Source organism: Schistocerca gregaria, chromosome 1 (assembly GCF_023897955.1).
Source record: "Schistocerca gregaria isolate iqSchGreg1 chromosome 1, iqSchGreg1.2, whole genome shotgun sequence".
NCBI lineage: Eukaryota > Metazoa > Arthropoda > Insecta > Orthoptera > Acrididae > Schistocerca > Schistocerca gregaria.
Window position 1 is genome coordinate 60,612,193 of NC_064920.1, and position 72,089 is coordinate 60,684,281.

Below are 72,089 nucleotides of genomic sequence, written 5' to 3' on the forward strand. Positions count from 1 at the left end.
CTCTCCATGCTGCCTAATGTTTTCCTAACGTCACACTCGTCACGTACTTCACTATTATTTCATAATCATTTCTGAGAGGTAAAGGAATTGCATGACAACCTGCAGAGCTAGTGGCGTCAAAATTAACACACATACTTGATGTGACTCAAAAGCCGAACGAGTTACTATCCGACGTTGTTTTAGATGTGCAAGTGCCAGTCAAAACTCGCGGTGACGGCACTCTGCCGACCATTTCGCTAGTTAACACCGGTCTTGTTGTGTGTGTTTCGAGCTCAAGAGCATCTCCAAGCAGAAAATGCTCAACAGAAACATTCAGACGGTTTCGTACTGCCCAATTGCTACATTAAAACGGTATGTTTCTTTTTCAGAACTGGAAAAAAACCGAGCGTGACAGCATTCGAACCTGTAATCTTCAGATCCGAAGTCCGACGCCTTATTCACTCGGCCACACGGTCATTAGCGACCAAGTATAACTTGTATACGACTCATCTCGTAACGCTCACACCCCTGAGGAATAGTGTTTTCGTTCCACACAGCCGCTGCCCCTTGCTCTTTCCCACCCAAACCTTACATTCAACCTCTTACGAGACCGACCAAATATAGACTGGGAAACAAGACCACACACTTTGTGCATTCGGAATCGAAGGCAGGGCGTCCCTCGCCGCATTTGCTACCATGGCCATTTGCTACTTCTGCAGAAGCGGCGGCGGCGACGACGACGACGACGACGACGACGACGACGACGACCGCGAGAGGCTCTGAGATATGTGAGAAATTCATCTATAAAATGTAATTCAGACTGCCTCGTCCCACCTTATGCTGTACCTTTTTTTTTTTTTTCCTTTATTGTGATTTTAATACCTGTGACAAACAGGTAGGCCGGCAGCGGACCAAGTATGCCGCTCTTCGGCCTCAGAGTATACACAGAACAGAGATGAGTGAGATATAAAAACAATCAAGACGGCGGGGTACAAACAGTAGACAAAACAGAGTTAAAACGGAGTCGGTCACGTGCGTAGCACAATGGATAAAAGCGGAGAAACACGGTGCACAAACGCAGATGGCAGATGGCCACACGTGAACCAGCGGAGCACAAACGACGAAACACAAACACACTGCAGGAGAGTCGAGGCACAAACACATGCGATGGTCTTCGGCGTAGGACGATGAAAGTAACTGATGGAAGACAGCAGAGTCGTGGCCTGCCAAGGGGAAAAGGTGTGGGGAAGAGGAGAGAGAGGGGGAGGGGAAGATGCCAGTGGAGGAGAGGGATGGAGGAGAAGGGGGAGGGTAGGGGGAGTGGAAGCCCAAGGAGAAAGGGGAGGGGAGGGAGGGAGAGAAGGGAGAGAGGGTGCCCACAGGAAAAGGAGAGGAGAGGGAAGGTAAGGCTCAAAGTTGGTAGGAGGGGTAGATGGAGGGGAGGAGGGCATCATCAGGGAGGGGGAGTTGACGGAAGCCACCGAGGGAGAGGGTGTGGAGGGTGTAAAGATGGAGAGCAGGTGGGATATAGGAATGCAGGCGCGGCAGCGGGTTGGGGTGGGAGAGGATGGGAGAGACAAGAGGGTGTGGAGGATCAAGCTTGCGGGAGGTGTAGAGGATCCGTAACCGTTCGAGGAAAAGGAGGAGGTGCGGGAAGGGAATCAGGTCATAGAGGATCCGCGTGGGGGAAGGGAGACGGATGCGATAGGCGAGGCGGAGCGCATGGCGTTCTAGGATCTGAATGGACTTGTAGAAGGTAGGAGGGGCAGAGATCCAGGCGGGATGAGCATAGCAAAGGATAGGACGGATGAGGGACTTGTAGGTGTAGAGGATGGTGGAAGGGTCCAGACCCCATGTACGGCCAGACAGGAGCTTAAGGAGGCGGAGGCGGGAGCGTGCCTTGGCTTGGATCGTCCGGAGATGTGGGTTCCAGGAGAGGCGACGGTCGAGGGTGACACCAAGGTACTTGAGAGTAGGTGTGAGGGTGATGGGACGGCCATAAATAGTAAGATAGAAATCAAGGAGACGGAAGGAACGAGTGGTTTTGCCTACAATGATCGCCTGGGTCTTGGAAGGATTGACCTTGAGCAACCACTGGTTACACCAAGTGGTGAACCGGTCAAGATAGGATTGGAGAAGGTGCTGGGAGCGTTGCAGGGTGGGAGCGAGGGCAAGGAAGGCAGTGTCATCGGCGTACTGGAGAAGGTGTAGGGGAGGTGCAGGTGGAGGCATGTCTGCCGTGTAAAGGAGGTAGAGAAGAGGGGAAAGGACGGAACCTTGGGGCACACCGGCGGAGGGGTAGAAGGTGTAGGAATCAGTGTTGTGGATGGTGACATAGGAAGGACGGTGGGAAAGGAAGGAAGCGACCAGACGGACATAGTTGAGAGGAAGAGCAAAGGTTTGGAGCTTGAAAAGGAGACCGGAATGCCACACACGGTCATATGCGCGTTCGAGGTCGAGGGAAAGGAAGATGGCGGAACGACGGGAATTGAGTTGTTCGGAGAGGAGGTGAGTGAGGTGAAGGAGGAGGTCATCGGCTGAGAAGGACGGCCGAAAGCCACATTGGGTAGGGGGGAGGAGGCGGTGTTGGTGAAGGTGCTTGTGTAGGCGGCGGGTAAGAATGGATTCCAGGACCTTGCTGAAGACCGAGGTAAGGCTGATGGGACGGTAGGAGGAGACAGCGGAAGGCGGTTTGTCGGGCTTGAGGAACATCAGGATCCGGGAGGTTTTCCACAGGTCGGGGTAGTAGCCGGTGGACAGGACCACATTGTAGAGCCTGGCCAATGTGGAGAGGAAGGAGGCAGGAGCTTCACGGAGGTGACGGTAAGTAACACGATCGTGACCGGGAGCAGTGTTGCGTTTAGGGCGAAGTGTAGCAATGATATCTTGAGTGGTGATTGGGGTATTTAGTTCTGTGTGTGTGATGTTGTCCAAGTACTGGAAGCCAGGAGCAAGCGGGGGGACAGAGGTATCAGTTCGATCACGGACATCAGGAAAGAGGGAATAATCGAACTGGGGATCGTCAGGGATGGTAAGGATATCGGAGAGGTAGGAGGCGAAATGGTTGGCCTTACTAAGGGCATCAGGGAAGGGGTGGTCATCATGAAGGAGAGGGTAGTAGGGAGAGGGTTTAGATCCGGTAAGGCGGCGGAAGGCTGACCAGTACTTGGACGAGTTGATAGGTAAGGTGGCATTAAGACGGGTGCATGTCTGTCGCCAGTCCCGGCGTTTCTTTGCCGTGAGTAAGTTCCTGATGTGTCGCTGTAGTTGCCGGTGGCGTCGTAGTGTGTCCTGGTCACGTGTGTGAAGGAAGGCACGGTAGAGCCGGCGGGATTCACGCAGGAGAAGGACGGCCTGTGGGGGTAAGGTGGGGCGGTGCGGATGGATGGCAATGGTAGGGACGTGGGCCTCCACGGCCTCAGACAAGGTCTGCTGGAGAAAGGAGGCAGCACGGGTAACGTCATCAGGTTGGTGGTAGGTGAGGGGGTGGCTATCGACCTGGAGAGCAAGGGAGTCCCGGTAGGCATTCCAGTTGGCACGGGAGTAGTCATGGACATATTTCGGGGGAGGGTCATGGCGCGGGTCGGGACGGGGGCGACGACCGTCTGATACAGTGAGGAGGACAGGGAGATGGTCACTGCCAATGGGATCAAGGACGTCCACCGCTATGCGGCCAAGCAGGGTGGGGGAGGCTAGGACGACATCGGGAGTGGTATTGGATTCAGGGCGGGTGTGTTGGGGAATTGGAAGGACGTCGCCTTGGAGGGTGGCAAGGAACCGATGCCACCGCCGTAACTGGGCGGCAGAACGACTATGGATGTTAAGGTCGGCGGCGATCACGTAGGAGGAGAAGGTACGGTCGATGTGGGAAAGGAAGTCGAAAGGAATAGGTGCAGCGGGGCGGACATAGATGGTGGCACAGGTAAGGGTAAGGCCGGGGAAGAAGAGACTAAGGATCAAGTGTTCTGTGGGGTCAGGAAGGAGGGGTTGGAGCCGGACAGGGATCTGGCGGTGGTGGCCAATGGCAACTCCGCCACGCGCTATCTGGAGTGGATTGTCAGACCGGTGAAGGAGGTAGGGCGAGGTGTGGACGGTGTGGTGGGGCTGAAGAAAGGTTTCGTTCAGAAGGAAGGCATCCACACGGTGGGTCGTAAGGGTATGCATAAGGAGGTGCTTGTTGGTGGGAAGGGAGCGGATGTTATTGAACAGGATACGGTGCTGTCGTGCCATAATGGGAATTTAAACGAGGGTGTCGAGACGGGAGAAGGTGAAATGGGCCTGGTTGTGGGAATAGGTGGCGTAGGTGTTGAGGTGGAACACGGAACGGGCAGCGAGGGAAATCTGGTGGAGGGTGTGGGGACGCTGAAAGGGATGGACGTTCTGGAGCACTATTGTGACGAACCTGATGATGTCCTCTGCGGTGGGGGGAGGACGGAGGGAATTGCCAGGAGGGGTGGGGTCATCCAAAGGGCGGAGAGGAACAGTGAGTTCAGGAGCGGATGGAGGAGGTCGAGCCTTGCATTTCTGGGAGTAGGTAGGGTGTTGGAGGTTGCAGGTATTGCAGGAGGGAGGAGACTGAAGGTTGGGGCACTGCCGGAGGAAGTGCGCTTGCTTACAATGCGGGCAGACTGGGGCCTCGCGGCACTCTGATGTTGGGTGTGCGTTATAACGCAGACACCTCTGGCAGCGAATGGATTGTGGTGGGGAGCGGGAGGGGTCAACCTTATACCGGCGGTGGAAGAGGAGGGCACCCTCCTTAAGGAGATGGTCGATGGAGGGAGCGTGTTCGGAGAAAACTCGCATAAGGCGAGTGGGGCCCGCAGAGTTGAAAATGCGGCGAACAGCTCGCACCTCCAGGTACGGGTGGGCCTTCAACTCCGCCAGCACCTCTTCCTCCGTGATCGTCGGGCTAAGCCGAGTGATCACGGCGGTGAGGGTCGGCGGGCGACGTGGGGGTTGGGGTTGACGGGGGGAGGAAGGGGAAGGAGCAGGGGCAAGGGAGGCATTAGGTCCAAATCGGGTGAGAGGAATTCGGGAGAGGATGTCGGAGTGTAGGGTAGGGCTTGGGGAGGTGATCAAGACAGAGTCCCTACGGGGGGTAAGAAGGGAGATGGGGGCTGCAGGGAAGTATTGGCGGAGGAGCAAGGTCAGGTTGCGGGCCTCCAGGAGAGAGGGATCAGGACGGGAGAGGAGATACTTGTAGGAGGGGGAGTTAGAAGAGGAAGGAAGTAGAGGGGGCTGGAGGGGAGACATCCATGGCATCTAGGGGTGGGGGAGGGGGAAGATGCTGGGACTTCTTGGGTGCAGAGGAGGCGGGGGTGCCACTGGGACGCTTAACAGCGGGGACAGGATGGGAGGAGGTGTGGGGCACAGGAGTGACGGGGAGATGACGGGAAGCGGCAGGTCCCGGTGTCGGTGCTGGTGCTGGTGCTGCTGTTGGTGCTGCTGTTGGTGCTGCTGCTGGTTGTGGCGCTGCTGCAGGTGGTGGTGCTGGCGCCGGCGATGGTGCGGCATGGGTCGTAGCCCGACGAGACACAACCCTGGCAGGGGCCGCATGAGTGGTGTGGGGGAGTGGGGGAAAGGGGTCGTGTGTGGAGGCTTGGGGAGAAGGAGCAGGGGATGGGGCGACAAAGGGAGCTGGGGTGGGAAGGGTGAGGAGGGGCGGGATATAGTAGGACGGGGGCGACTGAGCACACCAAGTAAGAGTAGTGGCAGCGAGGGAGGGCGTCGTATAGACGATGGCGGTGGTAGTGGCGGTGGTGGTGGGGGTGGTCATGATGGCAGTAAGGAAAACTGGAAACACAGAAAAGAAGAATGGGGACAGACAAGGGACAAAGTCAGGAACAGATTACAGATGACAGATGAGAGACGTCGAGGAGCGAAAGGATGAAGGCAAAGACGAAGACGAGAATAGCGACGACAACGAAAGCAGGAGAGGAAGACGAAGCACTGGGTCCTGGCGGCGGCGGCGGCGGCGGCGGCGGCGGGGGCCGGAAGCTGCGGCGGCGGCGGCGGCGGCGGCGGCGGCAGGGGCCGGAAGCTGCGGCGGCGGCGGCGGCGGCGGCGGCTGGGTCCGGAAGCTGCGGCTGGGTCCGGCGACGACTGCTACTGCAAAACTGGCGGCACTGGAAAACTGCTGCTGCTGCTGCTGCTGCTGCTGCTGCTGCTGCTGCTGGCGGTTCCGGAACTGCGACTGCGACTGCGACTGCGACTGCGACTGCGACTTCTGCGAAGCCCTAACACTTCGATACGTAGCAGTACTCTGCAAGGTATCGAAGGGCGGAACTCTTCCGAGGTCCGCCGAAGAATGTGATGCTGTACCGCTTTGGCAAATGCTTTATCTGCGCCATTCGCCTTAATCACATCTGAGCGTAATTCTTATTAAAACGGTTGTCGCTAATTGTTCGTCATCACAGATACTGTTTGCTATACGGCCACGACGCGCAACTGATTTCCAAAATTCGTTTTCCTCCTCTGAGGTTGGGAACTCACGACCCCTGGTTTACTAGACCAGTTCTCTACCACTGAGCTAAAGAGGCGCGGCCTAGCGGTACTCTTGCGTACTTCGTCCTTACGGTCGTCTGGATCATCAGACTTGAGCTGACAACACTTCATATTACCGACTACTATTTGCAGCTATGGCGATCCATTACTGCTTGGCTACACATCTGACACGTAACCTATGTGCTCTCCAAACAACAACACTTGCATTTCAGAACATGTCTTTCACACATGTCTACAAAATCACCTTTACCTTCAAATACAGTTTTCTTGCGACTGACAGAGACGTAGGCAAAGTTAAAAGTTGCTATTTCCATTACATCACGTTAATCAGAAAAACGGTAATTTACATCTGCAGCGGAACAAAATTCCGTTCCGCCCAGCGTGGGGCTCGAACACTCGACCCTGAGATTAAGAATATCATGCTCTACCGACTAAGCTAGCCGGCTGCCTCAAAGAATACCTGCGGGTTAGCACGTCACACAGTACTCGTTTGGGTTGGGTGGTCCCATACAGAAACTCTCCATGCTGCCTAATGTTTTCCTAACGTCACACTCGTCACGTACTTCACTTTTATTTCATAATCATTTCTGAGAGGTAAAGGAATTGCATGACAACCTGCAGAGCTAGTGGCGTCAAAATTAACACACATACTTGATGTGACTCAAAAGCCGAACGAGTTACTTTCCGACGTTGTTTTAGATGTGCAAGTGCCAGTCAAAACTGGCGGTGACGGCACTCTGCCGACCATTTCGCTAGTTAACACCGGTCTTGTGTGTGTTTCAAGCTCAAGAGCATCTCCAAGCAGAAAATGCTCAACAGAAACATTCAGACGGTTTCGTACTGCTCAATTGCTACATTAAAACGGTATGTTTCTTTTTCAGAACTGGAAAAAAAAACCGAGCGTGACAGCATTCGAACCTGTAATCTTCAGATCCGAAGTCCGACGCCTTATTCACTCGGCCACACGGTCACTAGCGACCAAGTATAACTTGTATACGACTCATCTCGTAACGCTCACACCCCTGAGGAATAGTGTTTTCGTTCCACACAGCCGCTGCCCCTTGCTCTTTCCCACCCAAACGTTACATTCAACCTCTTACGAGACCGACCAAATATAGACTGGGAAACAAGACCACACACTTTGTGCATTCGGAATCGAAGGCAGGGCGTCCCTCGCCGCATTTGCTACCATGGCCATTTGCTACTTCTGCAGAAGCGGCGGCGGCGGCGGCGACGACGACGACGACGACGACGACGACGACGACGACGACGACGACGACGACAGGCTCTGAGATATGTGAGAAATTCATCTATAAAATGTAATTCAGACTGCCTCGTCCCACCTTATGCTGTACCGCTTTGGCAAATGCTTTATCTGCGCCATTCGCCTTAATCACATCTGAGCGTAATTCTTATTAAAACGCTTGTCGCTAATTGTTCGTCATCACAGATACTGTTTGCTATACGGCCACGACGCGCAACTGATTTCCAAAATTCGTTTTCCTCCTCTGAGGTTGGGAACTCACGACCCCTGGTTTACTAGACCAGTTCTCTACCACTGAGCTAAAGAGGCGCGGCCTAGCGGTACTCTTGCGTACTTCGTCCTTACGGTCGTCTGGATCATCAGACTTGAGCTGACAACACTTCATATTACCGACTACTATTTGCAGCTATGGCGATCCATTACTGCTTGGCTACACATCTGACACGTAACCTATGTGCTCTCCAAACAACAACACTTGCATTTCAGAACATGTCTTTCACACATGTCTACAAAATCACCTTTACCTTCAAATACAGTTTTCTTGCGACTGGCAGAGACGTAGGCAAAGTTAAAAGTTGCTATTTCCATTACATCACGTTAATCAGAAAAACGGTAATTTACATCTGCAGCGGAACAAAATTCCGTTCCGCCCAGCGTGGGGCTCGAACACTCGACCCTGAGATTAAGAATATCATGCTCTACCGACTAAGCTAGCCGGCTGCCTCAAAGAATACCTGCGGGTTAGCACGTCACACAGTACTCGTTTGGGTTGGGTGGTCCCATACAGAATCTCTCCATGCTGCCTAATGTTTTCCTAACGTCACACTCGTCACGTACTTCACTATTATTTCATAATCATTTCTGAGAGGTAAAGGAATTGCATGACAACCTGCAGAGCTAGTGGCGTCAAAATTAACACACATACTTGATGTGACTCAAAAGCCGAACGAGTTACTATCCGACGTTGTTTTAGATGTGCAAGTGCCAGTCAAAACTCGCGGTGACGGCACTCTGCCGACCATTTCGCTAGTTAACACCGGTCTTGTTGTGTGTGTTTCGAGCTCAAGAGCATCTCCAAGCAGAAAATGCTCAACAGAAACATTCAGACGGTTTCGTACTGCCCAATTGCTACATTAAAACGGTATGTTTCTTTTTCAGAACTGGAAAAAAACCGAGCGTGACAGCATTCGAACCTGTAATCTTCAGATCCGAAGTCCGACGCCTTATTCACTCGGCCACACGGTCACTAGCGACCAAGTATAACTTGTATACGACTCATCTCGTAACGCTCACACCCCTGAGGAATAGTGTTTTCGTTCCACACAGCCGCTGCCCCTTGCTCTTTCCCACCCAAACGTTACATTCAACCTCTTACGAGACCGACCAAATATAGACTGGGAAACAAGACCACACACTTTGTGCATTCGGAATCGAAGGCAGGGCGTCCCTCGCCGCATTTGCTACCATGGCCATTTGCTACTTCTGCAGAAGCGGCGGCGGCGACGACGACGACGACGACGACGACGACGACAGGCTCTGAGATATGTGAGAAATTCATCTATAAAATGTAATTCAGACTGCCTCGTCCCACCTTATGCTGTACCGCTTTGGCAAATGCTTTATCTGCGCCATTCGCCTTAATCACATCTGAGCGTAATTCTTATTAAAACGCTTGTCGCTAATTGTTCGTCATCACAGATACTGTTTGCTATACGGCCACGACGCGCAACTGATTTCCAAAATTCGTTTTCCTCCTCTGAGGTTGGGAACTCACGACCCCTGGTTTACTAGACCAGTTCTCTACCACTGAGCTAAAGAGGCGCGGCCTAGCGGTACTCTTGCGTACTTCGTCCTTACGGTCGTCTGGATCATCAGACTTGAGCTGACAACACTTCATATTACCGACTACTATTTGCAGCTATGGCGATCCATTACTGCTTGGCTACACATCTGACACGTAACCTATGTGCTCTCCAAACAACAACACTTGCATTTCAGAACATGTCTTTCACACATGTCTACAAAATCACCTTTACCTTCAAATACAGTTTTCTTGCGACTGGCAGAGACGTAGGCAAAGTTAAAAGTTGCTATTTCCATTACATCACGTTAATCAGAAAAACGGTAATTTACATCTGCAGCGGAACAAAATTCCGTTCCGCCCAGCGTGGGGCTCGAACACTCGACCCTGAGATTAAGAATATCATGCTCTACCGACTAAGCTAGCCGGCTGCCTCAAAGAATACCTGCGGGTTAGCACGTCACACAGTACTCGTTGGGGTTGGGTGGTCCCATACAGAATCTCTCCATGCTGCCTAATGTTTTCCTAACGTCACACTCGTCACGTACTTCACTATTATTTCATAATCATTTCTGAGAGGTAAAGGAATTGCATGACAACCTGCAGAGCTAGTGGCGTCAAAATTAACACACATACTTGATGTGACTCAAAAGCCGAACGAGTTACTATCCGACGTTGTTTTAGATGTGCAAGTGCCAGTCAAAACTCGCGGTGACGGCACTCTGCCGACCATTTCGCTAGTTAACACCGGTCTTGTTGTGTGTGTTTCGAGCTCAAGAGCATCTCCAAGCAGAAAATGCTCAACAGAAACATTCAGACGGTTTCGTACTGCCCAATTGCTACATTAAAACGGTATGTTTCTTTTTCAGAACTGGAAAAAAACCGAGCGTGACAGCATTCGAACCTGTAATCTTCAGATCCGAAGTCCGACGCCTTATTCACTCGGCCACACGGTCACTAGCGACCAAGTATAACTTGTATACGACTCATCTCGTAACGCTCACACCCCTGAGGAATAGTGTTTTCGTTCCACACAGCCGCTGCCCCTTGCTCTTTCCCACCCAAACGTTACATTCAACCTCTTACGAGACCGACCAAATATAGACTGGGAAACAAGACCACACACTTTGTGCATTCGGAATCGAAGGCAGGGCGTCCCTCGCCGCATTTGCTACCATGGCCATTTGCTACTTCTGCAGAAGCGGCGGCGGCGACGACGACGACGACGACGACGACGACAGGCTCTGAGATATGTGAGAAATTCATCTATAAAATGTAATTCAGACTGCCTCGTCCCACCTTATGCTGTACCGCTTTGGCAAATGCTTTATCTGCGCCATTCGCCTTAATCACATCTGAGCGTAATTCTTATTAAAACGCTTGTCGCTAATTGTTCGTCATCACAGATACTGTTTGCTATACGGCCACGACGCGCAACTGATTTCCAAAATTCGTTTTCCTCCTCTGAGGTTGGGAACTCACGACCCCTGGTTTACTAGACCAGTTCTCTACCACTGAGCTAAAGAGGCGCGGCCTAGCGGTACTCTTGCGTACTTCGTCCTTACGGTCGTCTGGATCATCAGACTTGAGCTGACAACACTTCATATTACCGACTACTATTTGCAGCTATGGCGATCCATTACTGCTTGGCTACACATCTGACACGTAACCTATGTGCTCTCCAAACAACAACACTTGCATTTCAGAACATGTCTTTCACACATGTCTACAAAATCACCTTTACCTTCAAATACAGTTTTCTTGCGACTGGCAGAGACGTAGGCAAAGTTAAAAGTTGCTATTTCCATTACATCACGTTAATCAGAAAAACGGTAATTTACATCTGCAGCGGAACAAAATTCCGTTCCGCCCAGCGTGGGGCTCGAACACTCGACCCTGAGATTAAGAATATCATGCTCTACCGACTAAGCTAGCCGGCTGCCTCAAAGAATACCTGCGGGTTAGCACGTCACACAGTACTCGTTGGGGTTGGGTGGTCCCATACAGAATCTCTCCATGCTGCCTAATGTTTTCCTAACGTCACACTCGTCACGTACTTCACTATTATTTCATAATCATTTCTGAGAGGTAAAGGAATTGCATGACAACCTGCAGAGCTAGTGGCGTCAAAATTAACACACATACTTGATGTGACTCAAAAGCCGAACGAGTTACTATCCGACGTTGTTTTAGATGTGCAAGTGCCAGTCAAAACTCGCGGTGACGGCACTCTGCCGACCATTTCGCTAGTTAACACCGGTCTTGTTGTGTGTGTTTCGAGCTCAAGAGCATCTCCAAGCAGAAAATGCTCAACAGAAACATTCAGACGGTTTCGTACTGCCCAATTGCTACATTAAAACGGTATGTTTCTTTTTCAGAACTGGAAAAAAACCGACTGTGAGAGCATTCGAACCTGTAATCTTCAGAACCGAAGTCCGACGCCTTACCCATTCAGCCACACGGTCACTAGCGACCAAGTATAACTTGTATACGACTCATCTCGTAACGCTCACACCCCTGAGGAATAGTGTTTTCGTTCCACACAGCCGCTGCCCCTTGCTCTTTCCCACCCAAACCTTACGTTCAACCTCTTACGAGACCGACCAAATATAGACTGGGAAACAAGACCACACACTTTGTGCATTCGGAATCGAAGGCAGGGCGTCCCTCGCCGCATTTGCTACCATGGCCATTTGCTACTTCTGCAGAAGCGGCGGCGGCGACGACGACGACGACGACGACGACGACGACGACGACGTCGACGACGACGACGACGACGACGACGACGACGACGACCGCGAGAGGCTCTGAGATATGTGTGAAATTCATCTATAAAATGTAATTCAGACTGCCTCGTCCCACCTTATGCTGTACCGCTTTGGCAAATGCTTTATCTGCGCCATTCGCCTGAATCACATCTGAGCGTAATTCTTAATAAAACGCTTGTCGCTAATTGTTCGTCATCACAGATACTGTTTGCTATACGGCCACGACGCGCAACTGATTTCCAAAATTCGTCTTCCTCCTCTGAGGTTGGGAACTCACGACTCCTGGTTTACTAGACCAGTGCTCTACCACTGAGCTAAAGAGGCGCGACCTAGCGGTAATCTTGCGTACTTCGTCCTTACGGTCGTCTGGATCATCAGACTTGAGCTGACAACACTTCATATTACCGACTACTATTTGCAGCTATGGCGATCCATTACTGCTTGGCTACACATCTGACACGTAACCTATGTGCTCTCCAAACAACAACACTTGCATTTCAGAACATGTCTTTCACACATGTCTACAAAATCACCTTTACCTTCAAATACAGTTTTCTTGCGACTGACAGAGACGTAGGCAAAGTTAAAAGTTGCTATTTCCATTACATCACGTTAATCAGAAAAACGGTAATTTACATCTGCAGCGGAACAAAATTCCGTTCCGCCCAGCGTGGGCTCGAACCCTCGACCCTGAGATTAAGAATATCATGCTCTACCGACTAAGCTAGCCGGCTGCCTCGAAGAATACCTGCGGGTTAGCACGTCACACAGTACTCGTTTCGTTTGGGTGGTCCCATACAGAATCTCTCCTTGCTGCCTAATGTTTTCCTAACGTCACACTCGTCACGTACTTCACTATTATTTCATAATAATTTCTGAGAGGTAAAGGAATTGCATGACAACCTGCAGAGCTAGTGGCGTCAAAATTAACACACATACTTGATGTGACTCAAAAGCCGAACGAGTTACTATCCGACGTTGTTTTAGATGTGCAAGTGCCAGTCAAAACTCTCGGTGACGGCACTCTGCCGACCATTTCGCTAGTTAACACCGGTCTTGTTGTGTGTGTTTCAAGCTCAAGAGCATCTCCAAGCAGAAAATGGTCAACAGAAACATTCAGACGGTTTCGTACTGCTCAACTGCTACATTAAAACGGTATGTTTCTTTTTCAGAACTGGAAAAAAACCGAGTGTGAGAGCATTCGAACCTGTAATCTTCAGATCCGAAGTCGGTCGCCTTATTCACTCGGCCACACGGTCACTAGCGACCAAGTATAACTTGTATACGACTCATCTCGTAACGCTCACACCCCTGAGGAATAGTGTTTTCGTTCCACACAGCCGCTGCCCCTTGCTCTTTCCCACCCAAACCTTACATTCAACCTCTTACGAGACCGACCAAATATAGACTGGGAAACAAGACCACACACTTTGTGCATTCGGAATCGAAGGCAGGGCGTCCCTCGCCGCATTTGCTAAAATGGCCATTTGCTACTTCTGCAGAAGCGGCGGCGACGACGACGACGACGACGACGACGACGACCGCGAGAGGCTCTGAGATATGTGAGAAATTCATCTATAAAATGTAATTCAGACTGCCTCGTCCCACCTTATGCTGTACCGCCTTGGCAAATGCTTTATCTGCGCCATTCGCCTTAATCACATCTGAGCGTAATTCTTAATAAAACGCTTGTCGCTAATTGTTCGTCATCACAGATACTGTTTGCTATACGGCCACGACGCGCAACTGATTTCCAAAATTCGTCTTCCTCCTCTGAGGTTGGGAACTCACGACCCCTGGTTTACTAGACCAGTGCTCTACCACTGAGCTAAAGAGGCGCGACCTAGCGGTAATCTTGTGTACTTCGTCCTTACGGTCGTCTGGATCATCAGACTTGAGCTGACAACACTTCATATTACCGACTACTATTTGCAGCTATGGCGATCCATTACTGCTTGGCTACACATCTGACACGTAACCTATGTGCTCTCCAAACAACAACACTTGCATTTCAGAACATGTCTTTCACACATGTCTACAAAATCACCTTTACCTTCAAATACAGTTTTCTTGCGACTGACAGAGACGTAGGCAAAGTTAAAAGTTGCTATTTCCATTACATCACGTTAATCAGAAAAACGGTAATTTACATCTGCAGCGGAACAAAATTCCGTTCCGCCCAGCGTGGGGCTCGAACCCTCGACCCTGGGATTAAGAATATCATGCTCTACCGACTGAGCTAGCCGGCTGCCTCGGTGAATACGTGCGGGTTAGCACGTCACACAGTACTCGTTTGGGTTGGGTGGTCCCATACAGAAACTCTCCATGCTGCCTAATGTTTTCCTAACGTCACACTCGTCACGTACTTCACTTTTATTTCATAATCATTTCTGAGAGGTAAAGGAATTGCATGACAACCTGCAGAGCTAGTGGCGTCAAAATTAACACACATACTTGATGTGACTCAAAAGCCGAACGAGCTACTTTCCGACGTTGTTTCAGATGTGCAAGTGCCAGTCAAAACTCGCGGTGACGGCACTCTGCCGACCATTTCGCTAGTTAACACCGGTCTTGTTGTGTGTGTTTCAAGCTCAAGAGCATCTCCAAGCAGAAAATGGTCAACAGAAACATTCAGACGGTTTCGTACTGCTCAATTGCTACATTAAAACGGTATGTTTCTTTTTCAGAACTGGAAAACAACCGAGCGTGACAGCATTCGAACCTGTAATCTTCAGATCCGAAGTCGGACGCCTTATTCACTCGGCCACACGGTCACTAGCGACCAAGTATAACTTGTATACGACTCATCTCGTAACGCTCACACCCCTGAGGAATAGTGTTTTCGTTCCACACAGCCGCTGCCCCTTGCTCTTTCCCACCCAAACGTTACATTCAACCTCTTACGAGACCGACCAAATATAGACTGGGAAACAAGACCACACACTTTGTGCATTCGGAATCGAAGGCAGGGCGTCCCTCGCCGCATTTGCTACCATGGCCATTTGCTACTTCTGCAGAAGCGGCGGCAACGACGACGACGACGACGACGACGACGACGACGACGACCGCGAGAGGCTCTGAGATATGTGAGAAATTCATCTATAAAATGTAATTCAGACTGCCTCGTCCCACCTTATGCTGTACCGCCTTGGCAAATGCTTTATCTGCGCCATTCGCCTTAATCACATCTGAGCGTAATTCTTAATAAAACGCTTGTCGCTAATTGTTCGTCATCACAGATACTGTTTGCTATACGGCCACGACGCGCAACTGATTTCCAAAATTCGTCTTCCTCTTCTGAGGTTGGGAACTCACGACCCCTGGTTTACTAGACCAGTGCTCTACCACTGAGCTAAAGAGGCGCGACCTAGCGGTAATCTTGTGTACTTCGTCCTTACGGTCGTCTGGATCATCAGACTTGAGCTGACAACACTTCATATTACCGACTACTATTTGCAGCTATGGCGATCCATTACTGCTTGGCTACACATCTGACACGTAACCTATGTGCTCTCCAAACAACAACACTTGCATTTCAGAACATGTCTTTCACACATGTCTACAAAATCACCTTTACCTTCAAATACAGTTTTCTTGCGACTGACAGAGACGTAGGCAAAGTTAAAAGTTGCTATTTCCATTACATCACGTTAATCAGAAAAACGGTAATTTACATCTGCAGCGGAACAAAATTCCGTTCCGCCCAACGTGGGGCTCGAACCCTCGACCCTGGGATTAAGAATATCATGCTCTACCGACTGAGCTAGCCGGCTGCCTCGGTGAATACGTGCGGGTTAGCACGTCACACAGTACTCGTTTGGGTTGGGTGGTCCCATACAGAAACTCTCCATGCTGCCTAATGTTTTCCTAACGTCACACTCGTCACGTACTTCACTTTTATTTCATAATCATTTCTGAGAGGTAAAGGAATTGCATGACAACCTGCAGAGCTAGTGGCGTCAAAATTAACACACATACTTGATGTGACTCAAAAGCCGAACGAGCTACTTTCCGACGTTGTTTTAGATGTGCAAGTGCCAGTCAAAACTCGCGGTGACGGCACTCTGCCGACCATTTCGCTAGTTAACACCGGTCTTGTTGTGTGTGTTTCAAGCTCAAGAGCATCTCCAAGCAGAAAATGGTCAACAGAAACATTCAGACGGTTTCGTACTGCTCAATTGCTACATTAAAACGGTATGTTTCTTTTTCAGAACTGGAAAACAACCGAGCGTGACAGCATTCGAACCTGTAATCTTCAGATCCGAAGTCGGACGCCTTATTCACTCGGCCACACGGTCACTAGCGACCAAGTATAACTTGTATACGACTCATCTCGTAACGCTCACACCCCTGAGGAATAGTGTTTTCGTTCCACACAGCCGCTGCCCCTTGCTCTTTCCCACCCAAACCTTACATTCAACCTCTTACGAGACCGACCAAATATAGACTGGGAAACAAGACCACACACTTTGTGCATTCGGAATCGAAGGCAGGGCGTCCCTCGCCGCATTTGCTACCATGGCCATTTGCTACTTCTGCAGAAGCGGCGGCGGCGGCGACGACGACGACGACGACGACGACGACGACGACGACGACGACGACGACGACGACCGCGAGAGGCTCTGAGATATGTGAGAAATTCATCTATAAAATGTAATTCAGACTGCCTCGTCCCACCTTATGCTGTACCGCTTTGGCAAATGCTTTATCTGCGCCATTCGCCTGAATCACATCTGAGCGTAATTCTTAATAAAACGCTTGTCGCTAATTGTTCGTCATCACAGATACTGTTTGCTATACGGCCACGACGCGCAACTGATTTCCAAAATTCGTCTTCCTCCTCTGAGGTTGGGAACTCACGACCCCTGGTTTCCTAGACCAGTTCTCTACCACTGAGCTAAAGAGGCGCGACCTAGCGGTAATCTTGCGTACTTCGTCCTTACGGTCGTCTGGATCATTAGACTTGAGCTGACAACACTTCATATTACCGACTACTATTTGCAGCTATGGCGATCCATTACTGCTTGGCTACACATCTGACACGTAACCTATGTGCTCTCCAAACAACAACACTTGCATTTCAGAACATGTCTTTCACACATGTCTACAAAATCACCTTTACCTTCAAATACAGTTTTCTTGCGACTGACAGAGACGTAGGCAAAGTTAAAAGTTGCTATTTCCATTACATCACGTTAATCAGAAAAACGGTAATTTACATCTGCAGCGGAACAAAATTCCGTTCCGCCCAGCGTGGGGCTCGAACCCTTGACCCTGGGATTAAGAATATCATGCTCTACCGACTGAGCTAGCCGGCTGCCTCGGTGAATACGTGCGGGTTAGCACGTCACACAGTACTCGTTTGGGTTGGGTGGTCCCATACAGAAACTCTCCATGCTGCCTAATGTTTTCCTAACGTCACACTCGTCACGTACTTCACTTTTATTTCATAATCATTTCTGAGAGGTAAAGGAATTGCATGACAACCTGCAGAGCTAGTGGCGTCAAAATTAACACACATACTTGATGTGACTCAAAAGCCGAACGAGCTACTTTCCGACGTTGTTTTAGATGTGCAAGTGCCAGTCAAAACTCGCGGTGACGGCACTCTGCCGACCATTTCGCTAGTTAACACCGGTCTTGTTGTGTGTGTTTCAAGCTCAAGAGCATCTCCAAGCAGAAAATGGTCAACAGAAACATTCAGACGGTTTCGTACTGCTCAATTGCTACATTAAAACGGTATGTTTCTTTTTCAGAACTGGAAAACAACCGAGCGTGACAGCATTCGAACCTGTAATCTTCAGATCCGAAGTCGGACGCCTTATTCACTCGGCCACACGGTCACTAGCGACCAAGTATAACTTGTATACGACTCATCTCGTAACGCTCACACCCCTGAGGAATAGTGTTTTCGTTCCACACAGCCGCTGCCCCTTGCTCTTTCCCACCCAAACCTTACATTCAACCTCTTACGAGACCGTCAAATATAGACTGGGAAACAAGACCACACACTTTGTGCATTCGGAATCGAAGGCAGGGCGTCCCTCGCCGCATTTGCTACCATGGCCATTTGCTACTTCTGCAGAAGCGGCGACGACGACGACGACGACGACGACGACGACGACGACCGCGAGAGGCTCTGAGATATGTGAGAAATTCATCTATAAAATGTAATTCAGACTGCCTCGTCCCACCTTATGCTGTACCGCTTTGGCAAATGCTTTATCTGCGCCATTCGCCTTAATCACATCTGAGCGTAATTCTTAATAAAACGCTTGTCGCTAATTGTTCGTCATCACAGATACTGTTTGCTATACGGCCACGACGCGCAACTAATTTCCAAAATTCGTCTTCCTCCTCTGAAGTTGGGAACTCACGACCCCTGGTTTACTAGACCAGTGCTCTACCACTGAGCTAAAGAGGCGCGACCTAGCGGTAATCTTGCGTACTTCGTCCTTACGGTCGTCTGGATCATCAGACTTGAGCTGACAACACTTCATATTACCGACTACTATTTGCAGCTATGGCGATCCATTACTGCTTGGCTACACATCTGACACGTAACCTATGTGCTCTCCAAACAACAACACTTGCATTTCAGATCATGTCTTTCATACATGTCTACAAAATCACCTTTACCTGCAAATAGAGTTTTCTTGCGACTGACAGAGACGTAGGCAAAGTTAAAAGTTGCTATTTCCATTACATCACGTTAATCAGAAAAACGGTAATTTACATCTGCAGCGGAACAAAATTCCGTTCCGCCCAGCGTGGGGCTCGAACACTCGACCCTGAGATTAAGAATATCATGCTCTACCGACTAAGCTAGCCGGCTGCCTCGAAGAATACCTGCGGGTTAGCACGTCACACAGTAATCGTTTGGTTTGGGTGGTCCCATACAGAATCTCTCCATGCTGCCTAATGTTTTCCTAACGTCACACTCGTCACGTACTTCACTATTATTTCATAATCATTTCTGAGAGGTAAAGGAATTGCATGACAACCTGCAGAGCTAGTGGCGTCAAAATTAACACACATACTTGATGTGACTCAAAAGCCGAACGAGTTACTATCCGACGTTGTTTTAAATGTGCAAGTGCCAGTCAAAACTCTCGGTGACGGCACTCTGCCGACCATTTCGCTAGTGAACACCGGTCTTGTTGTGTGTGTTTCGAGCTCAAGAGCATCTCCAAGCAGAAAATGCTCAACAGAAACATTCAGACGGTTTCGTACTGCTCAATTGCTACATTAAAACGGTATGTTTCTTTTTCAGAACTGGAAAAAAACCGAGCGTGAGAGCATTCGAACCTGTAATCTTCAGAACCGAAGTCCGACGCCTTACCCATTCGGCCACATGGTCACTAGCGACCAAGTATAACTTGTATACGACTCATCTCGTAACGCTCACACCCCTGAGGAATAGTGTTTTCGTTCCACACAGCCGCTGCCCCTTGCTCTTTCCCACCCAAACCTTACATTCAACCTCTTACGAGACCGACCAAATATAGACTGGAAAACAAGACCACACACTTTGTGCATTCGGAATCGAAGGCAGGGCGTCCCTCGATGCATTTGCTACCATGGCCATTTGCTACTTCTGCAGAAGCGGCGGCGGCGACGACCACGACGACGACGACGACGACGACGACGACCGCGAGAGGCTCTGAGATATGTGAGAAATTCATCTATAAAATGTAATTCAGTCTGCCTCGTCCCACCTTATGCTGTACCGCTTTGGCAAATGCTTTATCTGCGCCATTCGCCTTAATCACATCTGAGCGTAATTCTTAATAAAACGCTTGTCGCTAATTGTTCGTCATCACAGATACTGTTTGCTATACGGCCACGACGCGCAACTGATTTCCAAAATTCGTCTTCCTCCTCTGAGGTTGGGAACTCACGACCCCTGGTTTACTAGACCAGTGCCCTACCACTGAGCTAAAGAGGCGCGGCCTAGCGGTACTCTTGCGTACTTCGTCCTTACGGTCGTCTGGGTCATCAGACTTGAACTGACAACACTTCATATTACCGACTACTATTTGCAGCTATGGCGATCCATTACTGCTTGGCTACACATCTGACACGTAATTGATGTGCTCTCCATACAAAAACACTTGCATTTCAGAACATGTCTTTCACACATGTCTACAAAATCACCTTTACCTTCAAATACAGTTTTCTTGCGACTGACAGAGACGTAGGCAAAGTTAAAAGTTGCTATTTCCATTACATCACGTTAATCAGAAAAACGGTAATTTACATCTGCAGCGGAACAAAATTCCGTTCCGCCCAGCGTGGGGCTCGAACCCTCGACCCTGAGATTAAGAATATCATGCTCTACCGACTGAGCTAGCCGGCTGCCTCGGTGAATACGTGCGGGTTAGCACGTCACACAGTACTCGTTTGGGTTGGGTGGTCCCATACAGAAACTCTCCATGCTGCCTAATGTTTTCCTAACGTCACACTCGTCACGTACTTCACTTTTATTACATAATCATTTCTGAGAGGTAAAGGAATTGCATGACAACCTGCAGAGCTAGTGGCGTCAAAATTAACACACATACTTGATGTGACTCAAAAGCCGAACGAGCTACTTTCCGACGTTGTTTTAGATGTGCAAGTGCCAGTCAAAACTCGCGGTGACGGCACTCTGCCGACCATTTCGCTAGTTAACACCGGTCTTGTTGTGTGTGTTTCAAGCTCAAGAGCATCTCCAAGCAGAAAATGGTCAACAGAAACATTCAGACGGTTTCGTACTGCTCAATTGCTACATTAAAACGGTATGTTTCTTTTTCAGAACTGGAAAAAAACCGAGCGTGACAGCATTCGAACCTGTAATCTTCAGATCCGAAGTCGGACGCCTTATTCACTCGGCCACACGGTCACTAGCGACCAAGTATAACTTGTATACGACTCATCTCGTAACGCTCACACCCCTGAGGAATAGTGTTTTCGTTCCACACAGCCGCTGCCCCTTGCTCTTTCCCACCCAAACCTTACATTCAACCTCTTACGAGACCGACCAAATATAGACTGGGAAACAAGACCACACACTTTGTGCATTCGGAATCGAAGGCAGGGCGTCCCTCGCCGCATTTGCTACCATGGCCATTTGCTACTTCTGCAGAAGCGGCGGCGACGACGACGACGACGACGACGACGACGACGACGACGACGACGACCGCGAGAGGCTCTGAGATATGTGAGAAATTCATCTATAAAATGTAATTCAGACTGCCTCGTCCCACCTTATGCTGTACCGCTTTGGCAAATGCTTTATCTGCGCCATTCGCCTTAATCACATCTGAGCGTAATTCTTAATAAAACGCTTGTCGCTAATTGTTCGTCATCACAGATACTGTTTGCTATACGGCCACGACGCGCAACTAATTTCCAAAATTCGTCTTCCTCCTCTGAGGTTGGGAACTCACGACCCCTGGTTTACTAGACCAGTGCTCTACCACTGAGCTAAAGAGGCGCGACCTAGCGGTAATCTTGCGTACTTCGTCCTTACGGTCGTCTGGATCATCAGACTTGAGCTGACAACACTTCATATTACCGACTACTATTTGCAGCTATGGCGATCCATTACTGCTTGGCTACACATCTGACACGTAACCTATGTGCTCTCCAAACAACAACACTTGCATTTCAGATCATGTCTTTCACACATGTCTACAAAATCACCTTTACCTTCAAATACAGTTTTCTTGCGACTGACAGAGACGTAGGCAAAGTTAAAAGTTGCTATTTCCATTACATCACGTTAATCAGAAAAACGGTAATTTACATCTGCAGCGGAACAAAATTCCGTTCCGCCCAGCGTGGGCTCGAACACTCGACCCTGAGATTAAGAATATCATGCTCTACCGACTAAGCTAGCCGGCTGCCTCGAAGAATACCTGCGGGTTAGCACGTCACACAGTACTCGTTTGGTTTGGGTGGTCCCATACAGAATCTCTCCATGCTGCCTAATGCTTTCCTAACGTCACACTCGTCACGTACTTCACTATTATTTCATAATCATTTCTGAGAGGTAAAGGAATTGCATGACAACCTGCAGAGCTAGTGGCGTCAAAATTAACACACATACTTGATGTGACTCAAAAGCCGAACGAGTTACTATCCGACGTTGTTTTAAATGTGCAAGTGCCAGTCAAAACTCGCGGTGACGGCACTCTGCCGACCATTTCGCTAGTGAACACCGGTCTTGTTGTGTGTGTTTCGAGCTCAAGAGCATCTCCAAGCAGAAAATGCTCAACAGACACATTCAGACGGTTTCGTACTGCTCAATTGCTACATTAAAACGGTATGTTTCTTTTTCAGAACTGGAAAAAAACCGAGCGTGAGAGCATTCGAACCTGTAATCTTCAGAACCGAAGTCCGACGCATTACCCATTCGGCCACACGGTCACTAGCGACCAATTATAACTTGTATACGACTCATCTCGTAACGCTCACACCCCTGAGGAATAATGTTTTCGTTCCACACAGCCGCTGCCCCTTGCTCTTTCCCACCCAAACCTTACATTCAACCTCTTACGAGACCGACCAAATATAGACTGGAAAACAAGACCACACACTTTGTGCATTCGGAATCGAAGGCAGGGCGTCCCTCGATGCATTTGCTACCATGGCCATTTGCTACTTCTGCAGAAGCGGCGGCGGCGACGACGACGACGACGACGACCACGACGACGACGACGACCGCGAGAGGCTCTGAGATATGTGAGAAATTCATCTATAAAATGTAATTCAGTCTGCCTCGTCCCACCTTATGCTGTACCGCTTTGGCAAATGCTTTATCTGCGCCATTCGCCTTAATCACATCTGAGCGTAATTCTTAATAAAACGCTTGTCGCTAATTGTTCGTCATCACAGATACTGTTTGCTATACGGCCACGACGCGCAACTGATTTCCAAAATTCGTCTTCCTCCTCTGAGGTTGGGAACTCACGACCCCTGGTTTACTAGACCAGTGCCCTACCACTGAGCTAAAGAGGCGCGGCCTAGCCGTACTCTTGCGTACTTCGTCCTTACGGTCGTCTGGGTCATCAGACTTGAACTGACAACACTTCATATTACCGACTACTATTTGCAGCTATGGCGATCTATTACTGCTTGGCTACACATCTGACACGTAATTGATGTGCTCTCCATACAAAAACACTTGCATTTCAGAACATGTCTTTCACACATGTCTACAAAATCACCTTTACCTTCAAATACAGTTTTCTTGCGACTGACAGAGACGTAGGCAAAGTTAAAAGTTGCTATTTCCATTACATCACGTTAATCAGAAAAACGGTAATTTACATCTGCAGCGGAACAAAATTCCGTTCCGCCCAGCGTGGGGCTCGAACCCTCGACCCTGAGATTAAGAATATCATGCTCTACCGACTGAGCTAGCCGGCTGCCTCGGTGAATACGTGCGGGTTAGCACGTCACACAGTACTCGTTTGGGTTGGGTGGTCCCATACAGAAACTCTCCATGCTGCCTAATGTTTTCCTAACGTCACACTCGTCACGTACTTCACTTTTATTACATAATCATTTCTGAGAGGTAAAGGAATTGCATGACAACCTGCAGAGCTAGTGGCGTCAAAATTAACACACATACTTGATGTGACTCAAAAGCCGAACGAGCTACTTTCCGACGTTGTTTTAGATGTGCAAGTGCCAGTCAAAACTCGCGGTGACGGCACTCTGCCGACCATTTCGCTAGTTAACACCGGTCTTGTTGTGTGTGTTTCAAGCTCAAGAGCATCTCCAAGCAGAAAATGGTCAACAGAAACATTCAGACGGTTTCGTACTGCTCAATTGCTACATTAAAACGGTATGTTTCTTTTTCAGAACTGGAAAAAAACCGAGCGTGACAGCATTCGAACCTGTAATCTTCAGATCCGAAGTCGGACAGCTTATTCACTCGGCCACACGGTCACTAGCGACCAAGTATAACTTGTATACGACTCATCTCGTAACGCTCACACCCCTGAGGAATAGTGTTTTCGTTCCACACAGCCGCTGCCCCTTGCTCTTTCCCACCCAAACCTTACATTCAACCTCTTACGAGACCGACCAAATATAGACTGGGAAACAAGACCACACACTTTGTGCATTCGGAATCGAAGGCAGGGCGTCCCTCGCCGCATTTGCTACCATGGCCATTTGCTACTTCTGCAGAAGCGGCGGCGACGACGACGACGACGACGACGACGACGACGACGACCGCGAGAGGCTCTGAGATATGTGAGAAATTCATCTATAAAATGTAATTCAGACTGCCTCGTCCCACCTTATGCTGTACCGCTTTGGCAAATGCTTTATCTGCGCCATTCGCCTTAATCACATCTGAGCGTAATTCTTAATAAAACGCTTGTCGCTAATTGTTCGTCATCACAGATACTGTTTGCTATACGGCCACGACGCGCAACTAATTTCCAAAATTCGTCTTCCTCCTCTGAGGTTGGGAACTCACGACCCCTGGTTTACTAGACCAGTGCTCTACCACTGAGCTAAAGAGGTGCGACCTAGCGGTAATCTTGCGTACTTCGTCCTTACGGTCGTCTGGATCATCAGACTTGAGCTGACAACACTTCATATTACCGACTACTATTTGCAGCTATGGCGATCCATTACTGCTTGGCTACACATCTGACACGTAACCTATGTGCTCTCCAAACAACAACACTTGCATTTCAGATCATGTCTTTCACACATGTCTACAAAATCACCTTTACCTTCAAATACAGTTTTCTTGCGACTGACAGAGACGTAGGCAAAGTTAAAAGTTGCTATTTCCATTACATCACGTTAATCAGAAAAACGGTAATTTACATCTGCAGCGGAACAAAATTCCGTTCCGCCCAGCGTGGGGCTCGAACCCTCGACCCTGAGATTAAGAATATCATGCTCTACCGACTGAGCTAGCCGGCTGCCTCGGTGAATATCTGCGGGTTAGCACGTCACACAGTACTCGTTTGGGTTGGGTGGTCCCATACAGAAACTCTCCATGCTGCCTAATGTTTTCCTAACGTCACACTCGTCACGTACTTCACTTTTATTTCATAATCATTTCTGAGAGGTAAAGGAATTGCATGACAACCTGCAGAGCTAGTGGCGTCAAAATTAACACACATACTTGATGTGACTCAAAAGCCGAACGAGTTACTTTCCGACGTTGTTTTAGATGTGCAAGTGCCAGTCAAAACTCGCGGTGACGGCACTCTGCCGACCATTTCGCTAGTTAACACCGGTCTTGTGTGTGTTTCAAGCTCAAGAGCATCTCCAAGCAGAAAATGCTCAACAGAAACATTCAGACGGTTTCGTACTGCTCAATTGCTACATTAAAACGGTATGTTTCTTTTTCAGAACTGGAAAAAAACCGAGCGTGACAGCATTCGAACCTGTAATCTTCAGATCCGAAGTCCGACGCCTTATTCACTCGGCCACACGGTCATTAGCGACCAAGTATAACTTGTATACGACTCATCTCGTAACGCTCACACCCCTGAGGAATAGTGTTTTCGTTCCACACAGCCGCTGCCCCTTGCTCTTTCCCACCCAAACCTTACATTCAACCTCTTACGAGACCGACCAAATATAGACTGGGAAACAAGACCACACACTTTGTGCATTCGGAATCGAAGGCAGGGCGTCCCTCGCCGCATTTGCTACCATGGCCATTTGCTACTTCTGCAGAAGCGGCGGCGGCGACGACGACGACGACGACGACGACGACGACGACGACGACGACCGCGAGAGGCTCTGAGATATGTGAGAAATTCATCTATAAAATGTAATTCAGACTGCCTCGTCCCACCTTATGCTGTACCGCTTTGGCAAATGCTTTATCTGCGCCATTCGCCTTAATCACATCTGAGCGTAATTCTTATTAAAACGGTTGTCGCTAATTGTTCGTCATCACAGATACTGTTTGCTATACGGCCACGACGCGCAACTGATTTCCAAAATTCGTTTTCCTCCTCTGAGGTTGGGAACTCACGACCCCTGGTTTACTAGACCAGTTCTCTACCACTGAGCTAAAGACGCGCGGCCTAGCGGTACTCTTGCGTACTTCGTCCTTACGGTCGTCTGGATCATCAGACTTGAGCTGACAACACTTCATATTACCGACTACTATTTGCAGCTATGGCGATCCATTACTGCTTGGCTACACATCTGACACGTAACCTATGTGCTCTCCAAACAACAACACTTGCATTTCAGAACATGTCTTTCACACATGTCTACAAAATCACCTTTACCTTCAAATACAGTTTTCTTGCGACTGACAGAGACGTAGGCAAAGTTAAAAGTTGCTATTTCCATTACATCACGTTAATCAGAAAAACCGTAATTTACATCTGCAGCGGAACAAAATTCCGTTCCGCCCAGCGTGGGGCTCGAACACTCGACCCTGAGATTAAGAATATCATGCTCTACCGACTAAGCTAGCCGGCTGCCTCGAAGAATACCTGCGGGTTAGCACGTCACACAGTACTCGTTTGGGTTGGGTGGTCCCATACAGAAACTCTCCATGCTGCCTAATGTTTTCCTAACGTCACACTCGTCACGTACTTCACTTTTATTTCATAATCATTTCTGAGAGGTAAAGGAATTGCATGACAACCTGCAGAGCTAGTGGCGTCAAAATTAACACACATACTTGATGTGACTCAAAAGCCGAACGAGTTACTTTCCGACGTTGTTTTAGATGTGCAAGTGCCAGTCAAAACTGGCGGTGACGGCACTCTGCCGACCATTTCGCTAGTTAACACCGGTCTTGTGTGTGTTTCAAGCTCAAGAGCATCTCCAAGCAGAAAATGCTCAACAGAAACATTCAGACGGTTTCGTACTGCTCAATTGCTACATTAAAACGGTATGTTTCTTTTTCAGAACTGGAAAAAAACCGAGCGTGACAGCATTCGAACCTGTAATCTTCAGATCCGAAGTCCGACGCCTTATTCACTCGGCCACACGGTCACTAGCGACCAAGTATAACTTGTATACGACTCATCTCGTAACGCTCACACCCCTGAGGAATAGTGTTTTCGTTCCACACAGCCGCTGCCCCTTGCTCTTTCCCACCCAAACGTTACATTCAACCTCTTACGAGATCGACCAAATATAGACTGGGAAACAAGACCACACACTTTGTGCATTCGGAATCGAAGGCAGGGCGTCCCTCGCCGCATTTGCTACCATGGCCATTTGCTACTTCTGCAGAAGCGGCGGCGGCGACGACGACGACGACGACGACGACGACGACGACGACGACGACCGCGAGAGGCTCTGAGATATGTGAGAAATTCATCTATAAAATGTAATTCAGACTGCCTCGTCCCACCTTATGCTGTACCGCTTTGGCAAATGCTTTATCTGCGCCATTCGCCTTAATCACATCTGAGCGTAATTCTTATTAAAACGGTTGTCGCTAATTGTTCGTCATCACAGATACTGTTTGCTATACGGCCACGACGCGCAACTGATTTCCAAAATTCGTTTTCCTCCTCTGAGGTTGGGAACTCACGACCCCTGGTTTACTAGACCAGTTCTCTACCACTGAGCTAAAGAGGCGCGGCCTAGCGGTACTCTTGCGTACTTCGTCCTTACGGTCGTCTGGATCATCAGACTTGAGCTGACAACACTTCATATTACCGACTACTATTTGCAGCTATGGCGATCCATTACTGCTTGGCTACACATCTGACACGTAACCTATGTGCTCTCCAAACAACAACACTTGCATTTCAGAACATGTCTTTCACACATGTCTACAAAATCACCTTTACCTTCAAATACAGTTTTCTTGCGACTGACAGAGACGTAGGCAAAGTTAAAAGTTGCTATTTCCATTACATCACGTTAATCAGAAAAACCGTAATTTACATCTGCAGCGGAACAAAATTCCGTTCCGCCCAGCGTGGGGCTCGAACACTCGACCCTGAGATTAAGAATATCATGCTCTACCGACTAAGCTAGCCGGCTGCCTCGAAGAATACCTGCGGGTTAGCACGTCACACAGTACTCGTTTGGGTTGGGTGGTCCCATACAGAAACTCTCCATGCTGCCTAATGTTTTCCTAACGTCACACTCGTCACGTACTTCACTTTTATTTCATAATCATTTCTGAGAGGTAAAGGAATTGCATGACAACCTGCAGAGCTAGTGGCGTCAAAATTAACACACATACTTGATGTGACTCAAAAGCCGAACGAGTTACTTTCCGACGTTGTTTTAGATGTGCAAGTGCCAGTCAAAACTGGCGGTGACGGCACTCTGCCGACCATTTCGCTAGTTAACACCGGTCTTGTGTGTGTTTCAAGCTCAAGAGCATCTCCAAGCAGAAAATGCTCAACAGAAACATTCAGACGGTTTCGTACTGCTCAATTGCTACATTAAAACGGTATGTTTCTTTTTCAGAACTGGAAAAAAACCGAGCGTGACAGCATTCGAACCTGTAATCTTCAGATCCGAAGTCCGACGCCTTATTCACTCGGCCACACGGTCACTAGCGACCAAGTATAACTTGTATACGACTCATCTCATAACGCTCACACCCCTGAGGAATAGTGTTTTCGTTCCACACAGCCGCTGCCCCTTGCTCTTTCCCACCCAAACGTTACATTCAACCTCTTACGAGACCGACCAAATATAGACTGGGAAACAAGACCACACACTTTGTGCATTCGGAATCGAAGGCAGGGCGTCCCTCGCCGCATTTGCTACCATGGCCATTTGCTACTTCTGCAGAAGCGGCGGCGGCGACGACGACGACGACGACGACGACGACGACCGCGAGAGGCTCTGAGATATGTGAGAAATTCATCTATAAAATGTAATTCAGACTGCCTCGTCCCACCTTATGCTGTACCGCTTTGGCAAATGCTTTATCTGCGCCATTCGCCTTAATCACATCTGAGCGTAATTCTTATTAAAACGCTTGTCGCTAATTGTTCGTCATCACAGATACTGTTTGCTATACGGCCACGACGCGCAACTGATTTCCAAAATTCGTTTTCCTCCTCTGAGGTTGGGAACTCACGACCCCTGGTTTACTAGACCAGTTCTCTACCACTGAGCTAAAGAGGCGCGGCCTAGCGGTACTCTTGCGTACTTCGTCCTTACGGTCGTCTGGATCATCAGACTTGAGCTGACAACACTTCATATTACCGACTACTATTTGCAGCTATGGCGATCCATTACTGCTTGGCTACACATCTGACACGTAACCTATGTGCTCTCCAAACAACAACACTTGCATTTCAGAACATGTCTTTCACACATGTCTACAAAATCACCTTTACCTTCAAATACAGTTTTCTTGCGACTGGCAGAGACGTAGGCAAAGTTAAAAGTTGCTATTTCCATTACATCACGTTAATCAGAAAAACGGTAATTTACATCTGCAGCGGAACAAAATTCCGTTCCGCCCAGCGTGGGGCTAGAACACTCGACCCTGAGATTAAGAATATCATGCTCTACCGACTAAGCTAGCCGGCTGCCTCAAAGAATACCTGCGGGTTAGCACGTCACACAGTACTCGTTTGGGTTGGGTGGTCCCATACAGAATCTCTCCATGCTGCCTAATGTTTTCCTAACGTCACACTCGTCACGTACTTCACTATTATTTCATAATCATTTCTGAGAGGTAAAGGAATTGCATGACAACCTGCAGAGCTAGTGGCGTCAAAATTAACACACATACTTGATGTGACTCAAAAGCCGAACGAGTTACTATCCGACGTTGTTTTAGATGTGCAAGTGCCAGTCAAAACTCGCGGTGACGGCACTCTGCCGACCATTTCGCTAGTTAACACCGGTCTTGTTGTGTGTGTTTCGAGCTCAAGAGCATCTCCAAGCAGAAAATGCTCAACAGAAACATTCAGACGGTTTCGTACTGCCCAATTGCTACATTAAAACGGTATGTTTCTTTTTCAGAACTGGAAAAAAACCGACTGTGAGAGCATTCGAACCTGTAATCTTCAGAACCGAAATCCGACGCCTTACCCATTCAGCCACACGGTCACTAGCGACCAAGTATAACTTGTATACGACTCATCTCGTAACGCTCACACCCCTGAGGAATAGTGTTTTCGTTCCACACAGCCGCTGCCCCTTGCTCTTTCCCACCCAAACCTTACGTTCAACCTCTTACGAGACCGACCAAATATAGACTGGGAAACAAGACCACAAACTTTGTGCATTCGGAATCGAAGGCAGGGCGTCCCTCGCCGCATTTGCTACCATGGCCATTTGCTACTTCTGCAGAAGCGGCGGCGACGACGACGACGACGACGACGACGACGACGACCGCGAGAGGCTCTGAGATATGTGAGAAATTCATCTATAAAATGTAATTCAGACTGCCTCGTCCCACCTTATGCTGTACCGCTTTGGCAAATGCTTTATCTGCGCCATTCGCCTGAATCACATCTGAGCGTAATTCTTAATAAAACGCTTGTCGCTAATTGTTCGTCATCACAGATACTGTTTGCTATACGGCCACGACGCGCAACTGATTTCCAAAATTCGTCTTCCTCCTCTGAGGTTGGGAACTCACGACCCCTGGTTTACTAGACCAGTGCTCTACCACTGAGCTAAAGAGGCGCGACCTAGCGGTAATCTTGCGTACTTCGTCCTTACGGTCGTCTGGATCATCAGACTTGAGCTGACAACACTTCATATTACCGACTACTATTTGCAGCTATGGCGATCCATTACTGCTTGGCTACACATCTGACACGTAACCTATGTGCTCTCCAAACAACAACACTTGCATTTCAGAACATGTCTTTCACACATGTCTACAAAATCACCTTTACCTTCAAATACAGTTTTCTTGCGACTGACAGAGACGTAGGCAAAGTTAAAAGTTGCTATTTCCATTACATCACGTTAATCAGAAAAACGGTAATTTACATCTGCAGCGGAACAAAATTCCGTTCCGCCCAGCGTGGGCTCGAACCCTCGACCCTGAGATTAAGAATATCATGCTCTACCGACTAAGCTAGCCGGCTGCCTCGAAGAATACCTGCGGGTTAGCACGTCACACAGTACTCGTTTGGTTTGGGTGGTCCCATACAGAATCTCTCCTTGCTGCCTAATGTTTTCCTAACGTCACACTCGTCACGTACTTCACTATTATTTCATAATCATTTCTGAGAGGTAAAGGAATTGCATGACAACCTGCAGAGCTAGTGGCGTCAAAATTAACACACATACTTGATGTGACTCAAAAGCCGAACGAGTTACTATCCGACGTTGTTTTAGATGTGCAAGTGCCAGTCAAAACTCGCGGTGACGGCACTCTGCCGACCATTTCGCTAGTGAACACCGGTCTTGTTGTGTGTGTTTCGAGCTCAAGAGCATCTCCAAGCAGAAAATGCTCAACAGAAACATTCAGACGGTTTCGTACTGCTCAATTGCTACATTAAAACGGTATGTTTCTTTTTCAGAACTGGAAAAAAACCGAGCGTGAGAGCATTCGAACCTGTAATCTTCAGAACCGAAGTCCGACGCCTTACCCATTCGGCCACACGGTCACTAGCGACCAAGTATAACTTGTATACGACTCATCTCGTAACGCTCACACCCCTGAGGAATAGTGTTTTCGTTCCACACAGCCGCTGCCCCTTGCTCTTTCCCACCCAAACCTTACATTCAACCTCTTACGAGACCGACCAAATATAGACTGGAAAACAAGACCACACACTTTGTGCATTCGGAATCGAAGGCAGGGCGTCCCTCGATGCATTTGCTACCATGGCCATTTGCTACTTCTGCAGAAGCGGCGGCGGCGACGACGACGACGACGACGACCACGACGACGACGACGACCGCGAGAGGCTCTGAGATATGTGAGAAATTCATCTATAAAATGTAATTCAGTCTGCCTCGTCCCACCTTATGCTGTACCGCTTTGGCAAATGCTTTATCTGCGCCATTCGCCTTAATCACATCTGAGCGTAATTCTTAATAAAACGCTTGTCGCTAATTGTTCGTCATCACAGATACTGTTTGCTATACGGCCACGACGCGCAACTGATTTCCAAAATTCGTCTTCCTCCTCTGAGGTTGGGAACTCACGACCCCTGGTTTACTAGACCAGTGCCCTACCACTGAGCTAAAGAGGCGCGGCCTAGCGGTACTCTTGCGTACTTCGTCCTTACGGTCGTCTGGGTCATCAGACTTGAACTGACAACACTTCATATTACCGACTACTATTTGCAGCTATGGCGATCTATTACTGCTTGGCTACACATCTGACACGTAACCTATGTGCTCTCCAAACAACAACACTTGCATTTCAGAACATGTCTTTCACACATGTCTACAAAATCACCTTTACCTTCAAATACAGTTTTCTTGCGACTGACAGAGACGTAGGCAAAGTTAAAAGTTGCTATTTCCATTACATCACGTTAATCAGAAAAACGGTAATTTACATCTGCAGCGGAACAAAATTCCGTTCCGCCCAGCGTGGGGCTCGAACCCTCGACCCTGAGATTAAGAATATCATGCTCTACCGACTGAGCTAGCCGGCTGCCTCGGTGAATACGTGCGGGTTAGCACGTCACACAGTACTCGTTTGGGTTGGGTGGTCCCATACAGAAACTCTCCATGCTGCCTAATGTTTTCCTAACGTCACACTCGTCACGTACTTCACTTTTATTACATAATCATTTCTGAGAGGTAAAGGAATTGCATGACAACCTGCAGAGCTAGTGGCGTCAAAATTAACACACATACTTGATGTGACTCAAAAGCCGAACGAGCTACTTTCCGACGTTGTTTCAGATGTGCAAGTGCCAGTCAAAACTCGCGGTGACGGCACTCTGCCGACCATTTCGCTAGTTAACACCGGTCTTGTTGTGTGTGTTTCAAGCTCAAGAGCATCTCCAAGCAGAAAATGGTCAACAGAAACATTCAGACGGTTTCGTACTGCTCAATTGCTACATTAAAACGGTATGTTTCTTTTTCAGAACTGGAAAAAAACCGAGCGTGACAGCATTCGAACCTGTAATCTTCAGATCCGAAGTCGGACGCCTTATTCACTCGGCCACACGGTCACTAGCGACCAAGTATAACTTGTATACGACTCATCTCGTAACGCTCACACCCCTGAGGAATAGTGTTTTCGTTCCACACAGCCGCTGCCCCTTGCTCTTTCCCACCCAAACCTTACATTCAACCTCTTACGAGACCGACCAAATATAGACTGGGAAACAAGACCACACACTTTGTGCATTCGGAATCGAAGGCAGGGCGTCCCTCGCCGCATTTGCTACCATGGCCATTTGCTACTTCTGCAGAAGCGGCGGCGACGACGACGACGACGACCGCGAGAGGCTCTGAGATATGTGAGAAATTCATCTATAAAATGTAATTCAGACTGCCTCGTCCCACCTTATGCTGTACCGCTTTGGCAAATGCTTTATCTGCGCCATTCGCCTTAATCACATCTGAGCGTAATTCTTAATAAAACGCTTGTCGCTAATTGTTCGTCATCACAGATACTGTTTGCTATACGGCCACGACGCGCAACTAATTTCCAAAATTCGTCTTCCTCCTCTGAGGTTGGGAACTCACGACCCCTGGTTTACTAGACCAGTGCTCTACCACTGAGCTAAAGAGGTGCGACCTAGCGGTAATCTTGCGTACTTCGTCCTTACGGTCGTCTGGATCATCAGACTTGAGCTGACAACACTTCATATTACCGACTACTATTTGCAGCTATGGCGATCCATTACTGCTTGGCTACACATCTGACACGTAACCTATGTGCTCTCCAAACAACAACACTTGCATTTCAGATCATGTCTTTCACACATGTCTACAAAATCACCTTTACCTTCAAATACAGTTTTCTTGCGACTGACAGAGACGTAGGCAAAGTTAAAAGTTGCTATTTCCATTACATCACGTTAATCAGAAAAACGGTAATTTACATCTGCAGCGGAACAAAATTCCGTTCCGCCCAGCGTGGGGCTCGAACACTCGACCCTGAGATTAAGAATATCATGCTCTACCGACTAAGCTAGCCGGCTGCCTCGAAGAATACCTGCGGGTTAGCACGTCACACAGTACTCGTTTGGTTTGGGTGGTCCCATACAGAATCTCTCCATGCTGCCTAATGTTTTCCTAACGTCACACTCGTCACGTACTTCACTATTATTTCATAATCATTTCTGAGAGGTAAAGGAATTGCATGACAACCTGCAGAGCTAGTGGCGTCAAAATTAACACACATACTTGATGTGACTCAAAAGCCGAACGAGTTACTATCCGACGTTGTTTTAAATGTGCAAGTGCCAGTCAAAACTCGCGGTGACGGCACTCTGCCGACCATTTCGCTAGTGAACACCGGTCTTGTTGTGTGTGTTTCGAGCTCAAGAGCATCTCCAAGCAGAAAATGCTCAACAGAAACATTCAGACGGTTTCGTACTGCTCAATTGCTACATTAAAACGGTATGTTTCTTTTTCAGAACTGGAAAAAAACCGAGCGTGAGAGCATTCGAACCTGTAATCTTCAGAACCGAAGTCCGACGCCTTACCCATTCGGCCACACGGTCACTAGCGACCAAGTATAACTTGTATACGACTCATCTCGTAACGCTCACACCCCTGAGGAATAGTGTTTTCGTTCCACACAGCCGCTGCCCCTTGCTCTTTCCCACCCAAACCTTACATTCAACCTCTTACGAGACCGACCAAATATAGACTGGAAAACAAGACCACACTCTTTGTGCATTCGGAATCGAAGGCAGGGCGTCCCTCGATGCATTTGCTACCATGGCCATTTGCTACTTCTGCAGAAGCGGCGGCGGCGACGACGACGACGACGACGACGACGACGACGACGACGACGACGACGACGACCGCGAGAGGGTCTGAGATATGTGAGAAATTCATCTATAAAATGTAATTCAGTCTGCCTCGTCCCACCTTATGCTGTACCGCTTTGGCAAATGCTTTATCTGCGCCATTCGCCTTAATCACATCTGAGCGTAATTCTTAATAAAACGCTTGTCGCTAATTGTTCGTCATCACAGATACTGTTTGCTATACGGCCACGACGCGCAACTGATTTCCAAAATTCGTCTTCCTCCTCTGAGGTTGGGAACTCACGACCCCTGGTTTACTAGACCAGTGCTCTACCACTGAGCTAAAGAGGCGCGGCCTAGCGGTACCCTTGCGTACTTCGTCCTTACGGTCGTCTGGGTCATCAGACTTGAACTGACAACACTTCATATTACCGACTACTATTTGCAGCTATGGCGATCTATTACTGCTTGGCTACACATCTGACACGTAATTGATGTGCTCTCCAAACAAAAACACTTGCATTTCAGAACATGTCTTTCACACATGTCTACAAAATCACCTTTACCTTCAAATACAGTTTTCTTGCGACTGACAGAGACGTAGGCAAAGTTAAAAGTTGCTATTTCCATTACATCACGTTAATCAGAAAAACGGTAATTTACATCTGCAGCGGAACAAAATTCCGTTCCGCCCAGCGTGGGGCTCGAACACTCGACCCTGAGATTAAGAATATCATGCTCTACCGACTGAGCTAGCCGGCTGCCTCGGTGAATACGTGCGGGTTAGCACGTCACACAGTACTCGTTTGGGTTGGGTGGTCCCATACAGAAACTCTCCATGCTGCCTAATGTTTTCCTAACGTCACACTCGTCACGTACTTCACTATTATTTCATAATCATTTCTGAGAGGTAAAGGAATTGCATGACAACCTGCAGAGCTAGTGGCGTCAAAATTAACACACATACTTGATGTGACTCAAAAGCCGAACGAGTTACTATCCGACGTTGTTTTAGATGTGCAAGTGCCAGTCAAAACTCGCGGTGACGGCACTCTGCCGACCATTTCGCTAGTGAACACCGGTCTTGTTGTGTGTGTTTCGAGCTCAAGAGCATCTCCAAGCAGAAAATGCTCAACAGAAACATTCAGACGGTTTCGTACTGCTCAATTGCTACATTAAAACGGTATGTTTCTTTTTTTTCAGAACTGGAAAAAAACCGAGCGTGACAGCATTCGAACCTGTAATCTTCAGATCCGAAGTCGGACGCCTTATTCACTAGGCCACACGGTCACTAGCGACCAAGTATAACTTGTATACGACTCATCTCGTAACGCTCACACCCCTGAGGAATAGTGTTTTCGTTCCACACAGCCGCTGCCCCTTGCTCTTTCCCACCCAAACCTTACATTCAACCTCTTACGAGACCGACCAAATATAGACTGGAAAACAAGACCACACACTTTGTGCATTCGGAATCGAAGGCAGGGCGTCCCTCGCCGCATTTGCTACCATGGCCATTTGCTACTTCTGCAGAAGCGGCGGCGGCGGCGACGACGACGACGACGACGACGACGACGACGACGACGACGACCGCGAGAGGCTCTGAGATATGTGAGAAATTCATCTATAAAATGTAATTCAGACTGCCTCGTCCCACCTTATGCTGTACCGCTTTGGCAAATGCTTTATCTGCGCCATTCGCCTTAATCACATCTGAGCATAATTCTTAATAAAACGCTTGTCGCTAATTGTTCGTCATCACAGATACTGTTTGCTATACGGCCACGACGCGCAACTGATTTCCAAAATTCGTCTTCCTCCTCTGAGGTTGGGAACTCACGACCCCTGGTTCACTAGACCAGTGCTCTACCACTGAGCTAAAGAGGCGCGACCTAGTGGTAATCTTGCGTACTTCGTCCTTACGGTCGTCTGGATCATCAGACTTGAGCTGACAACACTTCATATTACCGACTACTATTTGCAGCTATGGCGATCCATTACTGCTTGGCTACACATCTGACACGTAACCTATGTGCTCTCCAAACAACAACACTTGCATTTCAGAACATGTCTTTCACACATGTCTACAAAATCACCTTTACCTTCAAATACAGTTTTCTTGCGACTGACAGAGACGTAGGCAAAGTTAAAAGTTGCTATTTCCATTACATCACGTTAATCAGAAAAACGGTAATTTACATCTGCAGCGGAACAAAATCCCGTTCCGCCCAGCGTGGGGCTCGAACACTCGACCCTGAGATTAAGAATATCATGCTCTACCGACTGAGCTAGCCGGCTGCCTCGGTGAATACGTGCGGGTTAGCACGTCACACAGTACTCGTTTGGGTTGGGTGGTCCCATACAGAAACTCTCCATGCTGCCTAATGTTTTCCTAACGTCACACTCGTCACGTACTTCACTATTATTTCATAATCATTTCTGAGAGGTAAAGGAATTGCATGACAACCTGCAGAGCTAGTGGCGTCAAAATTAACACACATACTTGATGTGACTCAAAAGCCGAACGAGTTACTATCCGACGTTGTTTTAAATGTGCAAGTGCCAGTCAAAACTCGCGGTGACGGCACTCTGCCGACCATTTCGCTAGTGAACACCGGTCTTGTTGTGTGTGTTTCGAGCTCAAGAGCATCTCCAAGCAGAAAATGCTCAACAGAAACATTCAGACGGTTTCGTACTGCTCAATTGCTACATTAAAACGGTATGTTTCTTTTTCAGAACTGGAAAAAAACCGAGCGTGAGAGCATTCGAACCTGTAATCTTCAGAACCGAAGTCCGACGCCTTACCCATTCGGCCACACGGTCACTAGCGACCAAGTATAACTTGTATACGACTCATCTCGTAACGCTCACACCCCTGAGGAATAGTGTTTTCGTTCCACACAGCCGCTGCCCCTTGCTCTTTCCCACCCAAACCTTACATTCAACCTCTTACGAGACCGACCAAATATAGACTGGAAAACAAGACCACACACTTTGTGCATCCGGAATCGAAGGCAGGGCGTCCCTCGCCGCATTTGCTACCATGGCCATTTGCTACTTCTGCAGAAGCGGCGGCGGCGGCGGCGACGACGACGACGACGACGACGACGACCGCGAGAGGCTCTGAGATATGTGAGAAATTCATCTATAAAATGTAATTCAGTCTGCCTCGTCCCACCTTATGCTGTACCGCTTTGGCAAATGCTTTATCTGCGCCATTCGCCTTAATCACATCTGAGCGTAATTCTTAATAAAACGCTTGTCGCTAATTGTTCGTCATCACAGATACTGTTTGCTATACGGCCACGACGCGCAACTGATTTCCAAAATTCGTCTTCCTCCCCTGAGGATGGGAAGTCACGATCCCTGGTTTACTAGACCAGTGCTCTACCACTGAGCTAAAGAGGCGCGGCCTAGCGGTACTCTTGCGTACTTCGTCCTTACGGTCGTCTGGGTCATCAGACTTGAACTGACAACACTTCATATTACCGACTACTATTTGCAGCTATGGCGATCTATTACTGCTTGGCTACACATCTGACACGTAACCTATGTGCTCTCCAAACAACAACACTTGCATTTCAGAACATGTCTTTCACACATGTCTACAAAATCACCTTTACCTTCAAATACAGTTTTCTTGCGACTGACAGAGACGTAGGCAAAGTTAAAAGTTGCTATTTCCATTACATCACGTTAATCAGAAAAACGGTAATTTACATCAGCAGCGGAACAAAATTCCGTTCCGCCCAGCGTGGGGCTCGAACCCTCGACCCTGAGATTAAGAATATCATGCTCTACCGACTGAGCTAGCCGGCTGCCTCGGTGAATACGTGCGGGTTAGCACGTCACACAGTACTCGTTTGGGTTGGGTGGTCCCATACAGAAACTCTCCATGCTGCCTAATGTTTTCCTAACGTCACACTCGTCACGTACTGCACTTTTATTACATAATCATTTCTGAGAGGTAAAGGAATTGCATGACAACCTGCAGAGCTAGTGGCGTCAAAATTAACACACATACTTGATGTGACTCAAAAGCCGAACGAGCTACTTTCCGACGTTGTTTTAGATGTGCAAGTGCCAGTCAAAACTCGCGGTGACGGCACTCTGCCGACCATTTCGCTAGTTAACACCGGTCTTGTTGTGTGTGTTTCAAGCTCAAGAGCATCTCCAAGCAGAAAATGGTCAACAGAAACATTCAGACGGTTTCGTACTGCTCAATTGCTACATTAAAACGGTATGTTTCTTTTTTTTCAGAACTGGAAAAAAACCGAGCGTGACAGCATTCGAACCTGTAATCTTCAGATCCGAAGTCGGACGCCTTATTCACTCGGCCACACGGTCACTAGCGACCAAGTATAACTTGTATACGACTCATCTCGTAACGCTCACACCCCTGAGGAATAGTGTTTTCGTTCCACACAGCCGCTGCCCCTTGCTCTTTCCCACCCAAACCTTACATTCAACCTCTTACGAGACCGACCAAATATAGACTGGGAAACAAGACCACACACTTTGTGCATTCGGAATCGAAGGCAGGGCGTCCCTCGCCGCAATCGCTACCATGGCCATTTGCTACTTCTGCAGAAGCGGCGGCGACGACGACGACGACGACGACGACGACGACGACGACGACCGCGAGAGGCTCTGAGATATGTGAGAAATTCATCTATAAAATGTAATTCAGACTGCCTCGTCCCACCTTATGCTGTACCGCTTTGGCAAATGCTTTATCTGCGCCATTCGCCTTAATCACATCTGAGCATAATTCTTAATAAAACGCTTGTCGCTAATTGTTCGTCATCACAGATACTGTTTGCTATACGGCCACGACGCGCAACTGATTTCCAAAATTCGTCTTCCTCCTCTGAGGTTGGGAACTCACGACCCCTGGTTCACTAGACCAGTGCTCTACCACTGAGCTAAAGAGGCGCGACCTAGTGGTAATCATGCGTACTTCGTCCTTACGGTCGTCTGGATCATCAGACTTGAGCTGACAACACTTCATATTACCGACTACTATTTGCAGCTATGGCGATCCATTACTGCTTGGCTACACATCTGACACGTAACCTATGTGCTCTCCAAACAACAACACTTGCATTTCAGAACATGTCTTTCACACATGTCTACAAAATCACCTTTACCTTCAAATACAGTTTTCTTGCGACTGACAGAGACGTAGGCAAAGTTAAAAGTTGCTATTTCCATTACATCACGTTAATCAGAAAAACGGTAATTTACATCTGCAGCGGAACAAAATCCCGTTCCGCCCAGCGTGGGGCTCGAACACTCGACCCTGAGATTAAGAATATCATGCTCTACCGACTGAGCTAGCCGGCTGCCTCGGTGAATACGTGCGGGTTAGCACGTCACACAGTACTCGTTTGGGTTGGGTGGTCCCATACAGAAACTCTCCATGCTGCCTAATGTTTTCCTAACGTCACACTCGTCACGTACTTCACTATTATTTCATAATCATTTCTGAGAGGTAAAGGAATTGCATGACAACCTGCAGAGCTAGTGGCGTCAAAATTAACACACATACTTGATGTGACTCAAAAGCCGAACGATTTACTATCCGACGTTATTTTAAATGTGCAAGTGCCAGTCATTACTCGCGGTGACGGCACTCTGCCGACCATTTCGCTAGTGAACACCGGTCTTGTTGTGTGTGTTTCGAGCTCAAGAGCATCTCCAAGCAGAAAATGGTCAACAGAAACATTCAGACGGTTTCGTACTGCTCAATTGCTACATTAAAACGGTATGTTTCTTTTTTTTCAGAACTGGAAAAAAACCGAGCGTGACAGCATTCGAACCTGTAATCTTCAGATCCGAAGTCGGACGCCTTATTCACTCGGCCACACGGTCACTAGCGACCAAGTATAACTTGTATACGACTCATCTCGTAACGCTCACACCCCTGAGGAATAGTGTTTTCGTTCCACACAGCCGCTGCCCCTTGCTCTTTCCCACCCAAACCTTACATTCAACCTCTTACGAGACCGACCAAATATAGACCGGAAAACAAGACCACACTCTTTTTGCATTCGGAATCGAAGGCAGGGCGTCCCTCGATGCATTTGCTACCATGGCCATTTGCTACTTCTGCAGAAGCGGCGGCGGCGACGACGACGACGACGACGACGACGACGACGACCGCGAGAGGCTCTGAGATATGTGAGAAATTCATCTATAAAATGTAATTCAGTCTGCCTCGTCCCACCTTATGCTGTACCGCTTTGGCAAATGCTTTATCTGCGCCATTCGCCTTAATCACATCTGATCGTAATTCTTAATAAAACGCTTGTCGCTAATTGTTCGTCATCACAGATACTGTTTGCTATACGGCCACGACGCGCAACTGATTTCCAAAATTCGTCTTCCTCCTCTGAGGTTGGGAACTCACGACCCCTGGTTTACTAGACCAGTGCTCTACCACTGAGCTAAAGAGGCGCGACGTAGCGGTAATCTTGCGTACTTCGTCCTTACGGTCGTCTGGATCATCAGACTTGAGCTGACAACACTTCATATTACCGACTACTATTTGCAGCTATGGCGATCTATTACTGCTTGGCTACACATCTGACACGTAATTGATGTGCTCTCCAAACAAAAACACTTGCATTTCAGAACATGTCTTTCACACATGTCTACAAAATCACCTTTACCTTCAAATACAGTTTTCTTGCGACTGACAGAGACGTAGGCAAAGTTAAAAGTTGCTATTTCCATTACATCACGTTAATCAGAAAAACGGTAATTTACATCTGCAGCGGAACAAAATTCCGTTCCGCCCAGCGTGGGGCTCGAACACTCGACCCTGAGATTAAGAATATCATGCTCTACCGACTGAGCTAGCCGGCTGCCTCGGTGAATACGTGCGGGTTAGCACGTCACACAGTACTCGTTTGGGTTGGGTGGTCCCATACAGAAACTCTCCATGCTGCCTAATGTTTTCCTAACGTCACACTCGTCACGTACTTCACTATTATTTCATAATCATTTCTGAGAGGTAAAGGAATTGCATGACAACCTGCAGAGCTAGTGGCGTCAAAATTAACACACATACTTGATGTGACCCAAAAGCCGAACGAGTTACTATCCGACGTTGTTTTAAATGTGCAAGTACCAGTCAAAACTCGCGGTGACGGCACTCTGCCGACCATTTCGCTAGTGAACACCGGTCTTGTTGTGTGTGTTTCAAGCTCAAGAGCATCTCCAAGCAGAAAATGCTCAACAGAAACATTCAGACGGTTTCGTACTGCTCAATTGCTACATTAAAACGGTATGTTTCTTTTTCAGAACTGGAAAAAAACCGAGCGTGAGAGCATTCGAACCTGTAATCTTCAGAACCGAAGTCCGACGCCTTACCCATTCGGCCACACGGTCACTAGCGACCAAGTATAACTTGTATACGACTCATCTCGTAACGCTCACACCCCTGAGGAATAGTGTTTTCGTTCCACACAGCCGCTGCCCCTTGCTCTTTCCCACCCAAACCTTACATTCAACCTCTTACGAGACCGACCAAATATAGACTGGAAAACAAGACCACACACTTTGTGCATTCGGAATCGAAGGCAGGGCGTCCCTCGCCGCATTTGCTACCATGGCCATTTGCTACTTCTGCAGAAGCGGCGGCGGCAGCGACGACGACGACGACGACGACCGCGAGAGGCTCTGAGATATGTGAGAAATTCATCTATAAAATGTAATTCAGTCTGCCTCGTCCCACCTTATGCTGTACCGCTTTGGCAAATGCTTTATCTGCGCCATTCGCCTTAATCACATCTGAGCGTAATTCTTAATAAAACGCTTGTCGCTAATTGTTCGTCATCACAGATACTGTTTGCTATACGGCCACGACGCGCAACTGATTTCCAAAATTCGTCTTCCTCCCCTGAGGATGGGAAGTCACGATCCCTGGTTTACTAGACCAGTGCTCTACCACTGAGCTAAAGAGGCGCGGCCTAGCGGTACTCTTGCGTACTTCGTCCTTACGGTCGTCTGGGTCATCAGACTTGAACTGACAACACTTCATATTACCGACTACTATTTGCAGCTATGGCGATCTATTACTGCTTGGCTACACATCTGACACGTAACCTATGTGCTCTCCAAACAACAACACTTGCATTTCAGAACATGTCTTTCACACATGTCTACAAAATCACCTTTACCTTCAAATACAGTTTTCTTGCGACTGACAGAGACGTAGGCAAAGTTAAAAGTTGCTATTTCCATTACATCACGTTAATCAGAAAAACGGTAATTTACATCTGCAGCGGAACAAAATTCCGTTCCGCCCAGCGTGGGGCTCGAACCCTCGACCCTGAGATTAAGAATATCATGCTCTACCGACTGAGCTAGCCGGCTGCCTCGGTGAATACGTGCGGGTTAGCACGTCACACAGTACTCGTTTGGGTTGGGTGGTCCCATACAGAAACTCTCCATGCTGCCTAATGTTTTCATAACGTCACACTCGTCACGTACTTCACTTTTATTACATAATCATTTCTGAGAGGTAAAGGAATTGCATGACAACCTGCAGAGCTAGTGGCGTCAAAATTAACACACATACTTGATGTGACTCAAAAGCCGAACGAGCTACTTTCCGACGTTGTTTTAGATGTGCAAGTGCCAGTCAAAACTCGCGGTGACGGCACTCTGCCGACCATTTCGCTAGTTAACACCGGTCTTGTTGTGTGTGTTTCAAGCTCAAGAGCATCTCCAAGCAGAAAATGGTCAACAGAAACATTCAGACGGTTTCGTACTGCTCAATTGCTACATTAAAACGGTATGTTTCTTTTTTTTCAGAACTGGAAAAAAACCGAGCGTGACAGCATTCGAACCTGTAATCTTCAGATCCGAAGTCGGACGCCTTATTCACTCGGCCACACGGTCACTAGCGACCAAGTATAACTTGTATACGACTCATCTCGTAACGCTCACACCCCTGAGGAATAGTGTTTTCGTTCCACACAGCCGCTGCCCCTTGCTCTTTCCCACCCAAACCTTACATTCAACCTCTTACGAGACCGACCAAATATAGACTGGGAAACAAGACCACACACTTTGTGCATTCGGAATCGAAGGCAGGGCGTCCCTCGCCGCATTTGCTACCATGGCCATTTGCTACTTCTGCAGAAGCGGCGGCGACGACGACGACGACGACGACGACGACGACGACCGCGAGAGGCTCTGAGATATGTGAGAAATTCATCTATAAAATGTAATTCAGACTGCCTCGTCCCACCTTATGCTGTACCGCTTTGGCAAATGCTTTATCTGCGCCATTCGCCTTAATCACATCTGAGCATAATTCTTAATAAAACGCTTGTCGCTAATTGTTCGTCATCACAGATACTGTTTGCTATACGGCCACGACGCGCAACTGATTTCCAAAATTCGTCTTCCTCCTCTGAGGTTGGGAACTCACGACCCCTGGTTCACTAGACCAGTGCTCTACCACTGAGCTAAAGAGGCGCGACCTAGTGGTAATCTTGCGTACTTCGTCCTTAGGGTCGTCTGGATCATCAGACTTGAGCTGACAACACTTCATATTACCGACTACTATTTGCAGCTATGGCGATCCATTACTGCTTGGCTACACATCTGACACGTAACCTATGTGCTCTCCAAACAACAACACTTGCATTTCAGAACATGTCTTTCACACATGTCTACAAAATCACCTTTACCTTCAAATACAGTTTTCTTGCGACTGACAGAGACGTAGGCAAAGTTAAAAGTTGCTATTTCCATTACATCACGTTAATCAGAAAAGCGGTAATTTACATCTGCAGCGGAACAAAATCCCGTTCCGCCCAGCGTGGGGCTCGAACCCTCGACCCTGAGATTAAGAATATCATGCTCTACGGACTAAGCTAGCCGGCTGCCTCAAATAATATCTGCGGGTTAGCACGTCACACAGTACTCGTTTGGTTTGGGTGGTCCCATACAGAAACTCTCCATGCTGCCTAATGTTTTCCTAACGTCACACTCGTCACGTACTTCACTATTATTTCATAATCATTTCTGAGAGGTAAAGGAATTGCATGACAACCTGCAGAGCTAGTGGCGTCAAAATTAACACACATACTTGATGTGACTCAAAAGCCGAACGAGTTACTATCCGACGTTGTTTTAGATGTGCAAGTGCCATTCAAAACTCGCGGTGACGGCACTCTACCGAACATTTCGCTAGTTAACACCGGTCTTGTTGTGTGTGTTTCGAGCTCAAGAGCATCTCCAAGCAGAAAATGCTCAACAGAAACATTCAGACGGTTTCGTACTGCTCAATTGCTACATTAAAACGGTATGTTTCTTTTTCAGAACTGGAAAAAAACCGAGCGTGAGAGCATTCGAACCTGTAATCTTCAGAACCGAAGTCCGACGCCTTACCCATTCGGCCACACGGTCACTAGCGACCAAGTATAACTTGTATACGACTCATCTCGTAACGCTCACACCCCTGAGGAATAGTGTTTTCGTTCCACACAGCCGCTGCCCCTTGCTCTTTCCCACCCAAACCTTACATTCAACCTCTTACGAGACCGACCAAATATAGACTGGGAAACAAGACCACACACTTTGTGCATTCGGAATCGAAGGCAGGGCGTCCCTCGCCGCATTTGCTACCATGGCCATTTGCTACTTCTGCAGAAGCGGCGGCGGCAGCGACGACGACGACGACGACGACCGCGAGAGGCTCTGAGATATGTGAGAAATTCATCTATAAAATGTAATTCAGTCTGCCTCGTCCCACCTTATGCTGTACCGCTTTGGCAAATGCTTTATCTGCGCCATTCGCCTTAATCACATCTGAGCGTAATTCTTAATAAAACGCTTGTCGCTAATTGTTCGTCATCACAGATACTGTTTGCTATACGGCCACGACGCGCAACTGATTTCCAAAATTCGTCTTCCTCCCCTGAGGATGGGAAGTCACGATCCCTGGTTTACTAGACCAGTGCTCTACCACTGAGCTAAAGAGGCGCGGCCTAGCGGTACTCTTGCGTACTTCGTCCTTACGGTCGTCTGGGTCATCAGACTTGAACTGACAACACTTCATATTACCGACTACTATTTGCAGCTATGGCGATCTATTACTGCTTGGCTACACATCTGACACGTAACCTATGTGCTCTCCAAACAACAACACTTGCATTTCAGAACATGTCTTTCACACATGTCTACAAAATCACCTTTACCTTCAAATACAGTTTTCTTGCGACTGACAGAGACGTAGGCAAAGTTAAAAGTTGCTATTTCCATTACATCACGTTAATCAGAAAAACGGTAATTTACATCTGCAGCGGAACAAAATTCCGTTCCGCCCAGCGTGGGGCTCGAACCCTCGACCCTGAGATTAAGAATATCATGCTCTACCGACTGAGCTAGCCGGCTGCCTCGGTGAATACGTGCGGGTTAGCACGTCACACAGTACTCGTTTGGGTTGGGTGGTCCCATACAGAAACTCTCCATGCTGCCTAATGTTTTCCTAACGTCACACTCATCACGTACTTCACTTTTATTACATAATCATTTCTGAGAGGTAAAGGAATTGCATGACAACCTGCAGAGCTAGTGGCGTCAAAATTAACACACATACTTGATGTGACTCAAAAGCCGAACGAGCTACTTTCCGACGTTGTTTTAGATGTGCAAGTGCCAGTCAAAACTCGCGGTGACGGCACTCTGCCGACCATTTCGCTAGTTAACACCGGTCTTGTTGTGTGTGTTTCAAGCTCAAGAGCATCTCCAAGCAGAAAATGGTCAACAGAAACATTCAGACGGTTTCGTACTGCTCAATTGCTACATTAAAACGGTATGTTTCTTTTTTTTCAGAACTGGAAAAAAACCGAGCGTGACAGCATTCGAACCTGTAATCTTCAGATCCGAAGTCGGACGCCTTATTCACTCGGCCACACGGTCACTAGCGACCAAGTATAACTTGTATACGACTCATCTCGTAACGCTCACACCCCTGAGGAATAGTGTTTTCGTTCCACACAGCCGCTGCCCCTTGCTCTTTCCCACCCAAACCTTACATTCAACCTCTTACGAGACCGACCAAATATAGACTGGGAAACAAGACCACACACTTTGTGCATTCGGAATCGAAGGCAGGGCGTCCCTCGCCGCATTTGCTACCATGGCCATTTGCTACTTCTGCAGAAGCGGCGGCGACGACGACGACGACGACGACGACGACGACGACGACGACGACCGCGAGAGGCTCTGAGATATGTGAGAAATTCATCTATAAAATGTAATTCAGACTGCCTCGTCCCACCTTATGCTGTACCGCTTTGGCAAATGCTTTATCTGCGCCATTCGCCTTAATCACATCTGAGCATAATTCTTAATAAAACGCTTGTCGCTAATTGTTCGTCATCACAGATACTGTTTGCTATACGGCCACGACGCGCAACTGATTTCCAAAATTCGTCTTCCTCCTCTGAGGTTGGGAACTCACGACCCCTGGTTCACTAGACCAGTGCTCTACCACTGAGCTAAAGAGGCGCGACCTAGTGGTAATCTTGCGTACTTCGTCCTTAGGGTCGTCTGGATCATCAGACTTGAGCTGACAACACTTCATATTACCGACTACTATTTGCAGCTATGGCGATCCATTACTGCTTGGCTACACATCTGACACGTAACCTATGTGCTCTCCAAACAACAACACTTGCATTTCAGAACATGTCTTTCACACATGTCTCCAAAATCACCTTTACCTTCAAATACAGTTTTCTTGCGACTGACAGAGACGTAGGCAAAGTTAAAAGTTGCTATTTCCATTACATCACGTTAATCAGAAAAACGGTAATTTACATCTGCAGCGGAACAAAATCCCGTTCCGCCCAGCGTGGGGCTCGAACCCTCGACCCTGAGATTAAGAATATCATGCTCTACGGACTAAGCTAGCCGGCTGCCTCAAATAATACCTGCGGGTTAGCACGTCACACAGTACTCGTTTGGTTTGGGTGGTCCCATACAGAAACTCTCCATGCTGCCTAATGTTTTCCTAACGTCACACTCGTCACGTACTTCACTATTATTTCATAATCATTTCTGAGAGGTAAAGGAATTGCATGACAACCTGCAGAGCTAGTGGCGTCAAAATTAACACACATACTTGATGTGACTCAAAAGCCGAACGAGTTACTATCCGACGTTGTTTTAGATGTGCAAGTGCCATTCAAAACTCGCGGTGACGGCACTCTACCGAACATTTCGCTAGTTAACACCGGTCTTGTTGTGTGTGTTTCGAGCTCAAGAGCATCTCCAAGCAGAAAATGCTCAACAGAAACATTCAGACGGTTTCGTACTGCTCAATTGCTACATTAAAACGGTATGTTTCTTTTTCAGAACTGGAAAAAAACCGAGCGTGAGAGCATTCGAACCTGTAATCTTCAGAACCGAAGTCCGACGCCTTACCCATTCGGCCACACGGTCACTAGCGACCAAGTATAACTTGTATACGACTCATCTCGTAACGCTCACACCCCTGAGGAATAGTGTTTTCGTTCCACACAGCCGCTGCCCCTTGCTCTTTCCCACCCAAACCTTACATTCAACCTCTTACGAGACCGACCAAATATAGACTGGGAAACAAGACCACACACTTTGTGCATTCGGAATCGAAGGCAGGGCGTCCCTCGCCGCATTTGCTACCATGGCCATTTGCTACTTCTGCAGAAGCGGCGGCGGCGACGACGACGACGACGACGACGACGACGACGACGACGACGACGACGACGACCGCGAGAGGGTCTGAGATATGTGAGAAATTCATCTATAAAATGTAATTCAGACTGCCTCGTCCCACCTTATGCTGTACCGCTTTGGCAAATGCTTTATCTGCGCCATTCGCCTTAATCACATCTGAGCGTAATTCTTAATAAAACGCTTGTCGCTAATTGTTCGTCATCACAGATACTGTTTGCTATACGGCCACGACGCGCAACTGATTTCCAAAATTCGTCTTCCTCCTCTGAGGTTGGGAACTCACGACCCCTGGTTTAGTAGACCAGTGCTCTACCACTGAGCTAAAGAGGCGCGACCTAGCGGTAATCTTGCGTACTTCGTCCTTACGGTCGTCTGGATCATCAGACTTGAGCTGACAACACTTCATATTACCGACTACTATTTGCAGCTATGGCGATCTATTACTGCTTGGCTACACATCTGACACGTAACCTATGTGCTCTCCAAACAACAACACTTGCATTTCAGAACATGTCTTTCACACATGTCTACAAAATCACCTTTACCTTCAAATACAGTTTTCTTGCGACTGACAGAGACGTAGGCAAAGTTAAAAGTTGCTATTTCCATTACATCACGTTAATCAGAAAAACGGTAATTTACATCTGCAGCGGAACAAAATTCCGTTCCGCCCAGCGTGGGGCTCGAACCCTCGACCCTGAGATTAAGAATACCATGCTCTACCGACAGAGCTAGCCGGCTGCCTCGGTGAATACGTGCGGGTTAGCACGTCACACAGTACTCGTTTGGGTTGGGTGGTCCCATACAGAAACTCTCCATGCTGCCTAATGTTTTCCTAACGTCACACTCGTCACGTACTTCACTTTTATTACATAATCATTTCTGAGAGGTAAAGGAATTGCATGACAACCTGCAGAGCTAGTGGCGTCAAAATTAACACACATACTTGATGTGACTCAAAAGCCGAACGAGCTACTTTCCGACGTTGTTTTAGATGTGCAAGTGCCAGTCAAAACTCGCGGTGACGGCACTCTGCCGACCATTTCGCTAGTTAACACCGGTCTTGTTGTGTGTGTTTCAAGCTCAAGAGCATCTCCAAGCAGAAAATGGTCAACAGAAACATTCAGACGGTTTCGTACTGCTCAATTGCTACATTAAAACGGTATGTTTCTTTTTCAGAACTGGAAAAAAACCGAGCGTGACAGCATTCGAACCTGTAATCTTCAGATCCGAGGTCCGACGCCTTATCCATTCGGCCACACGGTCACTAGCGACTTAGTATAACTTGTATACGAATCATCTCGTAACGATCACACCCCTGAGGAATAGTGTTTTCGTTCCACACAGCCGCTGCCCCTTGCTCTTTCCCACCCAAACCTTACATTCAACCTCTTACGAGACCGACCAAATATAGACTGGGAAACAAGACCACACTCTTTGTGCATTCGGAATCGAAGGCAGGGCGTCCCTCGCCGCATTTGCTACCATGGCCATTTGCTACTTCTGCAGAAGCGGCGGTGGCGGCGACGACGACGACGACGACGACGACGACGACGACGACGACGACGACCGCGAGAGGCTCTGAGATATGTGAGAAATTCATCTATAAAATGTAATTCGGACTGCCTCGTCCCACCTTATGCTGTACCGCTTTGGCAAATGCTTTATCTGCGCCATTCCCCTTAATCACATCTGAGCGTAATTCTTAATAAAACGCTTGTCGCTAATTGTTCGTCATCACAGATACTGTTTGCTATACGGCCACGACGCGCAACTGATTTCCAAAATTCGTCTTCCTCCTCTGAGGGTGGGAACTCACGACCCCTGGTTTACTAGCCCAGTGCTCTACCACTGAGCTAAAGAGGCGCGCCTTAGCGGTTTTCTTGCGTACTTCGTCCTTACGGTCGTCTGGATCATCAGAATTGAGCTGACAACACTTCATATTACCGACTACTATTTGCAGCTATGGCGATCCATTACTGCTTGGCTACACATCTGACACGTAACCGATGTGCTCTCCAAACAACAACACTTGCATTTCAGAACATGTCTTTCACACATGTCTACAAAATCACCTTTACCTTCAAATACAGTTTTCTTGCGACTGACAGAGACATAGGCAAAGTTAAAAGTTGCTATTTCCATTACATCACGTTAATCAGAAAAACGGTAATTTACATCTGCAGCGGAACAAAATTCCGTTCCGCCCAGCGTGGGGCTCGAACCCTCGACCCTGGTATTATGAATATCATGCTCTACCGACTGAGCTAGCCGGCTGCCTCGGTGAATACCTGCAGGTTAGCACGTCACACAGTACTCGTTTGGGTTGGGTGGTCCCATACAGAATCTCTCCATGCTGCCTAATGTTTTCCTAACGTCACACTCGTCACGTACTTCACTTTTATTTCATAATCATTTCTGAGAGGTAAAGGAATTGCATGACAACCTGCAGAGCTAGTGGCGTCAAAATTAACACACATACTTGATGTGACTCAAAAGTCGAACGAGCTACTTTCCGACGTTGTTTTAGATGTGCAAGTGCCAGTCAAAACTCGCGGTGACGGCACTCTGCCGAACATTTCGCTAGTTAACACCGGTCTTGTTGTGTGTGTTTCAAGCTCAAGAGCATCTCCAAGCAGAAAATGGTCAACAGAAACATTCAGACGGTTTCGTACTGCTCAATTGCTACATTAAAACGGTATGTTTCTTTTTCAGAACTGGAAAAAAACCGAGCGTGACAGCATTCGAATCTGTAATCTTCAGATCCGAAGTCCGACGCCTTATCCATTCGGCCACACGGTCACTAGCGACCAAGTATAACTTGTATACGACTCATCTCGTAACGCTCACACCCCTGAGGAATAGTGCTTTCGTTCCACACAGCCGCTGCCCCTTGCTCTTTCCCACCCAAACCTTACATTCAACCTCTTACGAGACCGACCAAATATAGACTGGGAAACAAGACCACACACTTTGTGCATTCGGAATCGAAGGCAGGGCGTCCCTCGCCGCATTTGCTACCATGGCCATTTGCTACTTCTGCAGAAGCGGCGGCGGCGACGACGACGACGACGACGACGACGACGACGACCGCGAGAGGCTCTGAGATATGTGAGAAATTCATCTATAAAATGTAATTGGACTGCCTCGTCCCACTTTATGCTGTACCGCTTTGGCAAATGCTTTATCTGCGCCATTCGCCTTAATCACATCTGAGCGTAATTCTTAATAAAACGCTTGTCGCTAATTGTTCGTCATCACAGATACTGTTTGCTATATGGCCACGACGCGCAACTGATTTCCAAAATTCGTCTTCCTCCACTGAGGGTGGGAACTCACGACCCCTGGTTTACTAGACCAGTGCTCTACCACTGAGCTAAAGAGGCGCGGCCTAGCGGTACTCTTGCGTACTTCGTCCTTACGGTCGTCTGGATCATCATACTTGAGCTGACAACACTTCATATTACCGACTACTATTTGCAGCTATGGCGATCCATTACTGCTTGGCTACACATCTGACACGTAACCGATGTGCTCTCCAAACAACAACACTTGCATTTCAGAACATGTCTTTCACACATGTCTACAAAATCACCTTTACCTTCAAATACAGTTATCTTGCGACTGACAGAGACGTAGGCAAAGTTAAAAGTTGCTATTTCCATTACATCACGATAATCAGAAAACGGTAATTTACATCTGCAGCGGAACAAAATTCGGTTCCGAACAGCGTGGGGTTCGAACCCTCGACCCTGAGATTAAGAATATCATGCTCTAGCGACTGAGCAAGCCGGCTGCCCCGGTGAATACCTGTGGGTTAGCACGTCACACAGTACTCGTTTGGGTTGGGTGGTCCCATACAGAATCTCTCCATGGTGCCTAATGTTTTCCTAACGTCACACTCGTCACGTACTTCACTTTTATTTCATAATCATTTCTGAGAGGTAAAGGAATTGCATGACAACCTGCAGAGCTAGTGGCGTCAAAATTAACACACATACTTGATGTGACTCAAAAGCCAAACGAGCTACTTTCCGACGTTGTTTTAGATGTGCAAGTGCCAGTCAAAACTCTCGGTGACGGCACTCTGCCGACCATTTCGCTAGTTAACACCGGTCTTGTTGTGTGTGTTTCAAGCTCAAGAGCATCTCCAAGCAGAAAATGGTCAACAGAAACGTTCAGACGGTTTCGTACTGCTCAATTGCTACATTAAAACGGTATGTTTCTTTTTCAGAACTGGAAAAAAACCGAGCGTGACAGCATTCGAACCTGTAATCTTCAGATCCGAAGTCCGACGCCTTATCCATACGGCCACACGATCACTAGCGACCAAGTATAACTTGTATACGACTCATCTCGTAACGCTCACACCCCTGAGGAATAGTGTTTTCGTTCCACACAGCCGCTGCCCCTTGCTCTTTCCCACCCAAACCTTACATTCAACCTCTTACGAGACCGACCAAATATAGACTGGGAAACAAGACCACACACTTTGTGCATTCGGAATCGAAGGCAGGGCGTCCCTCGAAGCATTTGCTACCATGGCCATTTGCTACTTCTGCAGAAGCGGCGGCGGCGACGACGACGACGACGACGACGACCGCGAGAGGCTCTGAGATATGTGAGAAATTCATCTATAAAATGTAATTGGACTGCCTCGTCCCACTTTATGCTGTACCGCTTTGGCAAATGCTTTATCTGCGCTATTCGCTTTAATCACATCTGAGCGTAATTCTTAATAAAACGCTTGTCGCTAATTGTTCGTCATCACAGATACTGTTTGCTATACGGCCACGACGCGCAACTGATTTCCAAAATTCGTCTTCCTCCTCTGAGGGTGGGAACTCAGGACCCCTGGTTTACTAGACCAGTGCTCTACCACTGAGCTAAAGAGGCGCGGCCTAGCGGTACTCTTGCGTACTTCGTCCTTACGGTCGTCTGGATCATCAGACTTGAGCTGACAACACTTCATATTACCGACTACTATTTGCAGCTATGGCGATCCATTACTGCTTGGCTACACATCTGACACGTAACCGATGTGCTCTGCAAACAACAACACTTGCATTTCAGAACATGTCTTTCACACATGTCTACAAAATCACCTTTACCTTCAAATACAGTTATCTTGCGACTGACAGAGACGTAGGCAAAGTTAAAAGTTGCTATTTCCATTACATCACGATAATCAGAAAAACGGTAATTTACATCTGCAGCGGAACAAAATTCGGTTCCGCCCAGCGTGGGGCTCGAACCCTCGACCCTGAGATTAAGAATATCATGCTCTACCGACTGAGCTAGCCGGCTGCCCCGGTGAATACCTGTGGGTTAGCACGTCACACAGTACTCGTTTGGGTTGGGTGGTCCCATACAGAATCTCTCCATGCTGCCTAATGTTTTCCTAACGTCACACTCGTCACGTACTTCACTTTTATTTCATAATCATTTCTGAGAGGTAAAGGAATTGCATGACAACCTGCGGAGCTAGTGGCGTCAAAATTAACACACATACTTGATGTGACTTAAAAGCCAAACGAGCTACTTTCCGACGTTGTTTTAGATGTGCAAGTGCCAGTCAAAACTCGCGGTGACGGCACTCTGCCGACCATTTCGCTTGTTAACACCGGTCTTGTTGTGTGTGTTTCAAGCTCAAGTGCATCTCCAAGCAGAAAATGGTCAACAGAAACATTCAGACGGTTTCGTACTGCTCAATTGCTACATTAAAACGGTATGTTTCTTTTTCAGAACTGGAAAAAAACCGAGCGTGACAGCATTCGAACCTGTAATCTTCAGGTCCGAAGTCCGACGCCTTATCCATTCGGCCACACGGTTACTAGCGACCAAGTATAACTTGTATACGACTCATCTCGTAACCCTCACACCCCTGAGGAATAGTGTTTTCGTTCCACACAGCCGCTGCCCCTTGCTCTTTCCCACCCAAACCTTACATTCAACCTCTTACGAGACCGACCAAATATAGACTGGGAAACAAGACCACACACTTTGTGCATTCGGAATCGAAGGCAGGGCGTCCCTCGCCGCATTTGCTACCATGGCCATTTGCTACTTCTGCAGAAGCGGCGGCGGCGACGACGACGACGACCGCGAGAGGCACTGAGATATGTGAGAAATTCATCTATTAAATGTAATTCAGACTGCCTCGTCCCACCTTATGCTGTACCGCTTTGGCAAATGCTTTATCTGCGCCATTCGCCTTAATCACATCTGAGCGTAATTCTTAATAAAACGCTTGTCGCTATTTGTTCGTCATCACAGATACTGTTTGCTATACGGCCACGACGCGCTACTGATTTCCAAAATTCGTCTTCCTCCTCTGAGGATGGGAACTCACGACCCCTGGTTTACTAGACCAGTGCTCTACCACTGAGCTAAGGAGGCGCGGCCTGGCGGTACTCTTGCGTACTTCGTCCTTACGGTCGCCTGGATAATCAGAATTGAGCTGACAACACTTCATATTACCGACTACTATTTGCAGCTATGGCGATCCATTACTGCTTGGCTACACATCTGACACGTAACCGATGTGCTCTCCAAACAACAACACTTGCATTTCAGGACATGTCTTTCACACATGTCTACAAAATCACCTTTACCTTCAAATACAGTTTTCATGCGACTGACAGAGACATAGGCAAAGTTAAAAGTTGCTATTTCCATTACATCACGTTAATCAGAAAAACGGTAATTTACATCTGCAGCGGAACAAAATTCGGTTCCGCCCAGCGTGGGGCTCGAACCCTCGACCCTGGGATTAAGAATATCATGCTGTACAGACTGAGCTAGCCGGCTGCCTCAGAGAATACCTGCGGGTTAGCACGTCACACAGAACTCGTTTGGGTTGGGTGGTCCCATACAGAATCTCTCCATGCTCCCTAATGTTTTAGTAACGTCACACTCGTCACGTACTTCAGCTTTATTTCATAATCATTTCTGAGAGGTAAAGGAATTGCATGACAACCTGCAGAGCTAGTGGCGTCAAAATTAACACACATACTTGATGTGACTCAAAAGCCGAACGAGTTACTTTCCGACGTTGTTTTAGATGTGCAAGTGCCAGTCAAAACTCGCGGTGACGGCACTCTGCCGACCATTTCGCTAGTTAACACCGGTCTTGTTGTGTGTGTTTCAAGCTCAAGAGCATCTCCAAGCAGAAAATGGTCAACAGAAACATTCAGACGGTTTAGTACTGATCAATTGCTACATTAAAACGGTATGTTTCTTTTTCAGAACTGGAAAAAAACCGAGCGTGACAGCATTCGAACCTGTAATCTTCAGGTCCGAAGTCCGACGCCTTATCCATTCGGCCACACGGTTACTAGCGACCAAGTATAACTTGTATACGACTCATCTCGTAACCCTCACACCCCTGAGGAATAGTGTTTTCGTTCCACACAGCCGCTGCCCCTTGCTCTTTCCCACCCAAACCTTACATTCAACCTCTTACGAGACCGACCAAATATAGACTGGGAAACAAGACTACACACTTTGTGCATTCGGAATCGAAGGCAGGGCGTCCCTCGCCGCATTTGCTACCATGGCCATTTGCTACTTCTGCAGAAGCGGCGGCGGCGACGACGACGACGACGACGACGACGACGACGACGACGACCGCGAGAGGCACTGAGATATGTGAGAAATTCATCTATAAAATGTAATTCAGACTGCCTCGTCCCACCTTATGCTGTACCGCTTTGGCAAATGCTTTATCTGCGCCATCCGCCTTAATCACATCTGAGCGTAATTCTTCATAAAACGCTTGTCGCTAATTGTTCGTCATCACAGATACTGTTTGCTATACGGCCACGACGCGCAACTGGTTTCCAAAATTGGTCTTCCTCCTCTGTGGATGGGAACTCACGACCCCTGGTTTACTAGACGAGTGCTCTACCACTGAGCTAAAGAGCCGCAACCTAGCGGTACTCTTGCGTACTTCGTCCTTACGGTCGTCTGGATCATCAGACTTGAGCTGACAACACTTCATATTACCGACTACTATTTGCAGCTATGGCGATCCATTACTGCTTGGCTACACATCTGACACGTAACCGATGTGCTCTCCAAACAACAACACTTGCATTTCAGAACATGTCTTTCACACATGTCTACAAAATCACCTTTACCTTCAAATACAGTTTTCTTGCGACTGACAGAGACGTAGGCAAAGTTAAAAGTTGCTATTTCCATTACATCACGTTAATAAGAAAAACGGTAATTTACATCTGCAGCGGAACAAAATTCCGTTCCGCCCAGCGTGGGGCTCGAACCCTCGACCCTGGGATTAAGAATATCATGCTCTACCGACTGAACTAGCCGGCTGCCTAGATGAATACCTGCAGGTTAGCACGTCACACAGTACTCGTTTGGGTTGGGTGGTCCCATACAGAATCTCTCCATGCTGCCTAATGTTTCCCTAACGTCACACTCGTCACGTACTTCACTTTTATTTCATAATCATTTCTGAGAGGTAAAGGAATTGCATGACAACCTGCAGAGCTAGTGACGTCAAAATTAACACACATACTTGATGTGACTCAAAAGCCGAACGAGTTACTTTCCGACGTTGTTTTAGATGTGCAAGTGCCAGTCAAAACTCGCGGCGACGGAACTCTGCCGACCATTTCGCTAGTTAACACCGGTCTTGTTGTGTGTGTTTCAAGCTCAAGAGCATCTCCAAGCAGAAAATGGTCAACAGAAACATTCAGACGGTTTCGTACTGCTCAATTGCTACTTTAAAATGGTATGTTTCATTTTCAGAACTGGAAAAAAACCGAGCGTGACAGCATTCGAACCTGTAATGTTCAGTTCCGAAGTCCGACGCCTTATCCATTCGGCCACACGGTCACAAGCGACCAAGTATAACTTGTATACGACTCATCTCGTAACGCTCACACCCCTGAGGAATAGTGTTTTCGTTCCACACAGCCGCTGCCCCTTGCTCTTTCCCACCCAAACCTTACATTCAACCTCTTACGAGACCGACCAAATATAGACTGGGAAACAAGACCACACACTTTGTGCATTCGGAATCGAAGGCAGGGCGTCCCTCGCCGCAGTTGCTACCATGGCCATTTGCTACTTCTGCAGAAGCGACGACGACGACGACGACGACGACGACGACGACGACGACGACCGCGAGAGGCACTGAGATATGTGAGAAATTCATCTATAAAATGTAATTCAGACTGCCTCGTCCCACCTTATGCTGTACCGCTTTGGCAAATGCTTTATCTGCGCCATCCGCCTTAATCACATCTGAGCGTAATTCTTAATAAAACGCTTGTCGCTAATTGTTCGTCATCACAGATTCTGTTTGCTATACGGCCACGACGAGCAACTGGTTTCCAAAATTGGTCTTCCTCCTCTGAGGATGGGAACTCACGACCCCTGGTTTACTAGACGAGTCCTCTACCACTGAGCTAAAGAGCCGCGGCCTAGCGGTACTCTTGCGTACTTCGTCCTTACGGTCGTCTGGATCATCAGACTTGAGCTGACAACACTTCATATTACCGACTACTATTTGCAGCTATGGCGATCTATTACTGCTTGGCTACACATCTGACACGTAACCGATGTGCTCTCCAAACAACAACACTTGCATTTCAGAACATGTCTTTCACACATGTCTACAAAATCACCTTTACCTTCAAATACAGTTTTCTTGCGACTGACAGAGACGTAGGCAAAGTTAAAAGTTGCTATTTCCATTACATCACGTTAATCAGAAAAACGGTAATTTACATCTGCAGCGGAACAAAATTCCGTTCCGCCCAGCGTGGGGCTCGAACCCTCGACCCTGGGATTAAGAATATCATGCTCTACCGACTGAACTAGCCGGCTGCCTCGGTGAATACCTGCAGGTTAGCACGTCACACAGTACTCGTTTGGGTTGGGTGGTCCCATACAGAATCTCTCCATGCTGCCTAATGTTTCCCTAACGTCACACTCGTCACGTACTTCACTTTTATTTCATAATCATTTCTGAGAGGTAAAGGAATTGCATGACAACCTGCAGAGCTAGTGACGTCAAAATTAACACACATACTTGATGTGACTCAAAAGCCGAACGAGTTACTTTCCGACGTTGTTTTAGATGTGCAAGTGCCAGTCAAAACTCGCGGTGACGGAACTCTGCCGACCATTTCGCTAGTTAACACCGGTCTTGTTGTGTGTGTTTCAAGCTCAAGAGCATCTCCAAGCAGAAAATGGTCAACAGAAACATTCAGACGGTTTCGTACTGCTCAATTGCTACATGAAAATGGTATGTTTCATTTTCAGAACTGGTAAGAAACCGAGCGTGACAGCATTCGAACCTGTAATCTTCAGATCCAAAGTCCGACGCCTTATCCATTCGGCCACACGGTAACTAGCGACCAAGTATAACTTGTATACGACTCATCTCGTAACGCTCACACCCCTGAGGAATAGTGTTTTCGTTCCACACAGCCGCTGCCCCTTGCTCTTTCCCACCCAAACCTTACATTCAACCTCTTACGAGACCGACCAAATATTGACTGGGAAACAAGACCACACACTTTGTGCATTCGGAATCGAAGGCAGGGCGTCCCTCGCCGCATTTGCTACCATGGCCATTTGCTACTTCTGCAGAAGCGGCGGCGGCGACGACGACGACGACGACGACGACGACGACGACGACGACGACGACGACCGCGAGAGGCACTGAGATATGTGAGAAATTCATCTATAAAATGGAATTCAGACTGCCTCGTCCCACCTTATGCTGTACCGCTTTGGCAAATGCTTTATCTGCGCCATCCGCCTTAATCACATCTGAGCGTAATTCTTAATAAAACGCTTGTCGCTAATTGTTCGTCATCACAGATACTGTTTGCTATACGGCCACGACGCGCAACTGGTTTCCAAAATTGGTCTTCCTCCTCTGAGGATGGGAACTCACGACCCCTGGTTTACTAGACGAGTCCTCTACCACTGAGCTAAAGAGCCGCGGCCTAGCGGTACTCTTGCGTACTTCGTCCTTACGGTCGTCTGGATCATCAGACTTGAGCTGACAACACTTCATATTACCGACTACTATTTGCAGCTATGGCGATCCATTACTGCTTGGCTACACATCTGACACGTAACCGATGTGCTCTCCAAACAACAACACTTGCATTTCAGAACATGTCTTTCACACATGTCTACAAAATCACCTTTACCTTCAAATACAGTTTTCTTGCGACTGACAGAAACGTAGGCAAAGTTAAAAGTTGCTATTTCCATTACATCACGTTAATCAGAAAAACGGTAATTTACATCTGCAGCGGAACAAAATTCCGTTCCGCCCAGCGTGGGGCTCGAACCCTCGACCCTGGGATTAAGAATATCATGCTCTATCGACTGAACTAGCCGGCTGCCTCGGTGAATACCTGCAAGTTAGCACGTCACACAGTACTCGTTTGGGTTGGGTGGTCCCATACAGAATCTCTCCATGCTGCCTAATGTTTCCCTAACGTCACACTCGTCACGTACTTCACTTTTATTTCATAATCATTTCTGAGAGGTAAAGGAATTGCATGACAACCTGCAGAGCTAGTGACGTCAAAATTAACACACATACTTGATGTGACTCAAAAGCCGAACGAGTTACTTTCCGACGTTGTTTTAGATGTGCAAGTGCCAGTCAAAACTCGCGGCGACGGAACTCTGCCGACCATTTCGCTAGTTAACACCGGTCTTGTTGTGTGTGTTTCAAGCTCAAGAGCATCTCCAAGCAGAAAATGGTCAACAGAAACATTCAGACGGTTTCGTACTGCTCAATTGCTACATGAAAATGGTATGTTTCATTTTCAGAACTGGAAAAAAACCGAGCGTGACAGCATTCGAACCTGTAATGTTCACATCCGAAGTCCGACACCTTATCCATTCGGCCACACGGTCACAAGCGACCAAGTATAACTTGTATACGACTCATCTCGTAACGCTCACACCCCTGAGGAATAGTGTTTTCGTTCCACACAGCCGCTGCCCCTTGCTCTTTCCCACCCAAACCTTACATTCAACCTCTTACGAGACCCACCAAATATAGACTGGGAAACAAGACCACACACTTTGTGCATTCGGAATCGAAGGCAGGGCGTCCCTCGCCGCATTTGCTACCATGGCCATTTGCTACTTCTGCAGAAGCGGCGGCGGCGACGACGACGACGACGACGACGACGACGACGACGACCGTGAGAGGCTCTGAGATATGTGAGAAATTCATCTATAAAATGTAATTCAGACTGCCTCGTCCCACCTTATGCTGTACCGCTTTGGCAAATGCTTTATCTGCGCCATTCGCCTTAATCACATCTGAGCGTAATTCTTAATAAAACGCTTGTCGCTAATTGTTCGACATCACAGATACTGTTTGCTATACGGCCACGACGCGCTACTGATTTCCAAAATTCGTCTTCCTCTTCTGAGGATGGGAACTCACGACCCCTGGTTTACTAGACCAGTGCTCTACCACTGAGCTAAGGAGGCGCGGCCTAGCGGTACTCTTGCGTACTTCGTCCTTACGGTCGTCTGGATTATCAGAGCTGACAACACCTCATATTACCGACTACTATTTGCAGCTATGGCGATCCATTACTGCTTGGCTACACATCTGACACGTAACCGATGTGCTCTCCAAACAACAACACTTGCATTTCAGAACATGTCTTTCACACATGTCTACAAAATCACCTTTACCTTCAAATACAGTTTTCTTGCGACTGACAGACACGTAGGCAAAGTTAAAAGTTGCTATTTCCATTACATCACGTTAATCAGAAAAACGGTAATTTACATCTGCAGCGGAACAAAATTCCGTTCCGCCCAGCGTGGGGCTCGAACCCTCGACCCTGGGATTAAGAATATCATGCTCTACCGACTGAACTAGCCGGCTGCCTCGGTGAATACCTGCAGGTTAGCACGTCACACAGTACTCGTTTGGGTTGGGTGGTCCCATACAGAATCTCTCCATGCTGCCTAATGTTTCCCTAACGTCACACTCGTCACGTACTTCACTTTTATTTCATAATCATTTCTGAGAGGTAAGGGAATTGCATGACAACCTGCAGAGCTAGTGACGTCAAAATTAACACACATACTTGATGTGACTCAAAAGCCGAACGAGTTACTTTCCGACGTTGTTTTAGATGTGCAAGTGCCAGTCAAAACTCGCGGTGACGGAACTCTGCCGACCATTTCGCTAGTTAACACCGGTCTTGTTGTGTGTGTTTCAAGCTCAAGAGCATCTCCAAGCAGAAAATGGTCAACAGAAACATTCAGACGGTTTCGTACTGCTCAATTGCTACATGAAAATGGTATGTTTCATTTTCAGAACTGGAAAAAAACCGAGCGTGACAGCATTCGAACCTGTAATCTTCAGATCCGAAGTCCGACGCCTTATCCATTCGGCCACACGGTAACTAGAGACCAAGTGTAACTTGTATACGACTCATCTCGTAACGCTCACACCCCTGAGGAATAGTGTTTTCGTTCCACACAGCCGCTGCCCCTTGCTCTTTCCCACCCAAACCTTACATTCAACCTCTTACGAGACCGACCAAATATAGACTGGGAAACAAGACCACACACTTTGTGCATTCGGAATCGAAGGCAGGGCGTCCCTCGCCGCATTTGCTACCATGGCCATTTGCTACTTCTGCAGAAGCGGCGGCGGCGACGACGACGCCGCCGCCGCCGACGACGACGACGACGACGACCGTGAGAGGCTCTGATATATGTGAGAAATTCATCTATAAAATGTAATTCAGACTGCCTCGTCCCACCTTATGCTGTACCGCTTTGGCAAATGCTTTATCTGCGCCATTCGCCTTAATCACATCTGAGCGTAATTCTTAATAAAACGCTTGTCGCTAATTGTTCGTCATCACAGATACTGTTTGCTATACGGCCACGACGCGCAACTGATTTCCAAAATTCGTCTTCCTCCTCTGAGGATGGGAACTCACGACCCCTGGTTTACTAGACCAGTGCTATACCACTGAGCTAAAGAGGCGCGGCCTAGCGGTACTCTTGCGTTCTTCGTCCTTACGGTCGTCTGGATTATGAGACTTGAGCTGACAACACTTCATATTACCGACTACTATTTGCAGCTATGGCGATCCATTACTGCTTGGCTACACATCTGACACGTAACCGATGTGCTCTCCAAACAACAACACTTGCATTTCAGAACATGTCTTTCACACATGTCTACAAAATCACCTTTACCTTCAAATACAGTTTTCTTGCGACTGACAGAGACGTAGGCAAAGTTAAAAGTTGCTATTTCCATTACATCACGTTAATCAGAAAAACGGTAATTTACATCTGCAGCGGAACAAAATTCCGTTCCGCCCAACGTGGGGCTCGAACCCTCGAACTTGGGATTAAGAATATCATGCTCTACCGACTGAGCTAGCCGGCTGCCTCGGTGAATACTTGCGGGTTAGCACGTCACACAGTACTCGTTTGGGTTGGGTGGTCCCATACAGAATCTCTCCATGCTGCCTAATGTTTTCCTAACGTCACACTCGTCACGTACTTCACTTTTATTTCATAATCATTTCTGAGAGGTAAAGGAATTGCATTACAACCTGCAGAGCTAGTGGCGTCAAAATTAACACACATACTTGATGTGACTCAAAAGCCGAACGAGTTACTTTCCGACGTTGTTTTAGATGTGCAAGTGCCAGTCAAAACTCGCGGTGACGGAACTCTGCCGACCATTTCGCTAGTTAACACCGGTCTTGTTGTGTGTGTTTGAAGCTCAAGAGCATATCCAAGCTGAAAATGTTCAACAGAAACATTTCGACGGTTTCGTACTGCTCAATTGCTACATTAAAACGGTGTGTTTCATTTTCAGAACTGGAAAAAAACCGAGCGTGACAGCATTCGAACCTGTAATCTTCAGATCCGAAGTCCGACGCCTTATCCATTTTTTTTATGGTGTTTCTACACACACTAATTATTAAGCTCAACAAAAATATAATCACAGCCTACAATGCTTATTTCACAAACTACTAACTACATTTTTTTTTGAGAATGCATAAAAAAAACAAGGCAGCCATGCGCAAAAAGTTGCCAATAAAGTGAACTAAAAAGGGCCATCTTGCTCGCCGCGGTCACATTGCTAGGCGGGCGGCCAGGAACGGGCGGTCGTCATTGCATTGGACATCACCAGCCACCAATCGTTGGAGCGCCTGGGGCCGCTGCACACAGTCAGAGACTGTTTCTGTTGCCATAGGGGAATCGTGGAAGGATCACATCTACAAGTTAATGTCTTCTCACACCCGGCACACCCCAGCTGGGTGGTGGGTCCATGAATGACGAACCCAAATAGTTCGCAAAAAGGTTCCGGTAATCCTGTCTGTTCGTTAAGACCAGAAACTCGTCGATCATATAGTACCATAAATCGAGGACGTCTTTGTCTCCATCGCGGTATATGTAGTGTATCGCCATTCCTCGCACCCAATTAACCGCATTCATCCGGGTCATAGGGAAATAGACAGCGTCGGGATGAAAGAGTTCTTGGGGTAAAATCGAAACGTAGAGGCGGCGGAGCAGGAATGCCAGGATCTGGCGGATCAGTTTCCAGCACTCACGCGCGGGGCCACAGTTCAGTCTATGTTCGTCCGTGTCTAACGTCGTGCAACGGGGGCACACAGGGTCGTCAATTAGGTGAATGGCATGCAGCCGTTGTCGGGTTGGAAGTTTCTCGTTAACGACCACATACCACGTCGACCGCACGAAAGTAGACAGGAACGGCGCGTGGATGGCTCGCCATACTCGTGGCCAGTCGACCGTAGGGTGGCGCCGTACAATGTCGTTATCCGGAGTCCAGTGCTGGAGAGCACTATAATAAGTCTTCGCTGTCGGATTCCGTGTCTCCGATATAACCCGCAACACATAGCTATGCTCTACGATAAACGTTCTAATGTGTGACAGCGAGGGCGATAAATGTCCAACTGGTACCGGTGGGTACAGCGTACGTGGGGCCACTTCTTCAATCAGTAGGCCTGGGAGACTGGCTGTTGGTGAAAGCCAGAGTCGCCTCATGGAACGGAGATACAGTGCCAGCGCTCTGTGCTTGACGTGAGTGAGTCCAACACCGCCTTTGTCGAAGGGTAAAGTAAGCGTAACAAAACGGATCTTGAAAACAGCACCATCGTTCACCACGTGTCCAAACACTGCCTGTATCCTGGAAGCCATCGTGTCCGTTATCGGCAGTACATGGGCGTAATGGTTAAGGTGAGAAGCCATGTACACATTAACGTATTGGGCGCGTTGCAAAATGTTCAATGATCTGAATTTATTGAGACGAGCCTCTAAACGGAGTCGTCGTAAGACCATACGATACGTAAAGGCCGCCGTGCGTTGTATTTGTCGATGGAGTGATATCCCTAAACACTTGAGCATCGGGACCTTTGTCAGAGGTACGGCCAGACCTGCAGGCATTCCTCGTCCTACCTCCATGTAGCGTGATTTCCGAAGGTTGAGCACACTGCCTGCCACCGCCCCATACTGGTGGAGCCAGGAAAACGCCGTGTGTATTTCGTCACCAGACCGTGCTAAGAACATCACATCGTCGGCGTATGCACCACATCGAAAGGTTACGGAACGGAGGGTAAGTCCTTCTAAGCGTCGCCGTAGTCCGTGAAGAGCTGGTTCGAGGGCAACGGCGAAGAGCATGGCAGAAAGAGGACAACCCTGCCGGACGGACCTGTTGACACGGACGGGGGCGGACCGACAGCCGTTGATCATAATCCTCGTGACAGCCCCATGGATCAATCGAAGCACAACAGACGTCGTCAGACGCGGGACACCGATGTGTTCCATAACAGCACGCAGGAAACCATGGTTAACGCGATCGAAAACATGGTCGAAGTCCAACGCAACAAGAGCGCCTTGGAGGCGGCAAGTTTGCATGAGCGCCACCACGTCTCTATAGGTGCTGAAAGTCGTAAACACATTAGTGTCGCCCCCGAGGCAGGTTTGATCAGTGTGAATGGCCGCCATTACTGTAGGTTTGAGCCTCTCACGGAGCATGCGTGTCAACAGCTTATAGTCAGTGTTTAGCATTGTCAACGGGCGAAAATCAAGAGGGCGACGGCCTCCGCCGGGTTTGGGCACAGGGATCAAGAGACCCTCAGTAAAGTCAGATGGTACCTGAAAATCGGCGTCCAGGAGTTCACTGTACATCCTGACCCACATTGGGCCCATGAGATCAGAGAACCGCTTGTAAAATTCAAGAGGGAGGCCGTCAGGGCCAGGCGTTTTGTTGGGAGAGCCACGCAACAGAGCCTCTCGCAGTTCTTCCAAAGTCACCGCCGACAAGAGCGTAGCATCATCTTGTAGGTTCCGAGAGACTGGTAGGTCAGATAGGACTTCCCTGACCCCTACATTCATGTGGGACTCCCTCTCGTAAAGAAGTTTATGTGACTGTGTGAACGCTCGGACGATATCCATTTGTGCGTCAACGCGTCGCCCGTCCTCCGTCTCAACCTCGGTAATGAGCTGCCTCTTGCGTCTTCGGCGTTCTTGAATGATATGGTGGAGGGAAGGTCGTTCCCCACGAACATCATCAGTCGTCCTCGCTCGCACCCGCACACCCGCAAGACGTACGGCGTTGATACGAAGCAATTGTGCCTTGACGCGTTGTACTGCTGATTGTCGCTCTGGCGACGGCGGTTGTACAGCCAGTTCGCGGAGCGCAGTATAGTAAAAATCAGTAGTCGCAGTATACCAGCGCGCTCGGTCGCGTCCATAGCTGACTAATGTTCGGCACAGTGCGGGTTTTGCACACCGTAACCACCATTGAAGTACAGAACGGTAGGCGGGTAAACGCCGGTGGCAATTGCTCCATGTGGACTCGACTGCGCGTCTGCAATTTATCTCATCAAGAAGGGCCACATTGAGGCGCCACAGACCCCTACTTCGGCGGACGCGCTGGCGGGGAAGGGTGAGAGTACACAAATATGCGAGGTGATCCGTGAACGCTGCCGGCCACATCTCAACGTCGACAACGGCCGATCGTAGGCCGCGGGTGACGTAGACTCGATCCAAACGGCTCGCGGAGTGACTAGTAAAGTAGGTGTGTGCTCGACGGTCGCCGTGTTGGATGATCCAGGTGTCCAACAAGGCCAAGTCCTGTACAAGTGCCTGGAGTGCCGGGCAGGTGGTATAGTGTGGCTCCTGGTCGGATGGGCGGAGCACACAATTAAAATCGCCGCCTACTTCCAAGTGGTCGGTATTGCCCTGGAAGAGCGGGGCTATATCTTCGGCAAAAAAGGTGCGCCGTTCTCTCCTTTTGCCGGTACCTGAAGGAGCATATAAGTTCACCAGACGTACTGTACCAATCGTGAGTGCGACCCCCCGGGCCGACGGTAAATAGGAGACATCAGTGGCCATTATCCCTTCCCGCAGTAGAATCGCCGTACCTCCGCCGCCCACATCTGCAGGCATAGTGTATGCGTCATATCCGTAGGCATCGAGACAGAGTCCTGACCGGACTTCTTGAAGGAAAACGACGTCCAGATCCACAGCGCGTAACGTATCCTTCAGCATACGGGTCTTGACATCAGATGTAATGCCATTGACGTTGATCGTGGCGAGGCGGTATGCCTGGTCCATCAAGTCTTGGGAGGTGACCATGGTATGACAGGAGGACAGTATTCGTCACGTGGAGCGCCGGTCTTGCGAAGTGCTAGGCAGCGACGAGAGGTGCTCATGCCGTCCTAGGCGTCTGTCGCCGGCCGCGTAGACGCTGCCATCGGCATCGGTGCATCGTCTTGGTTCTGAAACGCATCCTGCAACTCCATCTCCTGCGCCCAGTCGTCCAGGGACGGTGACACCACTGGATCTCGAGAGGCAGACGGAGGCAAGGGTGCATCCCCGGTGTCGGAGCTGCGGTGATCTCCCGCATCCCCATGTGGTCCAGACCCAGCGGTAGTGGGAGAAGACGTCGAACCGTGTGAGACGGTAGGGTCGCCTGTGTCGGCGCGGTGGAGCGGTTGAGGCACCTCGTCATCCAGCGGTGTCGCCTCGGGCTGTTCTACGTCGTCGGTTGTCTTGCGCCGCTTCTTATGACGCTTGGGTGATTTCTGCTTACGCTGCCGCGCCTCTGTTTCCGACGTAGGGCAAGGGGAGGACGCTGCATCCTGTGCTTCAACGTCCATCGCACCGTCGGCGAGCCGTTGTGACGGTGCGCCGGGGTCCGACGAAAGGACATCAGTAGCATCAGCACTGAAAGACGCTTGGGGCTCCGTGGAAGCTACTGCAGGGTCCTCCAAAGCTCGCACCAATACAGTGGGGTCGTCATATACAGCTGGCGTCTCCCGTCTCGCCGCCGCAACATACGTAATCGGCAGAAAGGTCGGTGTCGACGGACGAATCTGGTCGGTCGAGGGTGTCTGCGCGAGACGGCGTTGCAGGCATTCGGTACGCATGTGTCCCGTCTGGCCACAACCGGAGCAGGTTCTCGGCTGACCGTCGTAAATAATTATTGCCCTGCAACCAGCGATCGTGAGATACGAAGGAATATGGCGATGCAGGTCAATACGGACTTGTCGCACCCCGTTAAGGACAGGGTAGGTGTCGAAGGTCTTCCATTTTTCGGCCGTGTGGCCGAGAACTGTTCCATAGGGTCGAAGAGCAAGGGTGACCAAATCCACAGGAACTTCAAAAGGGAGCTCAAACACGCGCACATTTTGGATTCCCAATCCAGCACGTTCAAGCGTCACCACACCCACGTTTCCGTCTGAGTGGCAGAACCGATAACCTGCCGTCGAGCGTCTGAGAAGTTTGTCACATGCTTCGTCGTCAGTGAACTTAAGATATACGACGCTGGAGACAATAGATAAGTGGATACCGATCAGCTCGTTAGGATCAACATGTACCACATCGCGTAAAAAACGCTCTACTTCGTGGGCCTTGGGTCTAGAGTAAGTAGTGTCGAACTGCAGCTTGATCGTGGCTTTACGATACGAAAGAGCCATCGTGTGTCAGGAACGTGACGGCAATACGTAACACTAGCGCGCCGGCGCGGTAAACAACAACACACCCGGAAACGCGGTACGGAGCGGCCGGGACGTACCGCACCGCTCCACAGCCAAAGGCCGACTGTTCGTCCATTAGGCCACACGGTCACTAGCGACCAATTATAACTAGTATACAAATCATCTCGTAACGCTCACACCCCTGAGGAATAGTGTTTTCGTTCCACACAGTCGCTGCCCCTTGCTCTTTCCCACCCATACCTTACATTCAACCTCTTACGAGACCGACCAAATATAGACTGGGAAACAAGACCACACACATTGTGCATTCGGAATCGAAGGCAGGGCGTCCCTCGCCGCATTTGCTACCATGGCCATTTGCTACTTCTGCAGAAGCAGCGGCGGCGGCGACGACGACGACGACGACGACGACGACGACGACGACGACGACGACGACGACGACGACGACGACGACCGCGAGAGGCTCTGAGATATGTGAGAAATTCATCTATAAAATGTAATTCAGACTGCCTCGTCCCACCTAATGCTGTACTGCTTTGGCAAATGCTTTATCTGCGCCATTCGCCTTAATCACATCTGAGCGTAATTCTTAATAAAACGCTTGTCGCTAATTGTTCGTCATCACAGATACTGTTTGCTATACGGCCACGACGCGCAACTGATTTCCAAAATTCGTCTTCCTCCTCTGAGGATGGGAACTCACGACCCCTGGTTTACTAGACCAGTGCTCTACCACTGAGCTAAAGAGGCGCGGCCTAGCGGTACTCTTGCGTACTTCGTCCTTACGGTCGTCTGGATCATCAGACTTGAGCTGACAACACTTCATATTACCGACTACTATTTGCAGCTATGGCGATCCATTACTGCTTGGCTACACATCTGACACGTAACCGATGTGCTCTCCAAACAACAACACTTGCATTTCAGAACATGTCTTTCACACATGTCTACAAAATCACCTTTACCTTCAAATACAGTTTTCTTGCGACTGACAGAGACGTAGGCAAAGTTAAAAATTGCTATTTCCATTACATCACGATAATCAGAAAAACGGTAATTTACATCTGCAGCGGAACAAAATTCCGTTCCGCCCAGCGTGGGGCTCGAAACCTCGACCCTGGGATTAAGAATATCATGCTCTACCGACTGAGCTAGACGGCTGCTTCGGTGAATACCTGCGGGTTAGCACATCACACAGTAATCGTTTGGGTTGGGTGCTCCCATACAGAATCTCTCCATGCTGCCTAATGTTTTCCTAACGTCACACTCGTCACGTACTTCACTTTTATTTCATAATCATTTCTGAGAGGTAAAGGAATTGCATGACAACCTGCAGAGCTAGTGGCGTCAAAATTAACACACATACTTGATGTGACTCAAAAGCCGAACGAGCTACTTTCCGACGTTGTTTTAGATGTGCCAGTCAAAACTCGCGGTGACGGCACTCTGCCGACCATTTCGCTAGTTAACACCGGTCTTGTTGTGTGTGTTTCAAGCTCAAGAGCATATCCAAGCTGAAAATGGTCAACAGAAACATTCAGACGGTTTCGTACTGCTCAATTGCTACATTAAAACGGTATGTTTCTTTTTCAGAACTGGAAAAAACCGAGCGTGACAGCATTCGAACCTGTAATCTTCAGATCCGAAGTCCGACGCCTTATCCATTTTTTTTTTTTATGGTGTTTCTACACACACTAATTATTAAGCTCAACAAAAATATAATCACAGCCTACAATGCTTATTTCACAAACTACTAACTACATTTTTTTTTTGAGAATGCATAAAAAAAACAAGGCAGCCATGCGCAAAAAGTTGCCAATAAAGTGCACTAAAAAGGGCCATCTTGCTCGCCGCGGTCACATTGCTAGGCGGGCGGCCAGGAACGGGCGGTCGTCATTGCTTTGGACATCACCAGCCACCAATCGTTGGAGCGCCCGGGGCCGCTGCACACAGTCAGAGACTGTTTCTGTTACCATAGGGGAATCATGGAAAGATCACATCTACAAGTTAATGTCTTCTCACACCCGGCACACCCCAGCTGGGTGGTGGGTCCATGAATGACGAACCCAAATAGTTCGCAAAAAGGTTCCGGTAATCCTGTCTGTTCGTTAAGACCAGAAACTCGTCGATCATATAGTACCATAAATCGGGGACGTCTTTGTCTCCATCGTGGTATATGTAGTGTATCGCCATTCCTCGCACCCAATTAACCGCATTCATCCGGGTCATAGGGAAATAGACAGCGTCGGGATGAAAGAGTTCTTGGGGTAAAATCGAAACGTAGGGGCGGCGGAGCAGGAATGTCAGGATCTGGCGGATCAGTTTCCAGCACTCACGCGCGGGGCCACAGTTCAGTCTATGTTCGTCCGTGTCTAACGTCGTGCAACGGGGGCACACAGGGTCGTCAAGTAGGTGAATGGCATGCAGCCGTTGTCGGGTTGGAAGTTTCTCGTTAACGACCACATACCACGTCGACCGCACGAAAGTAGACAGGAACGGCGCGTGGATGGCTCGCCATACTCGTGGCCAGTCGACCGTAGGGTGGCGCCGTACAATGTCGTTATCCGGAGTCCAGTGCTGGAGAGCACTATAATAAGTCTTCGCTGTCGGATTCCGTGTCTCCGATATAACCCGCAACACATAGCTATGCTCTACGATAAACGTTCTAATGTGTGACAGCGAGGGCGATAAATGTCCAACTGGTACCGGTGGGTACAGCGTACGTGGGGCCACTTCTTCAATCAGTAGGCCTGGGAGACTGGCTGTTGGTGAAAGCCAGAGTCGCCTCATGGAACGGAGATACAGTGCCAGCGCTCTGTGCTTGACGTGAGTGAGTCCAACACCGCCTTTGTCGAAGGGTAAAGTAAGCGTAACAAAACGGATCTTGAAAACAGCACCATCGTTCACCACGTGTCCAAACACTGCCTGTATCCTGGAAGCCATCGTGTCCGTTATCGGCAGTACATGGGCGTAATGGTTAAGGTGAGAAGCCATGTACACATTAACGTATTGGGTGCGTTGCAAAATGTTCAATGATCTGAATTTATTGAGACGAGCCTCTAAACGGAGTCGTCGTAAGACCATACGATACGTAAAGGCCGCCGTGCGTTGTATTTGTCGATGGAGTGATATCCCTAAACACTTGAGCATCGGGACCTTTGTCAGAGG